The sequence below is a fragment of the Hylobates moloch genome, unplaced genomic scaffold (genome assembly GCF_009828535.3).
Source record: "Hylobates moloch isolate HMO894 unplaced genomic scaffold, HMol_V3 SCAFFOLD_2, whole genome shotgun sequence".
Lineage (NCBI taxonomy): Eukaryota > Metazoa > Chordata > Mammalia > Primates > Hylobatidae > Hylobates > Hylobates moloch.
Window position 1 is genome coordinate 86,765,524 of NW_026652277.1, and position 72,089 is coordinate 86,837,612.

The window sequence follows — 72,089 nt, forward strand, 5'->3', positions numbered from 1 at the left end:
TGTGTGTGTATGTGTGTCACAGTTTTACTCTGTCACCAAGGCTGGAGTGCAGTGGCACAATCTCAGCTCACTGCAATCTCCATCTCCCTGGTTCAAGTGATTCTTGTGCCTCAGCCTCCCCAGTAGATGTACTACAGGCATGCACCACCACACCTGGCTAACTGTATTATTAGTAGAGTTGGGGTTTCTCCATGTTGGTCTAGCTGGGCTCAAACTGTTGACCTCAAGTGATCCACCTGTCTTGCCTAGGTTTTCTACTTCTTAAATGAATTTTTCCTATCATTAAAACCCTTGTTATTTTTTGGTATGCTGTGTTTCCATTATCATTTGTTTCAAGAAAATTTTCAATTACATTCTTAATTTTTTCATTGGCCCACTGATCATTCAGAAGCATACTGTTTAATTTACATGTGTTTTTATTGCTTCCCAAATTCCTCCTGTTATTGATTTCTAGTTTTATTTTATCATAGTCAGAGAATATACTTGATATAATTTCAATTTTTTTGAATGTCTTAAGACTTGTTTTGTGACCTAACATATGGTCTATCCTTGAGAATGGCCCGTGTGCTGTGGAAAAGAATGTGTATTCTGCAGCCTTTGAATGGAATGTTCTGTAAATACCTATTAGGTCCATTTGGTCTATATTAAGATTAGGTCCAATGTTTCTTGGTTGATTATCCTATATATATAAGATTAAGTGCAATGTTTCTTTGTTGATTTTCTGTTTAGAAGATCCATCCAATGCTGCTTAAAGTGGGTGTTGAAGTCTGTAGCTATTATTGTACTGAAGTCTTATCTTTCGTTTTTTTTTTTTTTTTTTTTTGACAGAGTCTCACTTTGTCGCCCAGGCTGGAGTGCAGTGGTGTGACCTCAGCTCACTGTAAGCTCCGCTTCCCAGGTTCATGTCATACCTGGGAATGGTATGACATCTCCTGCCTCAGCCTCCTGAGTAGCTGGGACTACAGGCGCCTGCCACCATGCCCGGCTAATTTTTTTGTATTTTTAGTAGAGAAAGCGTTTCACTGTGTTAGCCAGGATGGTCTCAATCTCCTGACCTTGTGATCTGCCTGCCTCAGCCTCCCAAAGTGCTGGGATTACAGGTGTGAGCCACCACGCCCGGCCTATCTCTTTCTTTAGCTCTAATAATATTATCTTTATTATCTCCATGCTCCAGTGCTGGGCACATATATTTTTTAGATTGTTATATTCTATTGCTGAATTGACCCCTTTATCATTTATAATGACCTTTTATTGTCTCTTCTTAGAGTTTTTGTCTTGAAATCTATTTCATCCACCTTAAGTATAGCTACTCCTATTCGTTTTTGGTTTCTATTGACGTGAACTATCTTTTTCAATCCATTTATTTTCAGTCCATGTGTCTTTATAGGTGAAGTGTGTTTCTTGAAGGCAACATATCATTGGCTTTTCTGTTTATATCCATTCAGCCAGTCTGCGTCCTTGATTGGAGAGTTTAGTTCATCTACATTCAATGTTTTTGTTTTTTTTTTGAGACAGAGTCTTGCTCTGTCACCCAGGCTGGAGTGCAGTGGTGCGATCTTGGCTCACTGCAAGCTCTGCCTGCCGGGTTCACACCATTCTCCTGCCTCAGCCTCCCAAGTAGCTGGGACTACAGGCGCCTGCCACCATGCCCGGCTAATTTTTTTTTTTTTGTATTTTTAGTAGAGACGGGGTTTCACTGTGGTCTTGATCTCCTGACCTCGTGATCCACCTGCCTCGGCCTCCCAAAGTGCTGGGATTACAGGCATGAGTTACCGCTCCTGGCCTCAATGTTGTTAAGTAAGAACTTACTCCTGCCATTTTGTCATTTGTTTTCTGGTCTTCTCTTTCTTCTTTCCTATATCTTTTAGTGAAGGCAATTTTCCCTAGTATTTAATTTCTTACTTTTTTATTTTTTATATATTCATGGTATTTTTTTTATTTCAAGCTACCACGAGGCTTGCAAGTAGTATCTTACAACACATTATTTTAAGCTAATAACAACTTAATACTGTTTGCATAAATAAACCATTAGAAAACTAATTTAAAAACTCTGCACCTTATCTTTATCCCCCTACTTTTTAACTTTTTGTTGTTTCTATTTATATCTTATTGTACTGTCTATGTCTTGAAAAGTTGTAGTTATTATTCTTGATTGATTAATCTTTTAGTCTTTCTACTTGAGTAGTTTACACACGGGCCGGGCGCGGTGGCTCACGCTTGTAATCCCAGCACTTTGGGAGGCTGAGGCGGGCGGATCACGAGGACAGGAGATCGAGACCACGGTGAAACCCCGTCTCTACTAAAAAAAAAAATACAAAAAAAATTAGCCGGGCGTGGTGGCGGGCACCTGTAGTCTCAGCTACTCAGAGAGGCTGAGGCAGGAGAATGGCGTGAACCCGGGAGGCGGAGCTTGCAGTGAGCCGAGATTGCGCCACTGCACTCCAGCCTGGGCGACAGAGCGAGACTCCGTCTCCAAAAAAAAAAGAGTAGTTTACACACAACATTTACAGTGTTATAATATTCTTTGTTTTTCCATGCACTTCCTATCTGAATTCCTTCTCTGTTATCTTGAATTTCACTGAGTTTCCTCAAAACAGCTGTTTTTGAATTATCTGTCTGAAAGGTCAAATATCTCTCTCCCTCTCTGGGATTGGCCCCTGGTGCCTGATTGATGTAGTTCATTTCAAGAGGTCATGTTTTTCTAGACAGTCTTAATGCTTGTGAATGTTTGTTTGTCAGTTTCTGGACATTGAAGAGTTAGGTATTTATTGTGATTTTTGCAGTCTGAGCTTGTTTGTACCAATCCTTTTTGGGAAGACTTTCCAGATATTTGAAAGATCTTGAGTATTGTTAGCTAAGTCATATCTGCATTAAGGGGCAAGCCTACTAACATGTGGTTACCCAAGCCTACTAACACTGTGGCTCTTGCAGACTTGTAGAGGCACCACCTTGTTCTTGGATAATATCTGGAAGAATTCTCTGGATTACCAGGCAGAGACTTGTTTTCTTCCCTTACTTTCTCCCAAACTAATAGAATTTCTCTCTCTGTTATGAACTACCTAGAGCTGGGGGTGAAGTGACCCAAGCACCCCTGTGGCCACCACCACTGGGTCTGTGCTGGGTCAGACAGACCTGAAGCCAGGACTGCACCAGGCCTCACCCAAGGCCTGCTGTAACTACTACCTAGCTATTGCTTATGTCTCCTCAAGGCCCTGGGGCTTTACAATCAGCATATGGAGAAGCCAGCCGGGCTTTGTTCTTCCCTTCAGGTTGGCAAGTTCCCCCAGGCCCTGGGTGAGTCCAGAGGTGCTGTCTAGGAGCCAGGGATGCAGTCAAAACCTTAGAAGTCTACCCTGTGTTCTATTGTACTGTGGGTGTGCTGACACAAACCATGAGATGCAGTACTTTCATTTCCTTCTTACCCTCTCCCAGGTAGAACAGCCACACCCTATAGCTAACAAACACCATCACAGGCCCACAGGAAGTACTGTCAGGCTACTGCCAATGTTCTCTTAATTCACACAGGTATTGCTGGGTGTGTTTCACAGGTCTGTTGTTATTGTTAATGGGTTATTATTTCTTATTTCCCCAATGGTTATTGCTAGTATATATAATGATACTACTAATTTTTGTACACTGATATAATATATAGCACATTTGTTAAATCATTTTATTTATTGTAACAACATATAAACTAGTTTTAATGCATGTCCTAAGCATGTAATCATATTATCTACAAGGACTTACATTTTTAAAAAATGATTACACTATTTTGGTTTATTTCCAGACATATTTTATTGTTAAAAACTTTTAGGAATAATAATTATAAAAAACTAGAGTGAATACCGTGGTCCTTTTCTTAGGCACTTTATTATGAATATCTATAATAAATATTTTATCATTTTTTCTATGATTTTGCATGCTCGGTAGACATATTCATTTCTTATTCACAAATATTCACTTTTATTTTGAGCTTTTAAATGAAGAATTGAGTATTTTAGTTTTATAAATAGCTTTTGTTTTACATAATCTGTCATATTACCTAATAAATCCATTGATAGGAAACTGGGCAGTTTACCATAGGAATCTACATCATATGAAATTGCTTTGTCCTAATTTTTCTATCCTAAGCCAGTGTCATTGATTGTAAAATCCTGATCTCCAATCAGAGTACCTGAGGTATTATGATGAAATTCTGTGAAGAAATTTTAAAGTACTATTTTCCATTTTAAATCTCAGTTCAATATAATTAACATTTAGAAAATGTGGAACCAACTCCTAGAAAGAGTGCTTTTTATTGTATATAAATTATATCTCAAGAAAATTGATTTTTCTAAATACTGAACTCACATTTATTTAGTTTTTATATTAATCTATTAATAAATTTAACTCTAGGTACTATGCTAGAGCACTGGGGATACAAAAATGAGCAATGAAGAGTAACAGCAGAAAACATACATTTTCTCCTTATGGGAGGAAGTGGTAGCACATATCATTCAAATATTCACATTACGGAAAAGGAGTTTATAAATGCAATAAATAATCTAATAGAATAAAAATATTTAATGGAAGCATGCAGGAATAGGGAAACAGTTATGTTGATGAGGAAGTGGTGGTCTGGGAAGGCTTTCTAGCAATGGTAATTTTTGAGATGAGTTTGGAAGTATTTATTAGTGAGAATGACAGTTTGAAGGAGAGAGGTAGGAGTGTCCTAAAGAAAGGGAAATGCTTATGTAAAACCCTTGTGTCTTAAGCAGCTGAAATGCCTGAGAAACTGAAAGATTATTAAAGAAGCTGTAACTCTATAAAGTGAGCAGGAGAATATTAGATGCAATTGGTAGGGCCAGATGATGCCGTGTCTCTATGGATTATGCAAGGAATTTTTATTTTTATCCTAAGAACACTGGGCAGTTGCTGAGGAATTTAGCATAGTTGGGATGAGTTAAATTACCATGGATCATGGTGGAGGCAGGTGAAATGAAGAGGAGTGGATGATATGACATATATTTAGAAAATAAAAGTCTATAGCTAAATGAGAAATTAAATCTTCTTCAAACGTCCCTCCAAATTAGGAAAATGAAACTATGCAGGTCTCATGTCAGGTTGAGCAGCAACAGTGTCTGTTTCCTTCTGAAACTAGAAGATGTGCTTCAGAAAGTGAACAAGTGCTCTGGGAGATCGAGTGTATTGCTGAAAACTGGAGTTTTTCTATACCTTATGGACTCTTTTACATAATATTCTTACACCCCAATATTACAGCCTTGAACCAAAAAGCTTTTTCTTTAAAACTGTATAGATCACACCTTTAAATGAAGAATGAGTACTTTTCATTTTACATACATATATAATCCTTGGTCTTTGAGACCTCGCACTTCCTTTAATTTCAATGTATCCATTATCTCTATGCATTAGTTAAGACTATTTTGGTTATAATTCATATAAATTAACTGCGGTAGCATAAGCAAAAGCCACTGTGGAGGATGCATTAATTGTTGAGAAACCAGCTTGCATACTTTCTGTCTCCATCTCTCTTCTGCCTTCTCTATGTGTCATTTCTCTCAAAGGACTTAGTGAAATGTGACTGCCATTAAGTTTACATATTATAGATCCACTTACCAGCCCCCCTTTCTCTCTCCCTCTCTCTCTCTCTTTCTCTCTCTTTTTTCTCATTGACTAAATTCTAAATTCCAGTGGAAGGGACTCTGATTAAACCAGTTTGGATCAAGTTTCCAACCCTTGTGCAATTAGCCACAATCAGAATGATTGGTTTTAAATGAAGACGGCTTCTGTGGATGCCTCTTGATCTGGGAAAAGGAAGTGGCTGGGAGTAAAGGGGGTAAGTTGAGGTGGGAGAGCATTCTAAAACGTTTGCAATTTTGCAATAATTTTTCTCAAATATTCAATTAAAAAATGGCCGGGATAATACTGTATTTTAATACATCCTTCACAAAGTACAACTGTTAATATGCTGTCAAGACCCCTAGAACATACACTTGGAAATATTTTATAGTATTCTAACATAACTATTTTACGTAAAGATTTATAAATGTAATATATATTATGACCTGTTATTTTGAAGGCACAACACACGAGGATATCAACAGAAACTTTTTTTTTCTATTAAATTTGCTTAACAATTACTTTTTCCCCTGGAATGAAATTTTGTGTAAGTCCCATTGCTTTCCCAGTCCATCTAAATAATGAAAGTTGTCTGGTCACTTCAAAAATCTTAAAGAATACATTTTAGTGTGATAACTGAAATTTGTAACATCCAAATTAAATTTTTTCTCATCTCTGAGCTTGAGTTGAGTTTACCTCAGGTAAAAAAGTAGATGGGTAGTTCCCCATCCCTCAGTTGACCTCCTTCCAGATTCACCAGCCCTTGTTTCTGCCCTTGAAAAAGAAGATTTAGGTTAAAAGGCACAGATTCATGTCACTGATAGAGTTGTGCTGGGGCATTGGAATGCTTGAGAAGTGGCATATTTGAAAACTAATTTTTCTGTCATGAGAACATGATTGAGGAATCCTTCTGGTTGACTGCTTACGACTCATTGCTTAGCTCATCCAGGTGGCCCTCTTGGTGGAGGGTCTTTAAGATAACTGCAGGCCAGCTCTGATTGACAAGTATCACAGCTAGACACCAGAAAACAAACATTTTCCAAGTTAATGAAAGTGCCACTTGCTGTTCATGCAGCCGTGTCTTGGCAGCCTAAAGCAATATAGTCAGAGCCTCGCTCTTCAGACTTTTAAGATATAGGTCAGAGTCCTGTGCTTTCGTCCCTTAACTCTATGAGATCTATGTCATGCTGTTTTAGTGATCGTCTTGCAGCCTCTGTCCCTGGGCTTAATATAAAAAGGAAGCACTCCTCTTATTCTCCACAGAGCACACCAAAAATTATTCTTAAATTTCCCTTTCACTCTTGAAATATAGTCTGTGGAGCCGCGGTATGACCTAAGAAATTGTTGAAATTATACAATCTCAGGTCTCACCTCAGATCTAATGCATTTTAGCAAGATCTCCAAGTGATTTGTACACAAATTAAAGTTTAAGAGCATTGTTTGATTTCACCTCTACTATTTTATAACTTCAATATGGAAGATGGATTAATATTGGCTGAAATGGATTTTGTAATCTCAGCATATCCTGCATAAGTAGTGCAGCACTTGGAAAGGGATTTTGGTCTTTGAGACCTCAGCTAAGACAGAATAAGAGAACTGCTTCAATATATGCATTATTCTAATACTTATCATAAAAATTCAAAATTCAAGAAAATAGAAAGTTGTTATGATTATACTAGTCAAAGACAATTATTGTGAATGTTTGCACTTTTATGTCTATGCCAAATTACATATTTGATATTTCCTTTGAAATAACAATATAATCAGAATGTGCAATGTTAGTATATTCATAAAGGAGAAACAAAATATTTTATTTTTAATATACTTATTATTCATGAACACATGTGCTTATAAAATCATACTACCAAGGAATTTGGTTAAAAACCTATAATTCCCTTTCATTCCTCTACTCACCATCTCATAACTGATCCCCTCTTCTTAGCCAATTTTGCTTTATTATTTGGTAAATATTGTTCAAGACTTTTTTTCTACATATACACATACTGGAAAATGTTTAACACAAATTGGTCTGTAATAGAAATCTGTTTTGCAACATGATTTTTACAGCCTGGAATGCCACAGTGATCCTTGTGTGTTAATACATTTAGATCTAAATCATCTTTTTAATTACCAGTGTACTAATTATGAATATGCCAAACCTTAAGCCACTTCCCTACTGGTGTGTATTTAGATTGTCTTCAAGTTTTACTGTTCTAACATAGCTGCTCTGAACCAAGCATCAATTCTACTTCTGCATCACTTCTCATTTTATCAATGCACTGGAGTTCCTTTAAGTTTTCTATTCTTAGAAGGTATTTGGCCTACACCTCTATTTGAAGTACAAATTTCTCACTCATGCTCTACACTGTTGAAGATCCACGAGACTCACTGTGAGTCAACAATCTTTCTCAAAGCAATTTGGCAAGACTTTCCCACAAAGTCTCATTCTCTGGCTGCTCACTGTCCACGGCCTAATTCTTGGATATTTTTCTTTCCATTTTTAGATTATCATGTCTACTTTTGGTCTCCTGAGTTTAAACTGCCTTCTCTTTCTCTGTAGAAACAGATTCCAACTGAGTCCCTGGCACTACCCACCCACCCAGGTTCAGCACTCTCTCCAGCTTTGGGTGTGAAAATTCTCAAACCAGCTCCCAAAAGATTCACCCGGCATTAAGCATATGAATACAAATTAAAACCATGATGTGACAATTTTTTGTGACATAAAAAGAAAGAAAAAAATTACAAAACAGTGTTGATGAAGATGTGCGGAAGTCAGTACTCCTTTTCACTGCTTCTAGTAGAATTTATATCACAAGCTTTAAAATGGCACTTCCCTATTGATGCAACCATTAAACTTCAAGAAAAAGTGTTCTGAGAACACATTCATGATACTTGCAAATCTTTATCTTTAGTGATTTCAGATCCAGAATGGTTTATAATTGCAATACATTTGAAGCTACTGTTTGTCCTAAAAAGGACTAGTATTTTGTTTTGAAGGCGGGGGGTGATAAAATCATTAAAAATAATGATGTGAAAGATTAACTGATAACATAAAAAACTTTTCCTTATCTTGTTAAATGAGCCAAAGCAAGTTATAAGCCAGTTTATACAGACTACTCTTTAAGATACTGTAGACCAATACTTTCTCTGTCTAGTTTTCTAAATTTAACCTTACTACAGATAAAATAATTTCTCACAAGCAGACTGAATAGTCAGGATAGCACATGCTGGAAGCCTAATGACAATGCCCTTGATGTCAGTGAGTTTTAGTAGCCTGATAAAGTATATGACTTATAATGTGATTTGTTTTATATTTCAATTAAAATCATTGTTTACTAGTAACTTAGTTTGTAGACTAATTTATTTTGAGCATAAAACCTCTAGTCTTTTGCTAATTTGAATTGAAACCATTTTTATAAGAATTAGTGAGAAATGCTAATGTCAGTCTTTCTGCCATATTTGACACAGTAGAGTTATCTTCCTGTTTAAATATCTCTGTCTTGCCTTACAAAACATTTTACAGTCCAGCTTTCTCCCTCCCTGACAGTACTATTCTCTGGCTTCCTTTCTTCTTGTTTCTCCATTATTATAAATATTCCCCAAAATTCCACCTTTGAGCTTTGCCCTTATTTCTCATTTCTAATGGCAAAAGCAATTCATTCATTCACTCATTCATAAATATGTTTTTTCAACACATACTTATTACTTATGTTCCACACACTGGGATGGATGATGTCATACAATTTTGAGTAGGTCAGACTGACTGACTTAAATCACACAAGACATTTAAAGTTTAGTGATGTTAATGTATTAATAATAGTAGCCAACATTATTAAGTGTTTTTAATGAGTAAAGTACTCATATATTACGTTAAGTTCTCACAAAACCTAATGAAGTGGACATTAATTTCATCCAGAATTTAGAGAAGAGTCTTATCATCATAAGTATGTTTTCTATGTTGTATTTATATGAGCAGGTGAAGCTTTTATCAATAGGTCCATTCTCTTCATCTGCCTAGTAGGGGCGAACCAAGCAGTGGTTTAATGACAGTAGTTGCCTCCTGGAATCCCATTATAATCACCTGGAGGAGCTTTTGTAACCTTCAATTCCCAGGATACCTTTCAAACCAACTGAATCAGAAACTCCTGGGAAGGCAGGGTGGCATCAATGTTATTAAAACTCCCAAGATAATTTCAATATACTGAAGTTAAGAATCACAGCTTAAACTTTGTTTGCATATCAGAATAATCCAAGGGGCTTCAAAACCTGATGCTAGGCATTCCTAGCAATTTTGATGTAGTTGTCCTGAGATTGAGACCAGGCATTAATACTTTCGAAAATCCGTAGATAGATAATTAGATAGGATTAAGAATCTCTGTAATGGGACCCCCATTTACTTACTTATAATTATTAGATATGTTAAATTATCTTAAATGATTATTTAGCCCTACCTTAAACCTTTTTCACTCAAAGAAAATAGAATGTCTTTGAGAGTTTATTTAGTCTTTCTGCAAAGAAGTTGGTTCTGTAATCATAGTTGGCTTTATTCCATTTGCTAAAAACAATACCCTTAACAGGGAATTGCTCACTCATTCATTTGTTTTAGTTTTAAAATATTGTTTTTCCTTACCAAATTGTTTAATATTAAACCAAGACAAAATAATTTAATTAATTCAATAGGTATTTGTTTACTAATGATTAAGTGAAATGCCATACCATACCATTTTCTGCCAACTTAATGCAAAGAAACACATGAACATAAAATAATCGTTGACGTAGTCATTCTGAATATCACATAAAAGAAAGTTAATTCTAAAATGTGTAGTTTAACATCAACTCAGAATTGGTGAGAAAGCACACCAATATCACACTATTAAACTATGCAATAATTAATTGAATGTTTAAATTATTATATTTTAATATTTGTACTTGTCTAACCACATATTGTCCAATATATTAATAAAACATCTGTAATCCCTTCTTGTAGTTGTAATTAAAACAGAGCCTTGCTTTAACTGAAAAACGATTTTAACTAATAATGTTTATATTATAATGTCTATTTACACAAAACTTACCATATATAACGTAATACATATTATAATATAATACACATTGGGCAAGACAACTTTTGTGGCCACATATTTGCAGCATTCTTTAACAAGAATTGTTCGTGCTATTTGAAAACATACCCTGAATATAATTATTTATCATATTTCTACTGTCAAAACTCTAATCCAGTTCTCCATAGTCTTTCACCTGGACTAGTGTGATACCCTACTATCTAGTCTTCCTACTTAATTATTTTTCCCTATAATCCATCCACTCCACATTAACAAAAGTAATATTTTAGGAATACAAATCAGGTGATATACTTTTCTTGTTTACAACTCTCCAATGGTTTCTGTCAGAATTAGAGAGGCCAGGAATGATGGCTCACACCTGTAATCCCAGCACTTTGGGAGGCCGAGGCAGGCAGATCACCTGAGTTCAGGAGTTCCAGACCAGTCTGGCTAACATGACAAAACCCTATCTCTACTAAAAATACAAAATTAATCGGGCATGATGTTGCATGCCTGTAATCCAAGCTACTCTGGAGGCTGAGGTAGGAGAATCACCTGAACCTGGGAGGTGGAGGCTGCAGTGAGCCAAGATAGAGTCACTGCACTCCAGCCTGGGCAACAGAGTGAGACTCTGTCTAAAAAAAAAAAAAAAAAAGGATTTAGAATAAATTTTTATCACAATTAAAATAGAAGGTCCTACCTGTCTTTCATCTCCCCATGTCATTTACTCTGTCATTCACTAAGCTCTAGTGGCATTAATCTTTTTTGTTGTTATTGTTCCTCTAATATGCCAGAGCATTTGCAACAGCTCTAGCCTCTACTTGAAATGTTCTTCCTGTAGATCTTCGTGTGATCCCTTTAGTACCATGAAGAACTGAATGATCACAGCATCCTCTCACAAACCATAGCACTTACCAGTACAAGAGTGACAAATAATTAGTAAAGTATACAAGGAAAAAGCAAGCAAGCAAACCATATTTCAACATTGTTTCCAGGATAGCCAATTGGAATCATAGGCATGTGATTCATTTGTTACACAAGATAGACTAGAAAACCTGAATAGCTATATGACTGTTAGGGAAATTGAACTTGTAGTTGCAACCTTCTGAAAAATAAATTTCTAGGTTCAGATATATCCATTATAAATTCTACCAAACACTTAATGGAGAAATAATGCCAAATCTGCACAATCTGTGCCAAAAAATAGAAGAGAAGATATTACACATCCTAACTCATGTTATAAAGTCAGGATTAGCCTTACATCAAAATTATACAGATAATAAAAAAGAAAAGAAAACACAGACCTATTTCCATCATGAATATAGATGCAAAAATTCTCAAAAATATGTTAGCAAATAAGGCCCATGAATATATTAAAACATACTAAAACACCAATGTACCATGACCAAGTGGGATTTAGTCAAGGCATACAAGGATGGTTTAATATTAGAAAATCAATCAATCAAATGTGGTCACCCACCACATCAATGTTCTAAGGAAGAAAAGTCACATTGTCTTATCAATGGATGTAAAAATATTTGAACAAAAATTCAACACCTATTCAGATTAAAGGTTGAACTTATTTTTTTTCCCAAGATGGTGGATTAGAGGCTTTGTTAGTATGCCTCATCTACTTGTAAATAGCAAAATAGTGTGTGGAGATTCACAGGGATCTTTTATTCAAGAAGGAAAATGAGAATTCATTGGAAAAGTGAAGTACACTTCAGATTCCAGGAAAGAGAAGGTGAGCAAGCAGCCTTTATGATCACATTTGGCTCAGAACTGTGAGTGAAACCCCAATATGGGAGAAGGACAGAGAGTGTACCTCTGTGATCCACCTTTCAACTGGGGAACCATACAACCAGGCCATGGAAGAGCACCTTGTCCCTCCCAAGTGCTGGATCTAACTTGGGGAGAGGCTGAGTGACTGTGAAAAGGAAAGGCACTTGAAAAGGCTTCAGGTATTTTCCCAGGAGGATGCCATTCTCTATCCAGGCACATACCAAGCCAGGTAATGTTTGGCAATCTGGCTGCGGTGGCCACTGAGTACATTTAAGTCTTGGGCTGGAGATTGAAGCACTTGGTTTGGAGTATGGGAAGGACGCCCACCAGCAGAACTGAGAGGCAAGTGTTGAATGTACTCCAGCTGCAGGCACTGGAATTGGGCTCTCTCTCTCATGGGACTAGAGCAGGAGGAGATTTTGCAGGAGCCACAGTTTTGCCTGGGTGGCAAGATTGCAGACAGCAACAGCTTTGTACCTGGGGACCAGTCTGTGTGTGACATTGCAGGGTACCTCATCTTGCTCTCTTAGGAAAGAGACTGAACTCTGCTGATTCTGAGGAGTGGGAGGGAGGCTGATCCCAATCCTACTTGCCAGGATTGAAAACGTGGGCCACCCCTCCCTCCCTGTGCAGGGAACTTGGTGCATCAGTGGTTTCTTAACTCCTTGCCTGGGCGTATCTCTGGGCATTTGGTGGCTGCCCCTTGGACTCCCACTGAAGCTGGTGCTTGCACCAGCCATTGGGAGACTCACGTGTCATCTTGTCCAGTCCAGCTCTGCCCAGCTTCATTCCCCCACTCTGGAGCTAAGTATGGAGCCCCGGTGACGGTACATTCCATGGCCCTGCCCATTGCCTGAGACACTGGAGAACTGGTAAACAAAGATCAAGCAGAAGGCCTACTGTTAACTTCCACAGCTAGCTTTTGCCTGCTAGCGCCACCTACTGGCCTAGAAGTAGGCCTGAACAACCCAATACATAATCTGCTGATACAACTGTATGGCACTTGGGAAAAATATACAGTTCTTAAAAATCCTGCCACCTCAGCTTCACAGGAGGCTGTGAGACTACTCACATGCACAGTGCACCACTTCTACAACCAGCATTTGAGCCACCACCATAAGGCTATCTATAAACAAGGAATTCATACGGAGCTCCACCATTGAAAACATACAGAAGCAAAGCCAAATAATCCATGGAAACATACAGAAGCAAAGCCAAATAATCAACATACATTATAGTCACATCCTCAAGGAAAACAAAGTCCTGTCCCAATGAAAATAAACTCGGAGAGTGGACAGAAGAAAGACACAGAAGCTGGGATGAAGGGAGAGAAAGTTGGGAACCCTCATGGGCTATCATGCACCAGGATTCATTTTTAACCATAATAGCTCTGAGGCAATGGGTGAGTTGAACTTGGGCTCTAAAACCCCACCAGGAGGGGACTCCTCGACCACCACAGACACTTGAGATGACTGGGAGAGTTGCTTAAAGAAGTGGGGCGGGGGGGTGGCAGCAACCAGCTGACATGGAGCCCAGAGGGTTTGGTGCTGGAGCACCTGTAGTGGAGCATGGCCAGGGACAGCCATTCTTCTAGGCTCAACTTTCTCCCATAAGAGACTTTAGCCCCAGGAGGCACTGTTTGACGTGAACTTTGCAGGATGGTCTTTTTTTTTTTTTTTTTTTTTGAGGCAAAGTCTTGCTCTGTCGCCCAGGCTGGAGTGCAGTGGCCCAATCTCGGCTCACTGCAAGCTCCGCCTCCCGGGTTCACGCCATTTTCCTGCCTCAGCCTCTCCGAGTAGCTGGGACTACAGGCTCCCGCCACCACGCCCGGCTAATTTTTTGTATTTTTAGTAGAGATGGGGTTTCACCATGGTCTCGATCTCCTGACCTCGTGATCCACCCGCCTCGGCCTCCCAAAGTGCTGGGATTACAAGCGTGAGCCACCGCGCCCAGCCAGGATGGTCTTGCACATCAGACGGTGCTGGTCAGACCTGAGCACCCACTGGTCTTCTGGCCTCTCCCAGGGGCCCAGCCTGCCCACATCTGCTTACAGGGCAGTCTTGGGTGCCCCGGGGGCCCACACCATAGCTTCTGTGCCTGACCAGTAGAGAGCTCCAGTGAGGTGACCCCTATGGCCACACACTAGCCTCCATGCTCTCTTCCTATACTGCAGCATCCCCTGAGCCCGTGGCAATGGGACTGGTATATGTTTGCATAGGTGCGTTTTGCTTTACTTGCACCACTAGCAAATGAGAGCGCAGTCCATCCCCTCTCTCCCTGCTTGCCACTTTTGCAGAGCAAGCCTTGGTGAGCACAGAGCCAGCCAGCCCCATCCCCGCCAGTGCCCCAACCCTGCACTAACACTGTGCAAAGAACAGTCGATCCTCCCATACCCTGAACAATCATTCCTGCCTGTGAGGCTAGCCAAATCCAGTAGTGCATCAAAAAGTTTATCTACCACAGTCAAGTAGGCTTTATCCCTGGGATGCAAACTTGGTTCAACATACACAAATCATTAAATGTAATTCATCACATAAACAGGACCAAAGACAAAAACAACATGATTATCTCAGTAGATACAGAAAGGTCTTTCGACAAATGTCAACATCTCTTCATATTAAAAACCCTGAATAAACTTGGTATTGAAAGAACATACTTCAAAATAATAAGACCCATGTATGAAAAACACACAGCCAACATATTAAATGTGCAAAAGCTGGAAATATTTTCCTTGAAAACCAGTATAAGAGAAGTACGTCATCTCTCACCACTCCTATTTAACACAGTATTGGAAGATCTGGCCAGGACAATCAGGCAAGAGAAATAAACAAAGGTCATCCAAATACAAGAGGGAGTCAAACTATCCCTGGCTGCAGATGACATGATTCTATATCTAGAAAATCACATAGTCGCAGCCCAAAAGATTCTTAAGCTGATAAACAACTTCGGCAAAATCTGAGGATACTAAATAAATATGAATAAAATTGTTAGCATTCCTACAGTCAAGGTAAGAGCCAAATGAGGAACATACTCCCATTCACAATTGCCATGAAAATAATAAAATACCTAGGAATACCGCTGACTAGGGAGGTGAAAGAGCCCTACACGGAGAACTAAAAAACACTGCCAAAAGAAATCAGAGACGGCACAAAGAAATGTTAAAATATTTTATGTTTATGGGATAGGAAGAATCAATATCATTAAAATGTCATACTGCTTAAAATAGCTTACAGATTCAATGCTACTCCTATTAAGCCACCATGAGATTCTTCACAGAACTAGAAAAAAAAAACTATCTTAAAATTCATATGGAACCAAAAAACAGCCCGAATATCCAGAGAAATCCTAAGCAAAAAGAACATGGCTGGAGGCATTGTGCTACCTGACTTCAAACTACACTACAGGGCAAGAATAACTGAAACAGCACGGTACTGGTACAAAAACAGACACATAGACCAATGGAAAAGAATAGAGAACCCAGACATAAGACTGCATACCAACAAGTATCTGATCTTCATTGAATCTGACAAAAACAAGCAATGGGGAAAGGATTCCCTATTCGATAAATGGTGGTGAGATAACTGGCTAGCCACATGCAGAAGATTGAAACTGACTTGTTTTGTATACCATATACAAAATTAACTCAAGATAAATTAAAGACTTAAATGTAAAACCAACCCAAAACTTTAAAAAACCTGGAAGATAACTTAGGCAATAACGTTCTGGACATAGCAACAGACAAAAAATTTATGAAAAGACACCAAAAGCAATTACATAAAAAGCAAAGTTGACAAATGGGATCTAATTAAACTCAAGAGCTTCTGCCCAGCCAACTGTCAACAGAGCAAACAGACAATCTACAAAATGGGGAGAAAAATTTGCAAACTCTTCATCTGACAAAGATCTAACATCCAGCATCTATAAGGAACTTAAGGAAACTCATAAAATAATTAAAAATGGGCAAAGGACATCAACAGACACTTCCTAACATACATGTGACCAATAATCATATGAAAAAATAAAAACTCAACATCACTGATTATCAGAGAAATGCAAACAAAAACCACAATGAGATACCATCTCAAACCAACCTGAGTGGCTATTACTAAAAAGTCAAAAAATAACACATGCCAGTAAGGTTGTGGAGGAAAAGATATGCTTATACACTGTTGGTGGGAATGTCTATTAGTTCAACTACTGTGGAAGATAGTGTGGAAATTCCTCAAAGACCTACATACAGAAATACCATTTGACCCAGCAATCTCATTACTGTGTTTATACCCAAAGGAATATATATTTTTCTGTTATAAAGACACATGCTGGCCAGGCGAGGTGGCTCATGCCTATAATCCCAGCATTTTGGGAGGCTGAGGTGGGTGAATCACTTGAGATCAGGAGCTTGAGACCAGCCTGATCAACATGGCAAAACTCTGTCTGTACTAAAAATACAAAAAAAAAAAAAAAAAAGCTGGACATTGTGGCATACACCTGTAATCCCAGCTACTTGGGAGGCTGAGGGAGAATTGCTTGACCCTGGGAGGTGGAGGTTGCAGTGAGCTGAGATAGTGCCACTGCACTCCAGCCTGGGCAACAGAGCGAAACTCAATTTCCAAAAAAAAAAGACACATGCATATGTTCATTGCTGCACTACTCAGAATAGCAAAGACAGAATAGAGTTAACCTAAATGCCCATCAGTGACAGACTGGATGAAGAAAATGTGGTAAATATACATCATGGAATACTCTGCAGATATAAAAAAAGAATGAGATTAAGTTGTTTGCAGGACATGGATAAAGCTGGAGGCCGTTATCTTCTAACAAACTAATGCAGGAACAGAAAACCAACCACCACCTGCTCTCACTTATACATGGGAACTAAATGATGAGAACACAGGGACTTACAGAAGGAAACAACACACACTGGGGCTTATAAGAAGATAGAGACTGGGAGGAGGGAGATGATCAGAAAAAAATAAAATAATGGGTACTAGGCTTAATACCTGGTATTAAGATGAAATAATCTGTACAACAAACCTCCATGATACAAGTTTACCCGTGTAACAAACTAGCACGTATACCTCTGAACTTAAAAGTTAAAAATAATATTTTTAAAAGTACACTCAAAAATAAGAAGTAACAGTTCACTCCAGATGAAAAGAAACCAAAATAACAATTCTAGAATTATTTTTAAAAAGTTTTATGAAACTCCCAAAGGATCACACTAACTTTCCAGCAATGGGTCCTAAGCAAAATGAAGTTACTGAAATACCAGATACAGAATTCAAAATACTGAATTTTAAAGAAGCTCAATTAGGATAAAGAGCAATCTGGAAATAGATACAAATAAATAAGAAAATCAATCTAGAACATGAATGACAAATTTACCAGATAAACAGATTTTTAAGACATCAAAAAGAACTTCTAAAAATGAAAAATCTCTTGAAGAAATTACAAAAAATAGATAAAGTCTTCAGCAACAGACTAGATAAAGCAAAAGAAGATAAATCTCAGAACTTGAAGAAAAGTCTTTTGGATTAATCCAGTAAGACAAAAAACATTTTTTAAAAATGAATTAAAAATAATGAAAAAAGAGTACAAAATATGGCCAAACATATAAATCAAGCAAAAAGTTTGGAAAACTTACTTAGAAAAATAATTGAGTAAAAAATTCCCTAGTCTAGCAAAAGATTTAGGTATCCAGATACAAAAGTCTCAACAACACCCAGAAAAATACATTGCAGGAAAGGCCTCATCATGAAATAAGTCATCAGACTTTCTAAGGCCAATGTGAAGGAAAAAAATATTAAAATCAGGAGGAGAAAAGCATCTATCACCTATAAAGGTAACTCCATCAGACTGACAGCAAACTTCTCAGCAGAAGCATTAAAAGCCAGTAAAGATTAGGATTCTATATTCAAAGTGCCTAAAGAAAAAAAATGTGAATCCTGATTTTTGTGTCGAACTAGAATAAGTTTTATAAATGAGGAAATAGTCTTTCCGTGACAAGCAGATGCTGAGGGACTTTATCACCAGTAGACCAGACCTCCAAGCAATGTTCAGTGAAGTTGTAAACATGGAAACAACTGGGTATATACCCAAAGGACTATAAATCATGCTGCTATAAAGACACATGCACACGTATGTTTATTGCGGCACTATTCACAATAGCAAAGACTTGGAACTAACCCAAATGTCCAACAACGATAGACTGGATTAAGAAAATGTGGCACATATACACCATGGAATACTATGCAGCCATAAAAAATGATGAGTTCATGTCCTTTGTAAGGACATGGATGAAGCTGGAAAACATCATTCTAAGTAAACTATCGCCAGGACAAAAAACCAAACACTGCATGTTCTCACTCATAGGTGGGAATTGAACAATGAGAACACATGGACACAGGAAGGGGAACATCACACTGTTGTGGGGTGGGGGAAGGAGGGAGTGACTGTTGTGGGGTAGGGGGGAGGGACAGCATTAGGAGATATACCTAATGCTAAATGACGAGTTAATGGGTGCAGCACACCAACATGGCACATGGATACATATGTAACAAACCTGCACATTGTGCACATGTACCCTAAAACTTAAAGTATAATAATAATAATAATAAAAAGATAAGTGAAAAAAAAGATGGATACTCACCATCATAAAATAACACAAAACTATAAAACTCACAAGTATAAAAAACAATTTCACAAATGAAGAAGGGAAAGAAATCAAACACCAATATGACAGAATTCAAGCAAACTAAAAGACAAAAAGAGAAAAAAAAGGATGAATCTACACAGCAACTAGACAACAATTAACATCATGACAGGAACAAAAAACTCAGATTAACCTTGAACATAAATAAATTAAATGCTCCACTTAGAAATAGATTGGTGAAATGGATTAAAAATACAAACCAACTATATATTACTTATAAAAAACTTCAACTTACTGGTAAAGGCAGCTACAATCTGAAGGCAAATGGGTGGAAAAGGATATTTTATGCAAATGGAAAAAAAACAAGCAGGAGTAGCTACCATTATATCAAATAAAACATACTTTAAATCATCAACAGTTAAAACAAAAAGAAAAAGAAACTCATATCATGGTAAAGGGACCAATTCACAAGAAGATATGAAAATTCCAAATATGTATGCACTTAACACTGGAGCACGCAGATTCATGAAACAAATATTACCAGACCTAAAAGAGAGGCAGACAACAATACAATAATAGTGGAGGACTTCAACACCCCATTGACAACACTAGAAAGATAATTGAGACAGAAAATCAAGTAAGAAACAGTAGATTTAAATTGAACTTTAGACCAAATAAACCTGATTTATAGAACATTCTCCCCAAGAACTGCATAATACACATTCTTTTCATCAGCACATGACATATTCTCCAAGATAGACCATATGCTATGCTACAAAACAAGTCTCAATTAATGTAAAAATATAAATTATGCCAAGTATTCTGCCAGACCGCAGAGGAATAAAACTAAAAAATAAATTTAAAGACAAACACTTGAAATTATACAAATATAAAAAAATGAAACAACATACTCCTGAACAATATTTAGGTCAACAACAAAATTAAGACATATTTTGAAAATGTTATTGAAACAAAAAGGGAAACACAGCATACAAAAAAATCTGAGATAAAGCACAGCAGTGCAAGAGGGAAGTTTACAGTATTAAATGCCTAGATCAAAATATCACAAATTAGCAACCAAACATCGCATTTACCTCAATGAAGAAGTAAAACAAGAACAAACCAAACCCAAAGCTAACAAAAGAAAGGAAATAACAAAGATCAGAGAAGAACTAAATGAAATTGAGAATGAAAAAATCATACAAAGGATCAAAAAAACCAGAAAGTTTGTTCTTTTTGTTCTTTGAAAAGATGAAAAAATTTGATTGAACAATAGCTGTATTAACCAAGATAAGAAAGAAGATTCAAGCAGACATAATCAAAAATTTAAAAAGAAACATCGCAACTGATATGACAGAAATACAAAAAATTATCAGGCTACTATAGACAACTGTATGTCCACAAACAGGAGGAAGTGAATACATTCCTGGAAACCTCCCAAGATTGAACCAGCAAGATGTAGAAATCCTGAACATATCAATAACAAGTAGTGAGAATAAATCAATAATATCTCCCCAGTACCCCTAGAAAAAGCTGAAGACCAAATGAATTCACAGCCAAACTCTACCAAATGTACAAGGAAGAACTAGTATCAATCCTCCTGAAATGCTTTGAAAAAATCAAGGAAGAAGCTTTCTAACTCACTTTACAAAGCCAGTATTGCCCTGAAATCGAAGCCAGGCAAGAGCACAACAGAAAAGGAAAACTGAAGACTAATATTTCTAATAAACATAGATGAAAAATCCTTAACAAAATATGAGGAAACCGAATCCAAAAGCAAATCACAAAGATAATGCATTGTGATCAAGTGGGTTTTATTCTAGGGAAACAAGGATGGCTCAAATACACAAATCAATATATGTGATTTATCACATAAACAGAATTAAAAACGGAAACCATATTATCATCTCAATAGATAAAAAAAGCACCTAATAAAAGTTAGAATCCCTTCATGATGAAAACCTTCAACAAACTAAAACCTTCAACAAACTAAGCATCAAAGGCACATTCCTTAAAATAATAAGCCATTCATGGCCAGGTGTGATGGCTCACACCTGTAATCCCAGCACTTTGAGAGGCAGGAGGATCACTTGAGCCAAGGAGTTTTAGATTAGCCTGGGCAACACATTGAGGCCTCATCTCTAGAGAAAATACAAAAATTAACTGAGTGTGGTGGCACACACCTGTAGTCCCATCTACTCAGGAGGCTGAGGTAGGAGGATCACTTGAGCCTTGGAAGTCAAGGCTACAGTGAGCCATGATTGCACCACTGCACTCCAGCCTGGGCAACAAAGTGAGACCCCGTTTTAAAAAAAAACTTAAAAGCTATTTATAACAAATCCAGAGTAAATATACCAAACAAGAAAAAGCTGAAAGCACTTTTCCTAAGATCTTCAACAAGACAGGGATATCCACTTTCACTATTCCTTAATATAATACTGGAAGTCCTAGCCAGAGCAATCAAGAACGAGAAAGAAATAAAATGCATCTGAATTGGAATAAAAGGTAGTAAAATTATCTCTATTTGCTGATGATGTGATCTTACATCTAGAAAATCCTAAAGGTGCCTCCAAATGATTGCTAGATTTGATGAAGCAATTTAGTAAAGTTATAAGATACAAAATAAATATACAAAAAGTAGTCGCATTTCCAAACACCAATAATGATCAAGCTAAGAACCAAATCAAGTAGTGAATCCTATTTACAATCATTAAAACATTCCTAGAAATATATTTAACCAAAGGAGTAAAATATTTCTACAAGGAAAATAACAAAGCACTAATAAAAGAAATCATAGATGACAGAAACAAATGAAAAAACAATCCATGTTCATGGATTGAAAGAAGCAATGTCATTAAAATGACCAAACTGCCCAAAGCAATCTACAGATTCATTGAAATTCCTATGAAAATACCAAAGTCACTTTTCATAGAATTAGAAAAAAAATCTAAAATTCAAATTTAGATGAAACCAAGAAAACAGGCTGAATAGCCAGAGCAATTCTAAGCTGAAATAACAACAAGAAGCTGGAGGCGTTACAGTACCTGACTCCAAATTAGACTACAAGGCTATAGTAACCAAAACATCATGCTACTAGCACAAAAATAGATACATAGATCGATGGAACACAATAGAGAACCAATAGAGCCACATAATTATATCCAACAGATCTTTGACAAAGTTGACAGAAACATAACCCGGGGAAAGAACTCCCTATTCAATATATGGTGTTTGGAAAACTGGATTGCCATATATAAAGGAATAAAGTTGTAGCCCTCTCCCTCACCATATACAAAGACTTACATGGAAGACCAAAAACTATAAAAATCCTCGAAAATAAGCTAGGAAAAACTCTTTTGGATATTGGCTTGGGCATATAATTTATGACAAAGACCTCAAAGGCAAATGTAACAAAAATCACAATAGACAAATGGGACTTAATTCAACTAAAAAGCTTATTCACAGCAAAAGAAATAATCAATAGTGAAAAAAAAGAAGACCTACAGAAAAACAAAATACTTTCAAAGTATGCATCCAATGAGATAAATATCCAGAATCTACAAGGAATTCAAACAACTCAACAAGAAGAAAACAAACAACCCCATTAAAAGTAGGCAAAGGATGTGAACAGACATTTTGCAAAAGAAGACATAAAAATGGTCAAGAGCTTATGAAAAAATGCTCATCATCCCTAATCATTACAGAAATGCAAATTAACACCACGATGAGATGCCATCTTATACCAGTCAGAATGGGTGTTATTAAAAAGCCAAAAAACAACAAATGTTGGTGAGGACGCAGAGAAAAGGGAATGCTTATACAATTTTTGGTGATAATGTAAATTTCTACAACCTCTATGTGAAACATGAAGATTTCTCTAAGAACTAAAAATAGTACTACTATTTCATCCAGCAATCCCACAATTGGGTATCTACCTAAGGAAAAGAAATCATTATATTGAAAAGATACATGCACTCACATGTTTATCACAGCACTACTCACAATAGCAGAGATATGGTATCAAGTATATATCAATAGATGCTTGAATAAAGAAAATGCCCTATATATAAATAGAGCTTATCATGAATGGAGCTTGCAGAAATGGGAACTGCTCTGGGTGAGTCAGTGAGTGAGTAGCAAATGAATGTGAGGGCCTAGGAGTTTACTGTACACTATTATAGAATTTATAAACACTATAAACTTAGCCTACACTAAATTAAAAAATAAAATACCATCAATATTGAATTAATCTTAGCTTACTGTCAACTTTTTTACTTTATAAACTTAATTTTTTAATTTTTATTTATTTATTTTTAATTTTTTTGAGACGGAGTCTTGCTCTGTCGCCCAGGCTGGAGTGCAGTGGCGTGATCTCGGCTCACCGCAAGTTCTGCCTCCCGGGTTCACCCCATTCTCCTGCCTCAGCCTCCCGAGTAGCTGGGACTACAGGTGCCCGCCACCATGCCCGGCTAATTTTTTGTATTTTTAGTAGAGACGGGGTTTCACTGTGTTAGCCAGGATGGTCTCTATCTCCTGACCTCGTAATCCGCCCACCTTGGCCTCCCTATAAACTTAATTTTTTAACTTTTTGACTCTTTATAATTCAGTAATTCAGAAGTCTTTGTGGTAATACTTAAACATAAACATTATACAAAAATATTATCTTTCCTTATGTCCTTATTATTTAATCTTTTTTCTATTTTTACATTGTTTCTTTATTTTTCTTTCACTTTTTAAATGTCTTTGTTAAAAGCTAAGACACAAACCCAGTCATTAGCCTACACCTACACAGGTTAAGAATCATCAATATTACTGCCTTCCACCTCCACATCTTGTCTCACTGGAAGGTCTTCGATCTGCTTGGAGCAGTCATCTCCTATGATAACAATACCTTCTTTTGGGATACTTCCTGAAGGACCTGCATGAAGCTTTTATACAGTTTACCTTTTTTAACAAGTGGAGAGAGTAAACTCTAAAATGACAAAATGTGTAGTATAGTAAATACATAAACCAGTAACATGGTAATTTATTATCATTATCAAGTATTATGTATGTTACATAATTGTATTGCTATACTTTTATACAACTGATAGCTGAGAGGGTTTGTTTACATCGGAATCCCACAAACATGTGAGTAGTGCATTGTTATGATGTCAAGAAGGCTATGATGTAGATGAGTAATAGTAATGTTTTAGCTCTGTTATGTTACAACTTATAAAATGATTTTCAGAGCTGTGGCTCATTGTTGACCAAAAGATTAAGTGGCATATGACTTATCGGTGTTGAACATAAAAATTAAATCCAATACAATTTAAAATTACTCCAAAAAAATAGTTATATACTTTAAAAATGCCTGATACCCATAGACTGACAATTATAAAATACAGATGGAAAAATTAAAGTAGGCCTACATAATTAGAAAGGCATATATTTACGAATTAGAAGAGTCAACATAGTAAAGATATTAATTATCCCTGAATTAATCTATAATTTTAATGCATTGTTATCAAAATTTCAGTAGCTATGTTTTTCAGATATAGACAAGCTAATTCTAATATTTACATGAAAGATGAAGAAAGTAGACTAGCTAAATATAATATTGAAAAACCAGACTAAAGTATAAAGAATTATGTTTCCCAATTTTAAGACTACATAATCACAGTAACTAAGTCAGTGTGGTATTGGAGGAGGGACAGACATGTAAATCAATGGAGCAGAATAGAAAATGTAGAAATTGACCCACAAAAATATGGCAAAAGCAATTCAATGAAGAAAGAGTAGCCTTTTCAATACATTATTTGAAACTATATGAATTTAACCTGGACTTCACATCATACATACATTTACTTAAAATGGATAACAGATACAAATTTAAAACATTGAATCTTTTAGCAGAAAATCTTTGTAACAAAAGGCTAGTTTCAGTGTTCTTAAACATGACACCAAAAAGGTGATCCAGAAAAAAAAGGATAAATTGAAACTTCATCAAAATTAGCATTTTTTCTGTGAAACACCTTGTGAAGAGCATAAAAAGTTAAGCCACAGACTGGAAGATAACATTTACAAAGCATATAAGAAGTCAATCAAATCCCTTCTACAGTAAATAGAGAAGAGATGTTTCACCAAAAAGCATATGCAGATGTCAATTAAATATATAAAAAATGTTCACATCTTAAGCCATATTAGAGAACAAATTAGAGTCATAATGAGATACCTATACCACACACACCAATGAGAATGGCTAAAATAAAAAAAAAAAGAATACTGATAATATCAAGTACTAGCAATGATGCAGAGCTACTGGAACTCTCTGACTTTGCTGGTAGGAATATAAAATGGTATAGCCACCTTGAAGAGGTATTTGTCACCTCTTCGTCAGTTTCTTATGAAGTTAAACATTCACTTACTGTATGATCTAGTGATCACTTCTGTGTATATATTTATACTCAAGAAATAAAAAATTATGTCTATTCAAAAACCTACACATAACAGTTCAGAGCAGCTTTATTTGTAATAGATAAAAACTGAAAACAAGCAAAATGTTATTCAATAGGCAAATGTATGAACAAGCTGTGGTACATACATATACACTATGAAATATTACCTAGCTATATAAAGAAATAAACTATTTTTATACAGGCACCCACCAAGTAGGATGGATTGAAAGGGTATAATGCTGAATGAAAAAAAAAAAAAAGCCCATCTCAAAGGGTTACATGTGATATGATTTCATTTATACAACACTTCCAAAATGACAAAACTATATTGATGGAGGATAAGTATTTAGGGTTTAGGGATAGAGTAGAGTCTGACTATGGAGAGGAAGCAAGAAGGAGTTTCTTCCCGGCAATGTAGCATATTTGTGTAATGTTTGTAGTGGTGGTTAAACCAATCTATACATGTGATAAAATTTTGTCACACTATACCGTAAAAAGAAGAACACAAGTGTGTGTAAAATTTGGTAAAATCCGAAAAAAATATAGTTTAACTAATAATATTTATACCAATATCAATTTTCTAGTTTCAAAAATGTACTATGACTATATAATATGTTGTTATTGGGAAAAAGTTGAGTGAAGGTTACATGAAAACTACTATTTTTGCAACTTCTTGTGAGTTTTATCTCCAAATAAAAAGTTAAAAACAAAAATGGAGCACCCACTATGACCAAGACCAAGTCTCTTTTGCCAGAGATATAGGGGTATCTTTGCCCCCAAGTAGCTCACATTAAAGCAATACTGGGCCTTTAACTGAAATGGAAAACATAAGAGGCAAGCTAGAAAGTGAAATTTTGGCGATGTCTGTAGAAATCTAAGTGCCAAGTACAAGAGAGGGTTGTATATAATCACAATTCAGAAGAAAGGACAGCTATGTACGTTTGAGAGTCATCAACATAGGGTGAGATTATCAGCATAGAGTGGGGATATGTTAATAAAAGAGGACCTAGAAAAGCACTCTAATAATTGCTGGACATGTCCTCTCTGAGCTGCACAGCTACACTAGCTTGAGGTGGTGCCTTCTCTCACTCCATATACGTATTGGTACTTTGATGGAGGTCACAAACACAAATGCTAAAAAATAACATAAATACATAATTTGAGCCTGGTATAAACAAGACAGAAATTGAGAAGGGCCACTGGAAAATGGCAAGAAGCATTTAAACACTTGTTTAAAGTCATTAGAATTCAAGCATTGTGCAAACACTTTTTTGTTAGCCAAACAAAACAAGATTGCAGCCAGATTCTAAACCTGAGCAGCTGGTTTGCAACCTGTGTTTGAGTAAATGAATTGACTTGTTTTCTAATCTCTTATTAAACAATGGCACATTAATCGCTTAATATGTTACCTTTTTAGGGTATATACATTTTGGAAAAGAATTTTGTAAGATGCAGTATTTTTACCCCATGGAAATTTCACAGAAACACTGTAAGATATTATAGGAGATTTATTTAAGCAATGCCTTCTAAATTACACTACAAAAAACAAGTCATGTGAAAAACTGACCATTGTTTAAAAGGTATGTCCCACAAGAAAGAGAACACAAAAGAACCAGAAAACAAATTTAAAAAATGGCAGGATTAAACCCTTACTTACCAAAAATAGCATTGAATGTAAACAGACTACACTGTCCAATCAAAAGTATAGAGTGGCCGGATGAATAAAAGCAAGAACCATTGATCCATTGCCTGTAAGAAATGCACTTTACCTATAAAGAAACACATAGACTGAAAATAAAGGGATGGAAAAACACAGTTCATGCCAATGGAAACCAAAAAACAGCACGAGTTGCTATACTTAGACAAAACAGATTTCAAGACAAAAAAATTAGGAAGAGACAAAGAAGGTAACTATATAATGATAAGGAGGTTAATTCAGCAAGGGGACACAACAATTTTACACATATATGCACCAACACTGGAGCACCCAGATATATAAAGCAAATATTATTAGAGCTAATGGGAGAGATAAGCTCAAATAAAATAATAGATGGAGACTTCAGCATCCCACTTTCAGCACTGGACAGATCTTTCAGAAAGAAAATCAACAAAGAAACATCCAACTTAATCTGCACTACAGAACAAATGGAACTAATAGATATTTACAGAACATTTCATCAAAGACCTACAAAATACACATGCTTTTCCTCAGCACTTGGATTATTCTCAAAGATAGATCTTACATTAGGTCACAAAACAAGTCTGAAAGCATTAAAAAAAGCTGAAATAAAATCAAGCATCTTTTCTGACCACAACAAGATAAAATTAGAAATGAATGACAATATAAATTTGGAAACCTTAAATATATATGGAGATTAAACAACTTGCTGCTGAATGACCAGTGGCTCAATGAAGAAATTAAGAAGGAAATTGAAAATTTCTTGAAACAAATGATAATGGAAACACAACATACTAAAACCTATGGGATACAGGGAAAGCTGTACTAAGAGGAAATTTTATAGCTATTAAGTGCTTACATTAAAAAAGAAGGAAAACTTCAAATATATCACCTAGTAATGCATCTTAAGAAACTAGAAAAGGAAGAGCAAATCAAACCCCAAATTAGTAGAAGAAAAAAATATTACAGCAGAAATAAATAAAATTAAAATTAAAAAATACAAAAGATCAATAAAATAAAAAGCTGGTTTTATTAAAACATTTAACAAATTTGGCAAACCTTTAGCAAGACTGACTAAGAAAAAAATAAAGAGGACTGAAATAAATAAAATCAGAGATAAAAAAACACATTACAATTGATACTTCAGAAATTCAAAGGATCATTAGAGGCTATGATGAGCAACTATATGCCAGTAAATTGGAAAATCTAAAATAAATGGACAAATTCTTAGACAGTTACAACCTACCAAGATTGAACCATGATGAAATCCAAAACCTGAACAGACCAATAACAAGTAATGGGATGAAAGCCATAATAAAAAGTTTCCCAGTAAAGAAAAGCCCAGAACCCAATGTCTTTGTTGCTGAATTCTACCAAACATTTAAATAACTACAACCAATACTACTCGAACTATTATTAAAAGTTTAAGTGGCAGGAATACGTCCAAACTCGTTCTATGGGCCAGTATTACCCTAATACCAATACTGACAAAGACACATCAAAAAAAGAAAACTACTGGTAAATAACTCCGATGTGTATTGATGTAAAAATACTCAACACAATACTAGCAAATCAAATTCAACAATACATTAGAAAGATTATTCATCATGACTAAGTAGGATTTATCCCAGGGATGCAAGCATGGTTTAACATATGCAAATCAATGTGATACATCATATCAATAGAATGAAGGACAAAACCCATATGATCATTTCAACTGATGCCTATAAAGCATTTGATAAAGTTTAACATTCCTTCATGATACAAAAAGCCATATAAAAACTGGTTATAGAAGAATAACAACATAATAAAAGCCACATGACCAGTCCACACCTAATATCATACAGAATGGAGAAAAACTGAAAGCCTTTTCTCTAAGACCTGGAACGTGACGAGGATGCTCACTGTGACCACTGTTACTCAATGTAATCCTGGAAGTCCTAGCTGGAGCAATCAGACAAGAGAAAGAAATAAAGGCATTAAAATTGGAAAGGAAGAAATCAAATAATCCATGTTTGTAGATGATATGATCTTATATTCAGGAAAACCTAAAGATTCCACAAGAAAACCATTAGAAACTATTGCCATTTTTATGTGTGATCAACAAGTTCATTAAAATTGCCAGACACAAAATCAACATACACAATTCGGTAGCATTTCTATATGCCAACAGTGAACAATCTGAAAAAAAAGTCAACAAAGTAATCCCATTTACAACAGCCAAAAATAATTAAATACCTAGGAATTAACCAAATAAGTGTAAGATCTCTGTAGTGAAAATTATAAAACATTGATGAAAGAAGCTGAAGAAGACACCAAAAAGTGAAAAAAATATTTCATGTTTATGGATTGGAGAAAACATTATTTTAAATTGTTAATTTTACCATATGGATATGGTAAAATGTCCATACAACTCAAAGTAATCTACAGGTTCAATGCAATCTCTATGAAAATACTAATGACATTCCTTGCACAAATAGAGAAACAATCTTAAAATTAATAGGACACTACAAATGACCCAGAACAGCCAAAGCTATCCAAAAAAAAAAAAAAAAAAAAAAAAAACACTAAAGGAATCACAATGTCTGATTTCAAATTATTCTGCAGAGCTATAGTAACAAAACAGCATGGTACTGGCAAAAAAACAAAAAACAAAAAAAGCAAAAAACAATCAACCAACCAACCAACCAACCAAACAAAAAACCCCAGACATATAGACCAATGGAATAGAATAGAGAACTCAGAAACAAATCCACACACCTACAATGAACTCATTTTTGACGAAGTTACCAAGAGTATACATTGAGAAAAAGACAATCTCTTCAATAAATGGTGCTGAGAAAACTGAATATCTATATGCAAAAGAATGAAACTAGATTCCTATCTCTTGCCATACACAAAAATCAAAATGGATTAAAAACTTAAATCTAAGACCTCAAACTGTGAAATTACTACAAGAAAACACTGGGGAAAATCTCCAGGAAATTAGCCTGAGCAAAAAATTTCTTGAGGAATACCCCACAAGCGCAAGCAACCAAAGCAAAAATGCACAATTGGGATCACAGCAAGTTAAAAAGTTAACAGCTTATCTGTGCGCTTTGTTAGTTGTTTTGGATATAAAATCACTGGCTTATACATTTTTTTCTTGAATACATTAAACATTTTTCTCAATTTTCTTCTTTCTTAAAGTGTGGCTCTGGAAATTGTCATGGTAATTTAATATACTTTCCCATATAAGTCAAATGCTATATTTTCTAGGTGCACAGCAAATAAAACATGAAGAAAGTGAAGAAAAAACCCACAGAGTAGGAGAAAATACTTGCAAACTATCCATACATCTGACAAGAGATTAAAAATCAGAATATATAAGGGGCTCACACAATTCTATAGGAAAAAATCTAATAATCTGATTTGAAAATGGGCAAAAGATATGAATAGATATTTCTCAGAATAAGACATAAAAATGGCAAACAAGCATATGAAAAGATGCTCAACATCACTGTTCATCAGAGAACTACAAATCAAAACTGTAATGAGATATCATCTCACCTTAGTTAAAATGGCTTATATCCAAAAGACAGGCAATAACAAATGCTGGTGAGGATGTGGAGGAAAGGGAAGCCTTGTACAATGTTGGTGGGAAGGTAAATTAGTATAGTCACTATGAAAAACAGTTTGGAGGTTCTTGAAAAAAGTAAAATTAAAGTTACCACATGACCCAGCCATCCCACTGCTGGGTATATACTGAAAAGAAAGGAAATCAGTATATCAAAGAGATATCTGCACTCCTATGTTTGTTGTAGCATTGTTCAAAATGGCCAAGATTTGGAAGCAACTTAACTGTCCATTTATAGATGAGTGAATAAATAAACTGTAGTACATATTCACAATGGAGTACTATTCTGCCATAAAAAGGAATGAGTGCCTGTCATTTGTATCAAACTGAATGGAACTGGAGATCATTATGTTAAGTGAAATAAGCCAGACAAATAAAGACGAATATCACATGTTCTCTTATATGTGGGTTCTAAAATCATAACAATCGAACTTATGGACAAAGAGAGTAGCATGATGGTTACCAGAGACTTGGAAGGGTAGGGGGGATGGTGGGTGGAGGTGGGGATGGTTAATGGGTACAAAAAATTAAAAAGAATGAATAAGACCTACTATTTGATAGCACAAATGTGACCATAGTCAATATGTACACTTTGAAATAAACAGAATAATATAATTGAATTGTTCATAACACAAAGAATAAATGCTTGAAGGGATGAATATCCCATTGTCTATGATATGATTATTATGCATTGCATGTCTATATCAAAACATCTAATGTACCCCATAAATATATACAACTTCTATGTACCCACAAAAATAAAAATTAAACAGATATGTTACTCTAATACAAAGTGAAAGTGACCTTTGGAAATTCTCTGTTTATTCAATTAAAACAATTTATCCTGCCCTTGTTGATTGATTTATGAGAAATGCTATATAAATAAAAGCACATCTTCTTATTTGTACTTGTTAGTTTTTAATATAAAAAGTTTCACTCAGCAAATTAATCAACTAGCAAGTATTTTGAGATACATAACATGGATCAACCATTTCTATAATTATGATTGGAATCAGACACTTCACATCTTATGCTAATATAACAATTCAGGTGACTTAGTAATTTCAAATAAATTATTTATGCAAAGCGTCATCCCAACATTGATAACAAACAGAGGTTAGGAAGAAATTATTTAAGGATATCAGATTGCAGCAAATGTCTAAGGAGCACCACAATAATGTATACTATGTTAAGAAATTTGGAAGCTATGTGAGACTACAGAACGTGTTACTAATCGATAAATTCCTTACTCTGGTTTACAAGGTTCTATATGATTTGGTCCATGTCTACACTTCCAAGTGTATCTACTGTTTTCTAACGATATGGTTTTGTTTTTTCATTTATTTAATATGCCATACCTGTTGTAGCTTTTGTCTCTGCATTAACTTTCCCCTTTGCCTAGGAAGCTCTTCCTCAATGTATTTGAACTCCTAATTTTTTCTTGTCATTTGGATTATTGTTGAAATACCACTAATTCCTAGAGATCTTCCAGAAAAATTAATCTTAAAGAGTTACCTAATGACTTTCTATAACATAACTTTGATTATCTGTACGTACCAGTTACTGGCTGATTTTTGTTGTTGTTGTTCATTTGTAGTCTCTCTTGCATCTCCACCCATCTAAAAGCTTCATAAGAGCTGTCAAATAACACAGGCTTCCTGTAGTGGGCTGAATTTGGCTCTGAAAAAAAATATGCTCATATCCTAATATCAAGAAACTGTGAATATTACCTTATATAGCAAAGGATGTGATAAAGTAAAAGATCTTGAGAGAAGCAGCTTGTCCTAGACAATCTGTGTGAGAGAGGTAGAAGGAGTTTTGATACATACAATGAGGGATGCCAAGGCATACCAGCAGTCACCAGAATCTAGGGGAGGCAAGAAAGGATTCTCCCCAAAATCTACAGAGTGGCCATGGAACTGCTGAAGACTTTATTTCAGACTTATGACCATTAGTTATTATATTGGACAGTGAAAATATGAAATAATTTCATTATTATTGAAAGTTTTGTTAAAAATGGTGCACAGCCATAAGGACTCCCAGGTCATAGCACCTAGGTGGAATGTCTCCTTTTACCATAGCCTGGTCCCTTTTGAGGCCTTTCTTGCTTTAGGTATCACTGAAAGCTGACAGTCTTTCAAATCACTGAGGAAACGAATTGGGACCAAGTTTCCCAAGAATATGCTGCCTCCAGAAATCAGCATCTTATGAGGTCCTGTGTTTCTTACTTGTGGGAATATGCAAAATTTGATTATTCGTCCTATACATTAGATTGGGTGTACCAATATGACCTGGATTTCTGGAGCCACAAAACTTCACCTACCTGGCACATTCTTGAATCTTTATAGAATTTATCTCCCACCCTCTAAGGCCTGTGTATCTTTGCCCTCCTTGTGAGTTGCCACTTCCTGTTCATCCTCCTATCAACATGACATAAACACCAAAACAGACCAAAGTAATTATCTGGGGAATGTCCAGAGGGTGTTTACCTTCAGAAAATTAACAGCTTTGAGACAAAATCATAAGTGCATACTGTTGTTCATCTCATGTGAAGCTAACTATTTGTTATGCTCCTTTAAATATGATATGGAAAATAAGCCGTTAGCCAGGTCAATAGCTACATGTGCCAGAAGCTAAATTACTCTGCTCTAGCAAAGATAGCATATTTGGCATAATAGTTGTAATTAGAGCTACTACTAAGTAAAGTTTATATGAGGCCACTGTGATCCATATAATCTGTTTTTTTAGGGGCTAGAGCACTGAATTATATGGGAATCTGGTGGGGATAATCACACCTGTTGCTATGGATGGAATGTGTCCCACAACATCAGTGTGTTGGAAAGTTAATCCCCAATGCAACAGTGTTTAGAGGTGAGACCTTTAAAGAGGCGATTTATTGTCATGAGTGGATTAATACCATTATCACTGGAGTGGATTAGTTATCTCAGGTATGGGTTTGTTATCAAAATAATGCATTTGTTATAAAAACTAGTTAGGCCCTCTCTAGCTCTCGTTTGCTCTCTTGTCTTTCTGTCTTCTGCTAGGATGACCCAGCAAGAAGGCTCTCATCAGTGGCTGACCAGATGCCAGAAACATGCCATTGGAGTGCCCAGCTTTCAGAACAATGAGCCAAACCAATTTCTGTTCATTATAAATTACCCAGTCTCCGTTATGCAATTATAGCAGCACAAAGCAAGCTAAGACACAAGTTATCTTTTAATATTTTAAGGTGACACTAATCAATTTTTTCAAATATATAATATTGTTTCTTATTTTTTTTTTCTGGGGAAATGAATAGTTTAAGAAGTTTCCAACGGGCCTTCCCCACTATAATACCGCTTACTACACAAACTAACACATCAATGTTGGGATTCTGCCAACTACCAAGTCTCTTTATTCAGGTTATATTTAGAAATCAGGAACGTGCCCACTGGACAGTTTATAGATCCATTAGATCCACAGTGAACCAGACATGTTCCAGAACTTCATTAATGCCACTCTAGCAAGAGGAAAATGGTGGTGCTTTGGGTCCACAGATATCAATGCCAATTGAGATCCATATCCAATAATCCCCAAAAGGTGTGGCTACGTCCTTTCCTTCATATGTGCTTATTTACTACATAATTGTCAGTTATTTTCAGAAAGAATAGGAGGAATTACTTTTTAATATATCTGTGGTGTTGCCTGATCCTTTCTCACGCCATGGATTCTGAATCTGAGAACTGTACTCAGGTCTTAGGACTGGCAAAGAGAAAACAATATTTTATTAGTATAGTTGCATTCAGTCTCCTAATTATCCATTCTTTATTTATTTTAATTATGTAAATTAAGCAACATATTTGATGATTTTCTAACTTGTCTTTGAAAATATTGTGTTATAGTAATCATATGTATAATCATATCTCTAGTCATATATCATGCATATATATAATCATATATATATAACATCTCTGCAGTGCATGCCTCCTCTGCCTGCCACTTCAGCTTTGGTGCCCAGGGTGGTAAATGTGTCCTTCTTGCTTTGACAGTTAAGAGCCACTATCTGGCTTCTTTTTATTTCAGGATACTCTCATACATGTTTCTTTCAGGGAGGCCAGTCCTGTCACAGTATTCCCTGGCCTACAGAGGAGAACCATACTGAGTTCAGAAATGACAGTGCCTTTTTCACCAGTGTAATCCGTGTTGCTTTAATGAATTAGCTATCTTCTAACCTTTCTTGGAATATAGTTTACTGATGGGTTTTCTGATCTTACATAGTATGTCACTGTAGCATGCACATTTAATGCCTTCATCTTCTATCTTTCACACAATTCTGGCACTTCTGCTACATTTATATGGGCCATTACTTTTTCAAACTTTCCTAGTGCCATTCTGCTGATATATCACTGTTTCCTGGTGTCCTTGCCAGTGTGTTAAATTACATATCATGAGAGAGTGCTCCTATTGATAAAGTATCTCATATCCAACTCTAAGTTATATGCCCCTTTTTATGTCACCTTTAGGATCCAGTTTCATTCATGTTCTCCTGGCTCCCATGGTACCTATTAGACAGCTCCTACAATTCCTTTACATATAGTCTCTTTCTTCCCTTAACTAATTCAGCACTTGTCTCATTGAAATGTGCTGGTTTTTAACCCTTATTATTGGAATGTTTGCCTGGAAGGAAATAAGGATAGCTCCTTAGTGTGTGGGGGTGTTAGATGGAAGCATTGTCTTTTAAAGGACCTAAGTCATTTAAAATTTCTGTATGATCTCCAAGAAATGCTTTCTTTATCTTGTATCAAATGAATTAGAAGACACTTCCACCAAAAAAGAGCATTTGGGGGAAAATAGAACTTCAAGGTTTTCAGCTATGTCTAATCAATTATCTTCATTCCAAATCTAAGGGGAATATTTCTTTCTTGTTAGTATCTTGACATTGGCTTATGAAACCTGCTGAGGCTAAGAATCCAACTATCTTTGAAGCTCCACTAGTTGTATTATTAACTTTTGAATTTAGTCCTCTGGTGACTGCCCACCAGTGGCAGATGATTAGAGTCTCCTTAGATTCTGCCAAGAGTCCTTCTGGCTTTCACATTTTACCTTGGAATGATAACTAATTAATCTCCTGAACTCATCATTATCAACTCTTAAAATAAAATGATTCTCAGTAAAGTCTATTTACTTCGTAGTCCTTATACTTACCATTTTCTATATGACATTAAGTTCCAGAAGTACTTACATAGCCAGTGTGTCTTCTTCCACCAGTACTGCACCTGAGTTCTGAGTTCACTACTTGCAACAATTTTATCAACTGTGAAATGTGAAGTCTACTTATCCTCCATTTACCACCAGCAATGCAGCCCTCATTGCTAGATGGCCTGAACATTTTGATCCAGCTTTAGAATATTATTCTACAGTTTGTTTTCTAGGACCCTTTCTAGTAACAACAGAATCTTATGAAGTTCCCTAGACATAGTCTCTAAGATGGAGAGTTTTATTCAGAGAGGATTTATTGGGGAATGCGCTTGGTAGATGTATCTGTGATGAACCAAAAAAAGTAGGATTGAGCAGAAAGAGACGCCAACCCATAACACAGTTTCAATAAAGCTTTAGAACTGGAATGGCTCTTCAGTGTTTTTCTGACATGAAATACAGTGTCTAGGCCTTTATATCATTGCATGATCCAGTGATGGAGTATGGTGCCTCCCTAGTAGGAGAATACTTTTAGAATAGTTCTCTGTGGCCAAGGGCAATTTCAAGGGAGGAACTCACCTGTGAGCTATCAGTCTCAGACATCCTCAGTAGCTGGGGTATACAAGGTTTACCAGAGCATCAATTATCTATTATAGCATACACACGGAAAAAATTACAAGTGTACGTGTACACCTATATTTGATAAATTACTATATAGAAAGCATACACATATAGCCACTATACAGTTCAAGAAATGTAACACCTTTAAACTGCAGAAACCTTTACACGGTCTACATAGTTATTAACCCCATTTCCACAATAAAAATAAATTACCTAACTTTTAGCACCATAGCTTAGTTTAGCTTGTTTTCAAACTTTGCATAAATTTAATCAAAGCAGTGGGTTTTTTGTGTCTAACGTTCTTCTCTCAATATTATGATTTGAGAATTCACTGGAGTGATTATGTACATCAGTTGTTCATTAAATATACTTTTGTATGAATATATTACAATGTATTATTCTAAGTTTGATTGACATTTTAGTTGTTTCTAATTTTTTACTGTTATTAATAATGCAGCTAATAACATGTTTACATCTATATTTTGGTGAAAATAGATATGTAATTCTGTTGTAGTTATAAGAAAGAGTAAAACTTGTAACAGATTCAAAAGATACTGTCAAACCAGGTTTTTGCCAGAGGTTAGATCAATACATAGTCCCACTAGAAGAAAACTGGTGCTCCAGTTGACCTGTATCTTCCACACTTACACTTAAGAGTAGTCAGAGTTCTTTTTAACTTATCATTTGATATGGAATACTATCTCTTTGTAGTTTAATTCACCCAAGATACAACACCTGAAAAATGTATATTGATATTTTTATGTAAAATTGAAGACTACAGAACTTTGATGTTTTTGTTATCTCTTGATTTTAAAGAAGATGATAAAATTTGAAAATTCAATAATTTCTCATTTGTTGTATCAATTACTCTTAGAATAGCAGTACTAGTATTAGCACTTAAATGACTATTGATCACTTTACTTTTTATCTTTCTCCATTGTTTGCCACAATCCCTCTATAAACAAATGGTCAGAATGCATAGTCATTGCACACTGTCTTCGTCTTAGCTCTCATGTCATCTTAATTCTATGGACAACCATATGTTTAATGCTCACATCAGTCCTTATGTCTGGGTCTCTCTGGTCATTGTGGTTATCTATATGTTATTCTATAGTATATTTTGGAGGAAATGCTCATGGGAACACTATTTTTTGAGTTCTTTCATGTTGTTAACAGCTTATCTGTGCATTTTGTCAGTTGTTTTGGATATAAAATCATTGGCTTATACATTTTTTTCTTCAATACATTAAACATTTTTCTCAATTTTCTTCTTTCTTAAAGTGCGGCTCTGGAAATTGTCATGATAATTTAATATACTTTCCCATATAAGTCAAATGCTATATTTTCTAGGTGCACAAATAATTTTTCTTTTTCTAATAATTTTACTGGAATGTGTAATGGTATTGTTGACTCTGGGGCAACACTCTTAGATTTATGGTTTGCTATTTCAGTATGTATTTCAAGTTTTTTTATTATTATTTCAGGGAAGTTATTTTATTATCTTGCTTGGGCTTTCAGTTCTGTAACTTCTATTAAATACTTTAAACACTTTCTGCCTATCTTTGATATTTGACATTTTCTTTAATTATTTTCATCTCTTTCTTCTAATTTTTAATACTACTTTTAAAATGTACTCTTTTATACATTCTATTTCTCTTAAAAGATTATCTACATTTATTCATTATAATTTTCTTTTTACTTTAGTATTATTTTCTAAATAATTATTTTTATTTTTGTTTCCTGAAGACTGACATATTATTTCTGAATTTTTAAATATTTTTATTTATGTTATACTGTTCTTTTTTGTCTTATATTATTTTCTTAATGGCATTTAGCTTTTTTGTGGGTGTATCTTTATGATATGCTTTCATTATTGGGGTATTAGTCTTCTTATTCTTTTTCTTGTAATAATTTTATAGTGTACATTTTCATGTAAAATTAGGCTCCATACACTTTTAGGATGAAGGGACATTTCAAGAAAGCTTTGATAACTTCACATGGCTCCCCTCTGCTGTTCTCTGTAATGCTCAAATGCGTGGCAGATTACTTTCTGAGATATTCTGCATCTAGACTCCTCACCCACTTTGGTTTAGATCTTTTTTTATTTGTCTCTACTGCCCCTGTCCTCCTCAATTATGATTCTGCTCTCAGAAGTTTTTCTTTAATCTGAGGGCTTGTCCCCCAGTGGAGAGCTGGGGGGCCAGATTTTCAAGTTCATAGGAGCCAGACAGTTCCAGCAGTTAATTATCTTTTTTTGTAAAACTTCGACACATTTTGTTATTCTCTTCAGAGATATTGGGGAAGTGGGCTCCACATTAAATAGTAAGAATGTTAAAATTTTCAAATGTATTGATATATAATCCCAAACTTCTTTCACGACATTGCATGCCAATTTTATCCTTATCAGAATAGAATCACAAGCCCCATCTTATCATACACATCCAGGTCCTGAATATTGTTTTTTGTGCTTGACAATTTAATAGATAAAAGGTAGTTTATCATTGCTAATTTAATTTGCATCTCAGTTTACACAAACAAATATGCTTATATGCCTCAGTAATATGATATCCATGAGTTAAGTAGTGTGTTTGGTTTGCAAACTCTGAAGTAATTGTAGCAACTCTTGGACATTAGATGAGGCATCAAAATCCAGATTGACTGTGACTGGCTTTCTTTCATTATTCATGTCAGAATTAAAGAATTCTTCCAGACTCTTATGATGCTTCTCTCCCTGCTGCTCTGCCAGTCTCTTCTCTTCTGATGATGCTCCTTAATTCCTCAATAGTTTTAACACAGTTTCTCCTTTATACCACATATTTTTCACACTAATTGCTGTTGATCCACCACAGTGCTTAAACTCCAACACACAAGCACACACATATACACACACACAATCACAGATGCCTTATTTTCTCACAAAAATGATATTTTTCCTTCAAATCTGGACACTCTAAAATTCTAGTATAAAAGCTGAAGTTTCACAAGCACTCCTAGGTTGCTAAGGTCTCATTTTGCAGTCTAGAAAAGAGCTCACAGGCCTAAGAAGCTTTCATGTATTCATCATGAGACAATTCCCGAGTAGATCTAAACCCTTTCCTTTTAAAAAAAATGCATTAAAACATACAAGTACTTAGCGTCTATGGACTTTGAATATTATTAAAATTACCTATTACAGTGCATTTTAAGATATATATAGTAAAAATTAGAGTGATTCATAAGTATAATAATAACCTGATATTTCTAAAATCTGATTAGAATACATCATACCAGGCTTTTATTCAAATATCTTCTGTTCATAGGTCCATGAGTGTATTTTGTGAGGGGACAGAGGAGGGTCAATGAGTGGGTGTGTGTCAGGGTGGGCTGCCTGCCTCTTCTGCAAACTTTGGTTCTTTTCCAGAGATTTGGTTAACTTTTATGCCCTGTCTGCTTCTAACTAGGCCTAGACAGATTAACATGACATTTTGATGGGAAATTGCATAAGATTTGCTAATTTTGCCATTAAGAGATGATTTTCTCTTCTTAACCCACTCCTCCATTCTGCAACACAAAGACCTTACTTAATATGATAATTTAACTAATTTCAGTGTACAGTATTAAGAGAAAGGAGGAAGAAATTTTCATGAAAGATCTTCTTGGTTATCACCAAAATAAATACTTCTAGAAATGTTATTTTATAATTTTAAGCTTATTTTAAGTTTGCTTAAGCTTTATTGATTCCATTTCATAAAGAACAATTCCATAATAATGAAAGAAATTACCAATGTTGGTATACTGTTTTAAAATCATGACAATAAACAAATGCTATCTTGCATTTGATTTTTCTCAGGATTTTGATTATCTGAGTTAGATTACAGAATATCTCTACTTTGTAAAATGAATTTTTAAAGAAGTTAAAAACAGTCATTTTTCTGAATATATACTACCATTTGCTAATGAATTATCTCTTTTTCTCTAGCATTCTGATTAGTATGTCATAATTTTGTTCATTCAGCATTCTGATGAGAAAAGTACTAAAAAATACAAAACAAAATTAAAATTCACAATTAGATATATTACCATAACTTGGCTTTGCCCTTTCAAGTAATTTTATTGATTTTCCTAAATCTACATATGTATTATAGTAAAACCAAATTAACTAGAAATTATACTTCTTTCTAAAGCCAAAATGTCACCTGAAATTTGCCAAGCATTTTTGAATTCAGACCGAATGGATGTCCGTCCAGCTGTCTGTTCTCATGGTCCAATAACAAGATACAGGCAGACTGGGAAAGAAGGGAGTTTATTTCTGCAACTGGTTACAGAGAGAAGATCGGAGTAACTCGCCAGACCAACTCAAAGTTACAAGTGTCCTCTAGTGCTTGTATACATTTGATACACCTACAAACCGAAAACCAAAGTGTTTTACTCTATCTAATCTTTAATTAGGGTACTGGCTCTAGACAATTACTTCAGAGCCTTGGAAAAATTATCTATCTACGGCCGGGCGCGGTGGCTCACGCTTGTAATCTCAGCACTTTGGGAGGCCGAGGCAGGCGGATCACGAGGTCAGGAGATCGAGACCACGGTGAAACCCCGTCTCTACTAAAAACACAAAAAATTAGCCGGGCGTGGTGGCGGGCGCCTGTAGTCCCAGCTACTCGGAGAGGCTGAGGCAGGAGAATGGCGTGAACCCGGGAGGCGGAGCTTGCAGTGAGCAGAGATCGCGCCACTGCACTCCAGCCTGGGCGACAGAGCGAGACTCCGTCTCAAAAAAAAAAAAAAATTATCTATCTAAAGTGGGTTCTGGTACAAGGTGTGCAAGAACTTATCTGTTACTTTAATTAAACTCTAAGGTTCTGAGAAAGCATAGGTGTGGTCTTAATGGACTTGTTTTTACATTCTAGCCTTTGTACTAAGGTACCAGTTTCTTCTTTAAAGTTCAACTTACACATTCATCAGAGTTACATTAAGGTGTTGGTGAAGGCCGACTGCTCTGGTTGCTAATGGAAACCTGGCTTGCCACATTTTGCGAGTTTTAATACCCAGCCAACGTTACTTGTACTTGAAAATTTTGTTTTGATTTTCTCAAACTTGTCCCTTATATAACAACCCTTTGTTTTGCCCTTTGCATGACCTTCTTTCCAATGAAAATTTTAATTTCATATATATGTAAGAGAAGTCATTTAAATACCATTCTGTGCTTTTTAGTAGCTCTTATCTCAAACAAGAAAAATATAATGTATAAGTATTTAAATATATAATATATATTTATCATTATATATTATATATATTTATATTTATATATAATATATAAATATATTTTTTCAAAAAATATTTAAAATATTGTAAAATATGTTTACTTTAAAATAATTTAAATAAAATAATTATATAATGGTGAAGTGTTAAATATATAAATGTGTATTTATGTATTTATATATTCTTCAAATGAAAGGGAAAACAATATTTATTTTGTGTGCCCTTAGATCAAATATTTTAGATGCTGCTGGATTTCTGGTATATTCATTATTAGACATTAGAGCCTTTATTAGATATTATTAGATATTAGGGTCTTTAAAATATTTTAAATAAATTAAATATTAGGGCCTTTACAATATTTTAAATAAATAAGTGAATGAATGGAAAACTTCATGAGTAGCACATTTTATCATCTCTGAAAACACTGATGCTCAGAGAGATTGAATAATGTGCCCAGGATTACCTGGCTAGTTAGAATGAGCCAAACTTTTAGATATGTCAGTCTGCCTTACAAAAAACCTATGTTACATTTGTGTAACAATATGATAGGCTGGGGTACATGCATTTGGTAACTCAAGCACAAGGAAGGCATTTACAAAGGCAAAATAACTCAGGAAAATTTTGCCCTTATATAAAGCATAGCTAGCTCATTCTGCATTATAACTTTAAAATAATACCACCATTAATCCTATTTTCATCTAATTATAAAATCCTTTATGATCAGAAGATTTGGGGTATGACTTATACAGTATAACTAAAGAAAAGATAAATATGTTCGGATTTTTTACTTTTTGGAAATTTTTGATGTCTGCAAAAATGAATTATAAGGGTTATTTAGATTCACTATTGCTAATATACCATTCATGTGGGAGAAAGATAATACTGTGTGAGATAAGAGCTACTACAAAGAGAAGCATTAAATGGCCTTAAATGACTCTTTTATAATCTATGTAAGGAAAACATACTTTATTTACATATTCATATCCACATATATTTTAATTTTTAAGGAAAACATCACTCTGTGAGGAACACATGATAAAATAACTAAGGATCTATGACAGAAAACAAAATATGTAGTTGTTTTTAAATAAAATGAGGTTAACAGGCTTATCCCAGTTCCAGCTTTATTCTATGACAAGCTTTCTTGATTATCTTATCCATCCTGCCTGGACCTCGGAATGCTGACAACAATATTCGTAGGGTTCTGATTAGGTACCATTTCTTAAAGATATTTGAAGGAACTTTTACAATATGTGATATTAGACTATGTGAATTCTATTCACTTTATAAAATAAACAATATACAGTTTCCTAACATTTATTCATTAATTCAAAACATATTTCTTGAGTATCCGTTACAGGTCTGGTATTTTACTGGACTTCATAGATATTGAATGAGCCAAACCAGTCACATCTTCTGCATATAGAATAAATATATCTCAATCAAATTTTCTAATACAAAATTATTGCTAAATATATTTTTTAAATTCATGCTTGCTCTTTGCCAAGATTGAATTTACTAATAAATCTTACTGACTTTACCTCCAAAGTATATGCAGATCCTAAATACTTCTCATCATCTCCATTTCTATCTGATCCTAGCCCCCATCTCTGAGCTCCAGAATTGTTCTAATTATTCTATTGGTCTCCCTCTTTCTGTCCTTTGGCCTACCTTCTCTCGATGCCTATTCTCAACACAGTAGCTACAATGACACTTTCAAAATATGTTAGATCATGTCACTTCTTTGCTTAAAATCTTCCGGTGACATAATGTCTCACCCAGAATTCATATTCAAAGTCCTCACCGTGACCCTACATCTGAAATATGCTTTTCCTGTCACACTCTCTGATCTCTTCTACCAACCATCCCCCAACCTCTTTGAATTCCTTGCTTTTTCTCAAATACCAAACACATCCATGCCTCACCATCCCTGCCTTGCTCTTTTTACCATCTGCAGTGTTTGCCTCATGTATTCACTTGGCTCACTTTTCTCACTCCCTTCAGGTACCAACTCAAGTGAAACCTTAGTGAGGTCTCTTATTCCTTATATAGAAAATTTACACTAATCCCACCCCTTTATCCTTAACCTGTTTATTATTTTATTGTATTCTCTGTTGTTGGACACCATTTGCTACCTGGTAATTCTCATATGACTTAGTTTACTACCTGATACATTGCAAGTATTCATTAAATATTTGTTTTTGAATAAATATAGTTAAATTATATGTTGTCATTTATATGACTTAATTATAAATTGTCATTTATATGACTTAATTTACTACCTGATACATTGCAAGTATTCATTACATATTTGTTTTAGAATATAGTTAAATTATATGTTGTCATTTATATGTCATTTATATGTCATACAATATGTTGCTATATGTCATTCTATATAGAGGTGACTAATGATGTAGAAAATTTGTAAAACACATTAAGCTAAAAGATAGATAGACAGATAGATAGATAGATAGATAGATAGATAGATAGATAGATAGATAGTATCAAAATGTTATCTTGGTGTGGGCTTTGTTATGGGTGATGTTTTTATGTGTGACTTTTTATTTCTATTTTTATGATATGACACAAAATATCAGTAAAATGCAACAAAAAATTTTTAAATAAATGAAGAAAACAATTCAAAGAAGAGTGTTCAGATATATAACAATAAAATTAGGAATAATGTCCTGGGATAACTTTAGCAGTAGTATTTTACTACTGTTACTACTATTTTACTACTATTTACTACTGTTACTACTATTTTACTACTATTTATTACTAGTATTTTACTACTACTACCAATCATTCATTTCCTAGTATGGATTACTTTTATAGTTAGGAGAAAGTAGAATTGTGGTCCTGTTCACAAACTTGATAATCTTTTTTCATCATGTTTCTGTGGCTCTGATTTCCATTCTCCTTTTTCACCATCTCATTGCTCTGACATAATTATCAGAGATTTCACCATCTCATTGCTCTGACATAATATCAGAGATTTATGCTCATGAAAGAATTATTAGTTTCTTTACCTTAGAGACCATCTGTTCTGTTTCTAAAAGATTTCAACAACTCTATTTCTATTGTTCTTGCAAGTTCTGTTTTGGTTTCCAATTTTACTTACATGAAACCTTGCTACATCATGCATTCCAGGAAGGGAAATCTTCTTGTATAATTCCTTTGGAAGGTAGATGTACGCTGGCCTGAATTATTGCCTATGACTATATATAAAAAGTGCATTGTGAAATATTCTATTTTGTATATTGGATATTTCCCATAAAGTTCTTCTGTACTATTCTTTAAATGCTCGTCCTCAGCTGATGATAATTTTTTTCATCACAGATATATTCACCATATTCTATCCTGATACTGAATTTAATTGAGTCCCCTGGGGCTCTGCTCTTTTACTGATTGGTAGAAAATCATACCAGGTCTTGGGTTAACTTGACTTCAAATATCTACTAAAATCATAGGGATAAAAGAACCCTAAAATAATTTACTGGAAATCCTTAGTGGTTTTGAATATTAGCACTTGAAACTGAGTTGGGGTTGGCGTGGGAAGTGGTTTCCATGAAATTTGACAACATTCTATTGGTATAGCAACTTTGTTTCTTAGTTTCCAGAAACTTCAAATTATTTGGCCATCTTTTCAGTGCTGACCTAGTTTTATTTTAGAGCAATTAGATTGTGACCTAAAATATCCATTACTTTTTAAATATATTGACAAGTGTAAGACATATTTCCCAAGATATTCCGTATCATAAGGCTATATGAACACTTGGGCATGTGTGTGTATACTACATATTTGTATATGCTACATCTATATGTACAGCATAAGTATTATATATATGTGTAGTATATATGGCACACAAATATGTACATGCATATACATAAATATATTTATATATTAGATTTTATTAACTATTGAAAATCTTTAAAATCTATGATTATTCTTGTTTACTTGATCTGATAAATTCTTTATTTTTTTTTCTGAGATGGAGTCTCACTCTGTCACCCAGGCTGGATTGCAGTGGGGTAACATTAGCTCACTGCAACCTCCGCCTCCCAGGTTCAAGCGATTCTTGTGCCTCAGCCTCTCGAGTAGCTGGTATTACAGGCCCACGCCACCACGCCAAGCTAATTTTTGTATTTTTAGTAGAGATGGGGTTTCACTATGTTGGCCAGGCTGGTCTTGAACTCTTGACCTCAAGTGATCCACCCACCTCGGCCTCCCAAAGTGCTAGGATTACAGGCATGAGCCACGGCGCCCAGCCTGATAAATTCTTACAGATGAATATTTCGGTCACATGAATTTCTCATTACATTTACAGTAGTTCTTTCCATTATGTGCTTCTCTGCTATGTTATTTTATCTTCTTCAGTAGACAATCACTTTGTCAGTGGTTTTGTCCTTCAGGTCCACTTTACATGATACTACCCATTATATTTTATAATTTTTAAATTATGATCTTCATTTTGTTCTAATTTTATATTTTATAACTAAGATACTCATATATCTTTGAACATCCTTATTTTACACCTGCTGTATAAGTGCAGTTAGTAACCAAATACACACATGCCCAGGAGGAAAATAACAGATGCCAAAATTTTCCTCTGATTTTCTGTTGTTTTTCTGACTTGAACACTTTTGTTATTGCCTACTTTTTATGAAATAGGTCCATATAAATGCTTAATTTGTATCTCCATTTTGAATGTTATTTTCCTATTATTACCACACTAAAACCATGTTTTTATCATATATTAAAATATTTGATTTCCATTTTATTATAGTAATAAATAAAAATAAAACAGGTATTATTTTATTTTCCATTCAGTAGGGTCTTATTAGATATTTAAAATTCCCCTTCTCTCCCTTTCTCTTTCTCTCTCTCTGTGTGTATGTAAATATTATTTTCCCTTTCTCATTTTCTATAAAGATTTTTTCCTATATTCTGATTTCTAATTTTGTACTCAAGAGGTCTAACACTAGTATATTTTTTTCCTAATTGAAAAACTTATATTTCTGTATGGAAGCTGATAATTTTTTTTACTTTTAGGACATAGAATTGTTATCAGTATCTGTCTAGGTAAAATCTAAATGTGTGTCTTTTTATGTTTTAGTTATTAACCCAGAATAAAATTTTTAATTTATTTTCATTAGGAGACCCAGCTTTCCTATTAAGGTAAGATTCTTTTCATAATTTCATTAATTATTATATCTATCTTTTATTATTTTTCTTCCTGGAAAAACATTACTTGCATGTTAGTGCTTTTGAATCTGCCCTTGAAGGCATTAATTAGTATGTTTTCTTATTATTTATATTAATTTTTTTGTTAAACATTATGGGAATTTTTTTTAAGTTTGTGAAGCCTACTGCTTAGTTTTAGAACATGTGTATCAGATTTTTCTTCCAGTTTATCTATTGAATTATTACATTTAGAAATTATTATCTTATTTCTTTACATTGTTTTCTATCTTATGTTTTTCTCCTTGAGAGTCCTTAATATCACTACTAAATGTTTTCTACTGCTCCCACAGGAGCTAACAATTTTAACATTTAGCTTTTTTTGTCCTCCCTTACATCCACAAGTCCTTGTAAATAAGCATATTTACTTTTATCTTCATGGATATTATTTCCAAAGTAGGGAAATTGTTCACTGACAGGAAGTAATAAACCAGTTGCAGAACATGAACTTACCTTTGCAGTGGATCACTGGCTGACTGACATGGGGAGAGTGGATGGCTTCTCTGCTTCCAGGTTTCTTCATGTACAAGGGAGGATGGTGTGATCCTGCAAGACGTAATGAAGCAATTTAAGTTCCGTCGTCAACTCAAAATCCACTAGCAGAGTATGTATATAACAGACAGCTCTTAAAACTATCAAAGCAATGTTCTGACACATGCAACAGCTGAGTATTCCGTGGATATTTCCCCAGATGCTACTGTTAACTTAGAAGCCCTGGGCTCATCAGGCATCCCAGACAATTTTCTCTGGAAAGTTGCAAGGCCTGTAATGCACTAAGATTTCTCTCATGCATTCATCCATCGTATTTATTTTATTTTGTGAGTACTTTTTTGGCAGGTGTTAGAAGAGAGGGGAGTTTAAAATGTATGTTTCTAAAATATCTTCACCTTTTTCTGATATCCCACTTTATTTTACATATTATAAACCATTTAAAAGTCAGCATATGGGAATCTAAAAAGGAATGGGTTATTGTCTTTAAACAAGCAAAATGGAAATAATAATCATGATGATAATGATGATAAAGACACCTTATTGTCAAACGATACAAAAAAGGTATATACACAAAAGTGCTAGTAGAGAATAGACCCTGTAATCACATTTATTCATACATTCATTTACTAAGCCAACAGTTATTTATGCTAGGCACTCTGTTTTTTGCTGGGAATACAAAGATGAGTAAGAAACAATTTCTCATCTTGAGAGGCTCACAGTCTGAAAGTTTTCATAGCATTAGCTGCAGCAATAGCATAGCACTAATAATCAACATTTCTTTTATACCTAGAATATTCTATGTTCTCTACTAAGTGCTCTGCCTGTGTTTTCTCATTTACAAGCATTCAAAATGTTTCTATGAATAGGATATTGTTATTATCCTCATTTTGCAAGTTAGGAAACAAAGGCATTTGGAGACTAAGCAACTTGTCCGAGATCATGCAACTAGTATAGAATTCAAATGCAAGTAGTCCAACTCCAGGATCACCTTGTATGTTACAATGATGTCTTCTTGAGCCTATATAGTTTAGAAAGCCATTCATTAAATAGTGATAATACTAATAATAAAAGAAGAGAGATTTAACAATCATCTAAGCAACACCGAGTAAGCAGGGAAGAGCACTGCTATGGAAGAGCACTGCTATGGAAGAGCAATTAGAGAGTTTTTAGTAATCCATGCATTGATCAACATGATGTTAATTTTATTGGGCTAGCTGAAAGGTTTGTACTGGAAGGGAGCACCATGGGAAAAAATTTGGATTATAAAAATAATCTTGTTGAAGAAGAACATGATAAAACAGGGAAATGTAATGTAGAAAAGCTTGCAGTGTTAGGTAATTAAGTTCAACTCTTCAAATATATGAGCAATTAATTTTTTTAAACTCCTTCAGATCATGAGGATTAATATACCAATTCTTATGAAAAACATTTTGGAACTTGAAGAAAATACCAAGTCATTTCAGTAAAAAGCAGAAAAAAATTATCTGAATAATATGAATCATTGAGAATTCTTGACAAGGTGAACACACCTTATCTCCATTTTAGTCAGAAAGAAGAAAAGAAAGAAAATATTATTTTAGTTGAGTCATTTGAACATTTAAGCAAATACAAGTATGATGATTTAACAACTCTTAGGTGTGAGTAAGAGTTTAGTGTTCTATTATTACGAACAAGATAGACTTTTGTTAACTTTCTTCTAAGAACTGTTTCTTTTAACTTATTCAGCACATGTGGCAAAACAAAGTCGTCAAGCAAAATGGACCCTACAAACCATGGATAATATAAATTGTAGAAAATTCTAAGATGAATTTTTACACATTGCCTTTTCAATGAGGAAAACATTTATTGACAGAAGTTGTTGTAGGAAAATTGAGCTGCTTCTTTTGGGTGCTGAGGAAAGAGTACAAGAATCTCAGGCCTTATTATTTTAAAAATTTCATAGGTCTATTCTGAACTGTTTTAATATATCTTATTTTTGGATAGTGAAAACTAAATCATTTTAACTTCAGTACCCAGAGCTCCTCATTCCTGTTCACATCTATGCAGATACCTTAACAATTACTGTTTATATCCATAATATCCACAAATAAACAGCTTTAATTTTTTCTTTCTAATTTTTGTGACTTTTTCTTGCTTTAGAGCACAGACTGAGATTTCCAATATAATGTCAAATAGAAGTAGTAAGAGAAGACAAGCTTGTATTATTCCTCATCTTAATATTTCACCATTAAATATGATGAAAGTATTTTGTTAGTAAATGCCCTTTATTGGATGGAGGAAACCATCATTTATTGCAAATTTGCTGAGATAGTTTTTATTATGAATGATTGATGAAATCTAACAAATGTTTTCTCTATATCTACTGTAAACACACTCACACATTTTTATTATGCTTATGTGATGCATTATGTGAACTAGTTAATGATGAATCAACCATTATTGCATTTAAAATATATTTCTGGATTTACGTTGTTAATTTTTGACAAGGATTTTGCTTGTCTTGTCAAGAGTAGTATCGGTATGTAATTTCCTTTTGATATAATGTCCCTGGCCTCGTATAATAACTTGTTAAGTGTTTAATTCTTGTGTGCTTTCAAAATTAAAAATATGTAACATATGTATTATTTCTTCCTTCAGAATATGATAGAATTCATCAGAGAAGAGCTCCAGAGGCCTGGAGTTTTCTTCGTAAGAAGTTTTTGGTCTAATCAATTTTTAAAATTAGATACATTTCAATTAGTTTAATGATTACATAACTGTCTTATTAAATGCACTTAATAAAAATACTTAATGTGTAGTATTTTAATAACAATACTAAGTATATTTATATATTGATAATTACATTTAATAATTCTGTATCTCATGATTTTGATAAATTGTATTTTTAAGGAATTTGTGCGTTTTGTCCAAATTGCCGATTTTAGTGTCATAAAGTAATTCATATTTCCTCATTTTTTTCTTTATTGACAAATAATATTGTATTATTATCCTTTTTATGTTTATAGAATCTGTTATGATATGAAATTTTTTATTCCTCATATTAGTGAATAGTAATTTCTGACTCCTGTTTTCATAATTTTTAATAGCTATTTAGTGGTTCTAGTAATTATTACAAAAAAAGAACCCTTTGCATCTGTTTATTTTCTTTAATGAATGCATGTTTTAAATTACATTAGTTCTGTTCTTATTTTTATCATTTTATTTCTCCTATTTCCTTTAAAGTTATTTTCTTTGATTTTCATTATTTTCTCAATCCTAATGTCTTTCAGAACTATTTGAGTTCTATCTTTTAATCCAATCTAAAATCTTATTTTTACTCTGTCTACATTTAACCTATTACTGTTATTATTGCCTGTAAGTCTGTCATCCTGACATGTTTTTGTCTTTTTACTTGTTCCTTTATTTGTTCTTTATTTCTTTTGTATTATTCCAAAATATATATTTTTAAATTTTTCCATTATGTCTCCTGCTTGCTTTTAAATTTCATTTTTGTGATGCCTTTAGTATCATTAATTTATTGATTATTCTAGAAATTACAAAATGCAAGCTTAGCTTAAAACAATTTTCTTTATGTTAGTACTTTCACCATCTTCCACAATATAAAATCTTACTATAGTTTAACTACCGTTGTTTTATTTCTGCTTTTTGTGATACAAACTGCATACATGGGACATCTTTTAATATATCTATCTCTGTTACATCCTGTTTAGTTAAGTTGTTTTTCATTCTTTTTTGTCTTTCAATTTCCTTCTGGATAATTTTCTGCCCACTAATTTACTAAGCCTTTCTTTATTCCATATATTTATTTTTATAGCTCTAGAATGGTCATTGGATTATTTTTCTAGATTCTGTTTTCAATTGAAATACTCTATTGATTCATTCAATTTACCCACATTTAGTTCTGTTTCCTTTCACATGTTAGATGTAGTTAAGTTCTTGTTGCTGATCAGGATCACTATCATCTCTGGGGTTACTTCTATTGGCTGCCTTCACTCTTCATTACCAGTCAAATTCTTCTCAACGTATCTAGTAAATTTTGATTAATGAAACATATTGAAGACGACATAATATAGAAGCTCTAGACTATGTTATTTTCCCCCCAAAAGTAGTGGATTTAGTTCTGTCTTGTAGCCAAATTACCTGCTGATTTTACTAATCTTGCTGAGGCATGGTTTTAGGCTTGATTGGGATAGTTCTATTTTAATTTTTCTCTTTTTCCAAGGGTATAGTTCTTCTTCATAGGCTTTACAGATAGGATATGTATTTTTCTGGAATCTTCATTCAACAGCCAAGATATGTATTAAGGCTCCTCTACTCTGGCTGGGCTTGAATATCGAAGTCAACATTTCTCCAACACTCAGCAACTTTTGAAATATCTTTAGCTTCCTGTCAATTGCTTGTCCTTGTTCTCTCTCTCTCTCTCTCTCTCTCTCTCTCACTGCAGTAGTCACAGTCCTTGCCTTTACAGTTTAGAAAGTGGCCAAAGATCGGATGGAAATGTTTCACAGATATCTAGGGCTTCTATTCTGTAGATACCTTCTTTCCAGTAATCTGACTTTTCCTCCGTCTTTGCTGCCTTAGCAGTATTGAAGCCAATCTGTTTCTTCCCACTCTGTGGCTCTCCGTTTGCACTGTAGTTCAGAATGTGCCCTCAAGGAGTAAATACGGTGTAAATATGGGCTCACTTAGTGTGCCATCTGTCTCTTGAAAATCATAGCCCAGTATTAGTGGCTGTCTAGTGCCTACAGAAAGTTCTTTTTAACATTTTATATTTTTTTATTTTGATATATGTATGTTTTAGACGTGGAGGGTAAGTCATTCATGGCCAGAGCCTAAAGGCCCATTGTCATTTAATTACTCAAAATTATTTATCGCAAGACTGAGTTAGTTTCTGAGAATTCGATGTTGTGCAAAATAACAGGCTCTGCTTTCAACACCCATGTTTTGATGGAGAATGCACACAACTAGAGAGATATAGCATTTTGTGTCTGGCAAGGAATTTATAGTCTCATAAAGCATTCAAAAATTGATTTCTAAAATCTTTAAAACTCTTCATGTATCTTAGGTTTCTTTCCCCACAAGTCTTCACAGAATACCTTTGACAAGAAGATATAATTGAGACTTATGGCCCTAACTTACTGGCATAAATTATCAATCTTTGAAGATGGTCATTAAAATATTGATGAAAACTTTAAATATAGCATGCTCTCTTCTTTAAAAATATAATACATATATCAATGTGCATTATATCTTTAGTTATATATACATTTTGACATTTATGACCATAGAATGATGCAGTTCTTTTCAAACAGAAATGTAGAGTGAAGAATTTTGCCAAAGTATCTATCTCTGCATAAATATTTAATTTGAAACAAATATATTACACATTTACATGTAGATAAAATACTAAACAAAAATTAGTATATTAGTATTTTTCTATAAACAGCTAATGTTAGTATTTTTTTAACATATCAAGGAGTTTAGCAGATAATTTTCTAAAATCTTCCATTATCTGCGGACCCTTATTTAGTCAGTTGATGTAGGTTAAATTAGACTGTGTAGAATTTTTATTCTCATTACAAATAAGTATTTTTTAAATGCCCTTTCATAAAGTTGTATAGTATATCCCAAATGTCATAAGTAAAATAAGAACTTTTTCTTTATCTATACTTTCCAAAAGCAGGAGATTTCTTATTTAAAGTTTAAGTAAATTGCTCACAAATTAATAGAATTACAGTCATCCCTAGATTCTTCATAAGGTGGTTTTAATATCCTAAACTATTTGAAATGAATTGTATAATGCTTCTGATGTTTTTATGTGGAGAAAGTTTTAATCCAGATCAACAATTTCTGGTTCCAAAGAATATGAAAACTTAAAAAAATCCCTCCAATTAATTCAGCCTTAATATGATTTTACTGAAAATGTGTTGATTTTTGTTATTGCTTTTAAAGCTTTTACCACATATCTTAGAGCGTTTAGAAGGTCTTAGTTTTCACAATCTATAAAAAACATATGACCTGCTGTATAAGTCTCAGTCTATCCTGGAAGCATACAAATGAGAGTGTTTCATATTTCTTTGTTTACATTAAAGATAAGTCTGGGAAGCAAGATGCTACTCCGAGTTTCTCAACCTCACCACTATTGACATTTTGGGTGAGATAATTATTACCTGTTGTGATAGGCTATCCTTCACATCACTGGCCATTTAGCAGCATCCTCAGCTTCCAGCTACTTCATATTTTTCACCCTAGTGTGACAATCAAATACATTTCCGGACGTTGCCAAATGTTCCCTGGCATGGGGGAGGGTTTTGTGTGTGTGCTAGACGAAATGACCTAGCTCGCAATAGAGAAAATGTTGCTAGAGAAGATATGTCCACAGCAGCAGAATGGCAAAGCAGAAGGGCACAGAGTAGTAACAGGTACAATAGAACAAAACAATAACTAACACATGTAGTGCTTTTTAAGCTTCAGACATTGCTATAAAACTTTCTGTTTAAAGTTGTGTTATATTCTCAACAAGCTTATTAGTTAAGTATTATCATCTGCATTTTACAGACTAGGAAACTGATGTACACAAATTTAAAATTACTGCAACATACAACTAGTAAGTGGTTTTAATCTTGAGAAGCATATCTCTGAGTTTGCTTATCATTTTTGTTTGTTTGTTCATTTGTTTGTTTTGAGACGAAGTCTCCCTCTTGTCACCCAGGCTAGAGTGCAATGGAGCAATTTCGGCTCATTGCAACCTCTGCCTCCCAGGTTCAAGCGATTCTCCTGCCTCAGCCTCCCAAGTACCTGGAATTACAGGTGTCTGCCACCATGCCCAGCTAATTTTTGTATTTTTAGTAGAGATGGGGTTTTACCATGTTGGTCAGGCTGGTCTCAAACTCCTGACCTCAGGTAATCTGCCCACCTCATCCTCTGGAAGTGCTAGGATTACAGGCATGAGCCACTGCGCCTGGCCTATTTATCAGTTTTTAATATAATTTTTATTTATAATAGCTTTATTTTATTTACTTTTTTACATAATTTCAACTTTTGTTTAGGATTCAGGGGGTCCATGTGCACATCTACTACATGAGTATATTGTGTGATGCTTAGGTTTTGGGTATGATTGAACCCATCACCCAGGAAGTGAGCATAGTACCCAACAGTTAGTTTTTCAACACTTGCCCTCCCACCCCCACCTCCCTTTCCCCTCTGGTAATCTCCAGTATCTATTATTACCATCCTTAATTCTGTGAATACCCAATGTTAACTTCCATTTATAAGTGAGAATTTGTGGCATTTGGTTTTCTGTTCCTGTATTTATTCACTTAGACTAATGGCCTCCAGCTGTATTCATATTGCTGTAAGGGACATGATTTCATTCTTTTTATGGCTGCATAGTATTCCATGTTTTATACGTGACACATTTTCTTTATCCAATCCACCAGTGATGGACAGCTAGGTGGATTCCATGTCTTTGCTATTGTGAAAAGTGTTGTGGTAAACATAAAAGTGCATGGGCCTTTTTGGTAGAATGATTTTTTTCATATGTGTCTAGTAACAGGATTGCTGGGGAAAATTGTAATTCTGTTTTAAGTTTTTTGAGAAATCTTCAAACTGGTTTCCACAGTAGCTGAACTAATTCACGTTCTCACCAACAATGTATAAGCCTTCCTTTTTCTCTGCCAGCATCATTTGTTTTTTGACTTTTTAATAATGGTCATTTTGATTGGTATGAGATGGTATCTCGTGAATTTGATTTTCATTTCTCTGATGATTTGTGATGTTGAGAATTTTTTCATTTGTTTCTTGGTCACTTGTATGTCTCCTTTTGTTGGTTCATGTCCTTTGCCTATTTTTTCATGAGGTTCTTTTTTTCTTGTTGAATTGTTCAAGTTCCTTACAGATTCTGGACGTTAGAACTTTGTTGCATGCACAGTTTAGAAGTATTTTCTCCCCTTCTGTAGGTTGTCTGTTTACCAGGTTGATAGTTTCTTTTGATAAGCAAAATCTCTTTAGATTAATTAGGTTCCCCTTGTCAATTTTTGTTCTTATTGCAATTGCTTTGGAGGACTAGGTTATAAATTGTTTCCCAAAGCAGATGTCCATAATGATGTTACTTAGGCTTTCTTCCGGGATTCTTGTATTTTGATGTCTTACATTTAAATATTTTACTTTTATTTTTTATTTTTTTGAGACGGTGTTTCACTCTTGTTGCCCAGGCTGGAGTGCAATGGCACAATCTCGGCTGACCACAACCTCCGCTTCCTGGGTTCAAGCGATTCTCCTGCCTCAGCCTCCTGAGTAACTGAGATTACAGGCATGTGCCACCACGCCTGGCTAATTTTGTATTTTTAGTAGAGACAGGGTTTCTCCATGTTGGTCAGACTGGTCTTGAACTCCTAACCCCAGGTGATCCACCTGCCTCAGCCTCCCAAAGTGCTGGGATTACAGGTGTGAGCCACTGCACCCAGCCTACATTTAAATCTTTAATGCAACCTGAGTTAATGTTAATATATAGTGAAAAGTAGGGGCTCTGTTTCATTCCTCTGCATATGGCTGGACAGTCATGCCAGCACAATTTACTGAATAGGAAGTCCTTTCTCATTGCTTAGTTTTGTCAACTTTGTCAAAGATCAGAAGGCTGCAAGTGTGCAGCTTTATGTGTGAGTTCTCTATTCCGTTCTATTGGTCCATGTGTCTGCTTTTGTACCAGTACCATGCTGTTTTGGCTACTGTAGCCTTGTAGTATGGTTTAAAGTCAGGTAATGTGATGCCTGTGGCTTTTTTCCTTTTGCTTAGGATTACTTTGGCCTCTTTTTTGGTTACATATGAATTGTAGAAGAGACTTTTATAATTCTGTAAAAAATGACATTGATAGTTTGATAGGAATAACATTGAATCTATAGATTGCATTTGGCAGTTTGGCCATTTTAACAATATTGATTCTTTCAACCATGGCCATGGAATGTTTTCCCACTTATTTGTGCCATCTCTGATTCATTTCAGCAGTGCTTTGTAGTTCTCCTTTTACAGACCTTTCCTCTCCTTGGTTAGATGGATTCATAGGTATTTTATTTTTCCTGTGGCCATTGTCAGTGGGATTGAGTTCTTGATTTGGCTCTCAGCTTGAATATTATTAGTGTATACCAATGCTGATTCTTGTATATTGTCTTTGTATTTTGAAACTTCACTGAAACTACTTATCAGTTCCAGGAGACTTTGGGCAGAATCTTTATGGTATTTGATCTATAGAATCATATTTTCAGCAAAGATAGATAGTTTGACTTCATCTTTTCCTATTTGGATGCCCTTCATTACCCTCTCTTGCCTGATAACCTGGCTGGGACTTCCAGCACTATGTTGAATAAGAGTAGTGAGAGTAGGCATACTTGTCTTGTTCCAATTCTCAACAGAAATATTTCCAATTTTTTCCCATTCTGTGTGATGTTGGCTGTAGGTTTTTCAGAGATTGCTCTATTTTTCTGAGGTATGTTCCTTCAGTGACTAATTTGTTGACAGCTTTATCATAAAGGGATGTTGGATTTTATTGAAGGCTTTCTCTGCATCTGTTGAAATGATCATATGGTTTTTGTTTTGAATTCTGCTTATGTGGTGAATGTCATTCATTCATAAGCATATGCATATGTTGAACCAACCTTGCATCCCAGGGATCAAGCTTACTTGATCATGGTGAGTTAACTTTTTGATGTGCAGCTGAGTTTGGTTTGATGGCATTTTGTTGAGGATTTTTGAGTCTCTGGTCATCAGGGATATTGGCCTGTAGTTTTATTATTATTATTATTCATTTTGTGTTTGCCAGATTTTGGTACCAGGATAATGCTGGCTTCATAGAGTGAGTTATGGAGAGTCCTTCCTCTTCATTTTTTTGGAATAGTTTCAGTAGAAATGGCACCAGCTCATACTTGTACATCTCATAGAATTCTGCTATGAATCCATGTGGTCTAGGGTTTTTTTGGTTGCTGTTTTTTTTTTTTTTTAATTAATGATTCAATTAGGAGCTTGTTATTTGTCTGTTCAGGGTTTGAATTTCTTCCGATTCAATCTTGGGAGGTTGTGTGTTTCCAGGAATTTATGCAATTCCTCTAGATTTTCTGGTTTATATGCATAGAAGTGTTCATAATCATAATAGTGTCTGAGGGTCTTTTGTATTTCTGTGGGATCAGCTGTAATGCCTCCTTTGTCATTTCTGATTGTGCTTATTTGGATTTTTTTTCTTTATTAATCTAGCTAGTGGTCTATTAATCTTTTTAATCCTTTCAATAAACTAAGTTTGGTTTCATTGATTTTTAATGGATTTTTTGCATCTTAATTTGGTTCAGTTTTGCTCTGATTTTAGTTATTTCTTTTTGTGCTAGTTTTAAGGTTAGATTGTGCTTGATTTTCTAGTCCCTCTAGATTTGATGGTAGATTGTTAATCTGGGATGTCCAGGTAGGAATTTAGCACTATAAACTAACCTCTTATCACTGCTTTTGCTGCGTCCTAGAGATTTTGATATGTTGTGTCTCTGTTTCATTTATTTCAAAGAATTTTTGGATTTCTGCCTTAATTTTGTTGCCTATCCAAATGTCAATCAGGAAGAAGTTGTTTAATTTCCATGTAACTGTGCAGTTTAGGGAGATCTTCTTGGTATTGATTTCTATTTTTATTCCACTGTGATCCAAGAGTATGGTTTGTATGATTTTGGTGGTTTTTTTTTTTTAATTATTGAGATTTGATTTATGGTTGAGTGTGTGGTTAATCTTGGACTATGTTCCGAGTGCGGATAAGAAAAATGTGTATTCTGAGGTTGATGGGTGGAGTGTTCTGTAGATGTCTATTAGGTCCAATGATCAAGTGTCAAATTTAACTCCACAATTTATTTGTTAGTTTTCTGCCTCAATGATCTATCTAACACTGTCAGTAGGATATTGAAGTCCCCCAGTATTACTGTCTGGCTGTCTAAGTCTTTTCATATATCTGGAAGTAGTGGTTTTACAAATCTGGGTGCTCTAATGTGGAGTGTATATATATTAAGAATAGTTAAATCTCCCTGTTCAATTGAAAATTTTATCATTATGTAATGACTTCCTTGTCCTTTTTTGTTAGTGATCCTTTAAAGTCTATTTTATCTGATATAAGAGAAGCAATCTCTGCTCTTTTTTTTTTCCATTTGCATGATAGATCTTTCTCCAATTCATTATTTGAAACTATGAGTGTTGTTATGTGTGAGGTGAATTTTTTGAAAACAGCAGATGGATGGGTCTTGTTTATTTAACTGGCAACTCTGTGCCTTTCATATGGGGCATTTAAACTGTTTACATTCAAGGTTAATACTGACATGTATGGCTTTGATCCTATTGTGATGTTTTTAGCTGGTTGCTTTGTAGTTTCTATCATATGGTTGCTTTATAGGGTCTGTTGGCTATGTACTTAAGTGTGGTTTTATGGTAGCCAGTATCATTCTTTCATTCCCATGTTTAGAACCTTATATCTCTTGTAAGCCTGGTCTAGTGGTAACAAATTTTCTTTGTGCTTGTTTGCCTGGAAGATTTCATTTCTTTTTTCATGGATGAAACTTAGTTTGGTGGGATATAAAATTCTTGCTTGGATGTTCTGTTTAAAAATGCTGAAAATAGATCCATAGTATCTCCAGGCTTCTAAAGTTTCTGCTGAGAAGTCTTCTCTTAGCTTGGTGGGGTTTCCTTTGTATGTAATCTGACTTTTTCTCTATCTGCGTTAAGGATTTTTTCTTTAGTGTCAACCTTGGACAGTCTGATGACTATATGAGTTAATGATGTTCATTTCATATATTGTCTCTCAGATGTTTTCTGAATTTCCTGTATCTGGATGTCTATCTCTCTTGCAAGATTAGAGAGATTTTTACTAATTTCCTCAAATATGTTTTCCTATTTGTTTACCATTTTTCCCTTCCCAGGAATTTCAATAATTCATAGTCTTGGTTACTTTACAGAATTTCAAATTTCTCAAATATTATGTTTGTTTAAAATGTTTTTTATTTATTTTTGTCTGACTGTGAAAGATTGATCTTCAAGTTCTAAAATTTTTCTGCTTTGTTCAGACTAATGATAAATCTTTCAGCTGTATTTTGAAATTACTTAAGTTTTTTTTTTTTTCAATTCTAGAAGCTCTGCTTGACTCCTTTTTAGGATTTTTATCTCTTCCTTCATTTCCTGGATTGGGGTGGAGGTTTATTTGTGTTGATTTTCTACCTTGTTTTAGATCTCATTACGCTTCCTTGTAATCCATGCTTTGAATTCTTTATCTGTTATTTCTGAATTTCCATTTTGGTTAGGAATCATTACTGAAGAGATAGTGAGATCCTTTGGTGAATCCTACATTCAGATCTTTCATGGTGCCAGAATTCTTGTGCTTATTCCTTCTCATCTAAAGACACTGGCACATCTCATTTTTGTAATTATTTTCATGTAAGTAGGATTTTTTCTCTCCTTTCCCAATAATATTATTGTTTCCTTTTACTTTCCTTTTTTCTTTTTCCTTTTCCCAAGGTGGTGTGACTGTAGAGAATGCTGGGTAGGATATATTGGCTTTGCTTCTGTAACCCTATGCACTTCTTTTATTAGATTTTGTATTGGGCTGTGCAGTTTGACTTACAAGGCAGTAGAGGGTGCTTATGGGTAACAGCTATCTGCAGCCAACATAGCTGGGTGTATACTTGATCTTTGTTTACTGGGTCTCAGAAGCTCTCTGTTACCTCAGGCAATGGGCTGATTCATGGAGTGCACAGTGGTCTGAGCTCCCTGCTCTACCCTGGGAGGTTTGAAAAGCAAAATAAATGTGGTCAGATTAGGCAGGCCAACCTACAGGTCCTCCAATGGCAGGCACAATCACCAGTGCTGAGTGAGAATCCAGAGGACAGACACTAAGCAACCAGAGGCGAGTCTAGACATGGACCTAGGAAACTTCCTGGGCACCAAGTTCTCTTTACAGAAAGTGGGGCAACCTGAATTCTTAATCCAGGATAGTGAGTGCTCCACATATATGGATATCTGCCTGGGCATGAAGCAAAGATGACCCCTCTTCTCCAACACACACACACACACACACACACACACACACACACACACACACACACCACACACACACACACACACACACACACACACACACACACACACACACTCACCCCAGGATCTCAGCACAGGAAGAGTGGGGTGGGTCAGGCTGATGATTCAGACAAGCATGTGCTCTGAATGCCTGAAGATCTGCTTGGGGGTGGGGCAGAGAGGGTCCCACTGTACCACACTCTGTTTCCATGAAGGTTGGGGTAGCTTAAGCTGCTGGTTCAGCCAAGTGAGTGCTCCAAATGCCTGGAATTCTTCCCGGTCATAGAGCAGAGAGGGCTCCACTGCACCATGATCTCAGTGGAGTAGTCTGGGGTATCTAGCAATGACACACGCAGAGTGGTTCCAGGTCAAGTTGGCCTTGCCTTCAAGGCCACTTGTCACTCAGAAGAAACCACGGCAGTAGTAGCTTTCCTACCACCCCAGGTCTGTGAGAGGGAAGAATACAATCCCAGAGTTTACTACTCAGGTGCTTTTCAAAATTCTCGCTGTTAAGGCCCCTCACTCACTCCAGAACAAGTGCTCCAATCTCTTGCCCAAGACAGAAATGTCCATACAGCCACACTGTCGGGTTGCCAATGAACAGCTGACTTTGTATGAGCCCGGATGAAAAATGGCATCTTGCTCTCAGTCCCAGATCTGGAAAAATGCCTGCAGCTTCTGGTGTCATTCCCTTTCAGTGCCTCCAAGCCTCTCCCAAGTTAGCACCAGCACTTGGGAGAAAGTACTCTCCCTCAGCCTGGGTTGCTTGACTCTTCAGTGGAAAGGTGATTCACAGAGGGAGGCTCTCTGTCTCTTTCACATACTGGGGTTTCACTCACTTTTATCAGCTAGTTGCTGTCATGGGGGCTGTTTGGCTATGTTATCCTCCCTGCGATCTGGAGTGTCCATAATTTTAGTGTGTTCCCATTTTCCTTTTTGAATTAAAGCTCACAGAGTTGATGTTTATGCACTGTCTCGCTATTTCCAAGTAGCCGAGGCACACTAAAAACCTCTAATCCACCATCTTAGGAAAAAAAAAAGAAAAACACATACACACACACACACACACACACAAATAGTTTAAATTTACAGAAAAGTTGCAATTATAGTACAAAGATTTCCCATGTGGACCATACCTAGTTTTCCCTATAGTTTCCCCTACTTTTTATTACTATGGTATATTTTTCACAAATAATGAATAAATCATAATACATTAGGATTAACAAAAGTTTACACATTATTCAAATTTTTCAGTGTTACCTAATGTTCTCTTTTTCCTCTAGGATCTCATCCAGATAACACATTATATTTAGTGTCTTAGTTCCTCAGGCTCCTCTAGACTGTGAGTTTCACAGATCTTCCTTGTTTTTTTTTTTTATGACCTTGACAATTTTGAGGAGTACTGGTCAGGTATTTTATGGAAAGGTAATTGGCTGGAGTTTGTCTGATGTTTTTCTCAGTAGTAGATTGGGGTCATGGGTTTTAGAGAAGAACACAGAGGTAAACTGACATTCTCTTCTCCTTAATTTTAAGCTTCATTCAAGAGCACAACTGCCCCCACCCCAAGCAGATCTCCAGGCATTCAGGGCACATGCTTGCCTGAACCAGCAGCCTGACCCACCCCACTCTTCCTGTGCAGAGATCCTGGTGTGTGTGTGTGTGTGTGTGCGCGTGTGCGTGTGTGTGTGTGTGTGTCTGCATGTGGGGGGCCCTCTGTTCTATCACCAGGCAGATACTATCAACTTGAATTATCACGGATGATGCTAACCTCACATACCTGGCTGAGATATTGCTTGTCAGATTTCTGTAAAGTTACTCTTTTACTTAAGTTCCTCTTTTTTAACTGTAAAGTGTTTTTTTTTAAAATACTTCTTTTTCATACTGCACCTCTGGGAGAAGATCACTATGTGCAGCCTAAAATTAAGGAGTGGGGAGTTCTGTGGCACCATAAATGCATGTACATAAATTACTCTGGATTCTCCTGTATGTGATATTTGTTTAATCTGCCCATTTATTTATTTAATCATTTAGTTATATTAATATGAACTTATGACTATTTGTTTTGCACTTTGTGTTATAAACCAGTACTCCTTTACTTATTGCTAAATTATTTCCAGCTTTGGCCATTGAGAGCTTTTTCAGTTGGACTCCTGTGTCCCATTGACATACCCCCATTAATGTGTGTGACTCTGTGTGTGTGTGTGTGTGTGTGTGTGTGTGTGTGTGTTTGAAGCACTTTCTCTCTTTCTGGCACTATAAGATGTTCCACAGGCATCTTGCACATTCTCTGCCTTAGCCATAGAATCAATCGTATCTCCAAGAAGTCCTGGTTCATTTTATTGGAGAATGATGTTGGAAAGAAAGATCTGGGCACTTGGAGCATTTATTGTCACTGAGGAACCCTTGCTTCTAGGCCCTCTCAGCTAACAGAGGAAGGGAATATATGTGTATATAATAAGTTTTATTATATGTATATCTATAAATATTTACATATGTATTCCTCTGTATTTCTTCTGTGTTTGTATTATACTGATTACACTGATATCTCCAACTAATTCACTACTTCATGAATCATACAGGTTTTCTCCCCTTACTTATCTGAGCTTTTATAAAACTAATTATTAAAGTGTATAATCATATTATAGAACTGTTTTTTGTACTTCAATATAGGGTGATTGAAAGGGAAGTTTGTGAGCATTTATTTAAAAATCTATCATTTAACAAATATAAAAACTGAGGCATATAGTCTGCATTCAAAAGAAAATAGAGAATTTCATTTTACATCTTTAAAATGACCTATAAGTAGAGCTTTTCTAAGAATAAGTTGAATATATTCTGCTCTCACCTAGGATGATGCATCTTGTCATTGACTTCTCCCTATGTTAAGTAAAAATTTCCTATCCTCCACTCCTCTGGAGCCTCTGAAAAGTCTACATGTCCCAGCACCTTTACAATCAGGCAGGGAGTGACAGTGATACTTCTAGGCTGAGGGTGGTGAGTGAAATCCCAGGTGACCTTGCAACAATCTCTTACCCTAAGGGGAAGTAACAAGTATAAATTTTTTGTCTTGGTTTTGTTTATGTAATAAACAATAAATGGCAATTTATGTTAGCATTCAGCCACTTTGAAATGTTCTATTTCAATTTTAGCTTAAAAAATCACACATTATCCATAACCTTTTATTATTATTGCTATTAAATTAAATGGCATTTATAGTTGAGTGGTTGTAATTCTGGGTATATTGACTGGTTCTGGAAATAAATGACAAATTTTGTAATGACAATTAAATGGTATTGAAAGAGAAAATACCTGCTAGTAGAAATAAGGGATATTTTTGGGGGGATAATTTTTTGTTATTTTTAGCACATAGATTTAGCACTCTGAAAGGTAGAGCCTATTTGTCAATTTAGGAGAATTCCAGGGGAATAATTTAATTCTGGTGGAAGACTGTCAGATGCAGTTGAAAATGGAAATGGCTAAACTAGAGCTCATAAACTGGTGACAATAATTTTGAAGTGGATACTTTTAGGCAAAATAAAAAGAGATTTTACACACACACACAACCATCATTATGTACATAACTAGGACATTTTGTATTTAAATTACATGACAGAAATAGTTGCTCAGAAAAGTTCACCTATCAATACCCCTGGAGAATGTGTAATTGCTTGACATTATCTTAAACTGTATTTGATAACGCCTCAGTGGAAACTTGTATGTTTTGATCAAATAATATTTTGTATTAAATATAGATTCACATTTTCATTGTCATAAAAAGAGACTCTCACTCAAGTCACTATGAGGTTTGACATTGAAAAGACAAAATAATACATATATTGATTCCTACTAGACAGCTGGAATCTGAAAGCTCCTGAAGAATAAATAAAACAACAAAAACTGAGCCTGGAAAAAGTAATGGAATGGTATTTGTTCCAACACAATCCTTTCAGACTATATCAGAATTTCCCAAAACAAATAAATTATTCTCTGGAATGTTTCTGAAAATCAGAAGAAATTTCAGAATACTTTTAGTTTAAGTTTTATAGATACTAAAATTAAAAAATCAAATGAAATCAGTTCAAAAACAAACCTCTTTGAACATCGAGTACTCAGAGCTGGAAAATATCTGGGCATCATATTTGAGGAGCACACAGGCAGCCAAAGAACACAAACACCAAGCGTAATGAGCACTCTAATAGAGCCGGGTGTTCAGTACTAGGAATACAGAGATGTATTCCTACATCTCTGTTGATTACAAGGTCTGGTTACAAGGTGGCATGAGGGGAAGAAGATAGGAACAGATAAAACAGCAAGGTTTTATGCTCTCAGTTCATTGTCCAACAATTTAATACACAACTCTTAGACTCTCATTACACCAATCACTAAAATAATAAAGAATTGAGAACAATAAAGAACAAAAATGATTGTTGCCATAGTGCAGCCTTCCAGTGAGGACATGACCTTGTAGACACCTCACACTAAAATAGGATCTTAAAATTCAGGGCCTTCTAAAGACCCTACTTTTTGGAATAGAGTATTTCTTCTTGAGAAATTATTTCATGTTGTATATTTGACTGAAATAAGAAATGTAAATAAAAGATACAATAGAAAACTGGAGACTATTTAGAGAAAAAGGTTGGGCTTGAACTTCTTTTACTTAAGAAAACACAAAATGTCTCCATTACCCATTCAGATTGAAGACATAAGCTGTTCACCTATCACAATGATTTTATTTATGTACTTGAAATATTAATAGAAGGAATTAATAACATATAAGCAAAAGATGGCAGCAGCCTAAAAATTTGGCAATGAAGGAAATTATATTTTTCCTTAAAAGGTAAAATAAGCATGCAAGATGAGAAGAAATCATGAACATTACCAAAAGGGAAAATATGTTTTGATTCTTGAGGACAACTGAATGGATGAAAAGTATATGAACTCAGATGAGTGGAAGAGTCGAAGAGACAATGCTCAACAAGCATAGTCCAGGGAGCAACTAAAGAATTTTTAAGTGTGTTGCGTATGTCTGCCCCCATCACAGAAAGCAAGGCTGTAAGAGACTAATGACATTAAACATTTAAAATATGCAAGTGACCTTCTTTGTTCTTGTTCCGTGCTTATTAAGAATGCTTCTTTTAATTTGAATTCCCATGAGCTGCCTTTAAAAAAATATTCTCAGCCAAGTCACTGCGAGATAGTGATGTTTCTGGACAGTTATTTGTCTCATTGTAAAGTATTAATATAAGGAATCTTTTTTGGTTTTTGTTCTGTTCTCTGGGAATATTTCATATACGATGCAATGCTAACTTCAAGACAGTTACAGTTCAATGATAGACATATAGAAAGAATTATAATTTATGTTTCTTAAAAGAATAACTTTTTGAAGTATTTGAGCAAAAGGCCACAAAAATGGCAAGCTGAACACCACCTCAAAGAAACCACAACTCATTTTGGTACCACTTGTGTTAACTAGAGAGATGAGAAGAAAATGTTCTAGTAGTAAAGAGGCACTATACCTAGGAAGGAGTAACCATAGGACATAAAAGCTATGGATTCTTACTTTGATGTCTATTCCAGGAGATGTTTGGATAGCAAACGTATTAGAACACTAAAATTCCTCCCAGTATTCCCATTAGACCTGTATTCAAGGTTTATTTCAAGTTCAGATATACAAACAAAGCCTTGGGTTCTCTGTGATCACAGAGAGAGTAGGAGATGGGGGTTTTGGGGAAAGCTTCCTAGCAGCTGAGCATAGGCTGGGCCATTTCTTCATTCCCCCTGTATTTAGCTTGTCCTTAGTAGGCCAGTCTGCTGTGCACTGAGATACACTACATGGAGCTGTACTTCTGTGAGACTATTACCTTCTCCTAAACTAAGAGCTCTGCAAACAGTCTTCAACAGATAAACTGCTTTAGCTAGTGCTCTTAGAAAGATAGTAGGAAGTATAATGTGGAATGGAATGCTTAGAAGGGAAGTTTTACGGACTGCTGTTGCCATTCTCAGTGGAATTAGGCAGCACAGCAATGTCTGGAGGTCTAAGCATGGCCTGAAGTGGTAACCACTCTCTGAACTTGCCTTACCACTCCTCATTCTCTGGTCTGTGGTAATTTACAACTATGCTGAATTTCCTTTGTTTGATTAGATTGAAAAAAGAGAGGGACAATATACAATTTTTAACTGTAAAAATAATGATTTTAAATGATTTGAAAGAATTAAGTTCTAGATAATTGTAAAGCTCTTAGTAATAAACTGAAAATTACCCAGCACCTTATAGCTTCAGAGCTGGAAGGGCCTTTTGAGAGCTATTTAGTTCAAACATCTTATTTCACAGATGAGAAATTGGATCTCCAGTTGCTGAGGCTTGAAAGAGAAGATATGGGAAAAGAAAGCTCATTCATAATTGAACAAATGAAATTTGAGTTTCTAGTAAGATGTCTGGTGGGAAATATTAATTAGGCATTAGGAAATTTGATCACAGAACCAGGATTCTTCCTCTTTCTATACAGTATTTATTTTGGAACAATTTTTTTTCCAAAATTACTCCAAAATTTTCCACCAAGTCCTTTCTCTCTAAGATTACGTTTATGAATCTGCAGCAATTCTAGCTTTTCCTGGGCCTTCCTTTACTCTTTGAGAGTTACTCTCTAGAACTTCTGAACACAGTTCTTTTTGTAGTAGCCACATCCTCTGTCTAAGTGCCTGTAGTCTGTGAATGCAGAACATGCTGCTGTGGGCCTCCAACTTCAAAACACAAACCTGCACAGGAGTTTCAATATGCATCGCTGGGGTGAAAAAGTCAATTACAACATAGGAGGAAGGTTAAAACCACATATTTGTCCCTTTCTCCATTGTTCAATTAAGAAAAATGTATCCTAAAATGAAGCACACTTGAAGCATTCTTTTATGGAGATGTCCTGGCTTCGAGTCCTATTTTGTTGGGAAAGTGTCATTATTTTAAAACCTAGTGATTATCATTTCTGGTTTCCCATTAGAATCACTAAAGTTGTTTGTTTGATTGTTTGTTTTGTTAAATACAAATGCCTGACTTGTCATCGGACAAATGAAATTAATATCTTTGAGGAAGTAGAGCAAGTAATTGTAGTTTAAAAAAAAAAAAAACTTGTCAGGTGATTCTAAGTACAACCAGGTTGAGAAACATGGCCCTAATTGCTATGTAGTATTCTCCATTCACTTTTTCTGAAAACCCACTCCACTCACTGTGACTACTCCCAGTTTGGGCTCCAAATTCACAAGTGACAAAAAATTACTTGGGACTGAGACAGGGCTGGATGACAGGCCTAACAGTACAGTAAGTGGTAGTTACTTTTGGCAGTACAATTCCCGAGATCAGGGAGGGATTCTGATGCTCTAGGCGACACAGTACAGTTCATCTTATACATAAGATACCAAACAAAAACCTGAGCTTTTTCAACAAGCCATAGATACCAATCAGCAAGGATTACAAGCAAATTTTCATATTATTTAGGTCTTCCAATTGGTAAACACTAGAATGCTTTGAGAGCCAGGCATATAATAACGCACTTCAGAATTGAATCTGTGTAAAGCAGTAAGGAGTGGGGACACCCATAGTGACCAGAAAGAAAGTGTCATATTCACACAAAAAGCCCCCCAAAACAGTAGATTTTTTCTGCAGTTTGTCTAACATGTTATTAGCTAGAGAAGCATTCGTTTCTTTATTTTTTTAAATCCACATCTTCTTGTACTTATAAATTGTGCTCCCTTAGTTCTGTGGGAAATAATACACAGAACCACTGTGAAGCCAGATAGCTTTCATTGGCTGCTACCTAAAGACACACTGAAAATTTTCCATTGCCTTTCCCAAGGGTTCCATTAATTTTTGCCAGTGGGCTTTTTTTGTTGTTGTTGTTGAGACGAAGTCTCGCTCTGTTGCCAGGCTGGAGTGCAGTGGTGCAATCTCGGCTCACTGCAACCTCCTCTTCCCGGGTTCAGGTGATTCTCCTGCCTCAGCCTCCCAAGTAGCTGGGCCTACAGGCACACGCCACCATGGCTGGCTAATTTTTGTGTTTTTAGTACAGACAGGGTTTCACTATACTGGCCAGGATGGTCTCGATCTCTTGACCTTGTGATCCGCCTGCCTCAGCCTACCAAAGTGTTGGGGTTACAGGCTTGAGCCACCGTGACAGGCCCCAGTGGTCATTTTTATTTCCACTCTCTGTCTAATAGGGATCTGAAAAGGATAGGAAGGAAATTTTGTCTGTTTGTTTTGTGGTTCTTCTATGCCCACTGAAGGTAAATTGCTCGCAAATCCAGGCTCGATCAGCTACAGCAGAAGCTCACACAATCACCAAAGTATGGACACTAATTAAAATATTTTAAATTTTATATCTTTAAATATAGCATGAGGTAATGATAATTAGTTACATATTTATCAGGACATCTTTTAAAGGATTTGCTGTGTAGAATTTCAAAAGAAGACAAAGCAATTGCAGGAGAAAAATATTTGAACATACTTTTCTTATCTTCCCCAGTAGAATGCAGGGCCTGTGAAGACAGGAGGCATGCTTTACTCTATGTGTGTAATAGGTAGTGCTTATATAATGCTGAACACATTGCAGGCACCCAAGAAGCATTAGTTTGATCATATATAATTCTACATTGTGTATCATACAAAAAAAAAAAAAAACCTGTAAGGCATCATCTTTCACTGGGCTACAATAGATACTAGGCTGGTTTCCTCTGCATCTTGAGAAAGACTAGATATTCCTTTCAGTACTAATAAACACTACTATAAAAGTGCTGCATGGCTTGCTAGGAGGAACATAGCAACATAGGGACCCTGGAGAGGAAAGCTTGAGCTTTAGGTACACTAATATAAGAGGTTGCATTATCATGTTCATTTACTGTTTGTTGTTTGCTTGTTTTTTGTTTTTGCCGGAAATATTTTGAGACCTTTTTTTTAGGTGTTGCTCTGGAAATTGTTGGGCTCCAAGTACCCACTGTTAAGGTACCACTGCTTATGATTCCTCAAAAATCACTGTGTCTAAGCAGGGACACACGTCAACAAGAAAAGTTATTCCTACAAATTCATTTGTTCATTCAAAAATTTTATTGAGATTCTACTCTGTGCATGTGTTATTCAGGAAACTTGGGGCAGAATAAAGAACAGAGCAGACATAAATCTCTTCCCTCATTGTGTTTCAATTCTAGTGAATAGAATTCTTTTCAAGTATAGTTAAATATTCATGAATACTAACCAATTAGTGTAGTTGACAAACTATTGCAGATGTTTAGTGGAATATCCATTAACTTTTATGATTTTCCTTTAGCATTTTAAATCACATACATATATAAGTACATATATACATATACACATGCACATACACATACTATGTATATTTATATAAATATATTTTATACAAATAAAACGTGAGTATATATTTTTTTCCTATTTTTACCTTTCTTGAGCCCATGACAAGCTCAAGTTTCTAGGCCCTCTTTCTAGTTCATAAAAATGGTACAACTGTTCTGGCCTAAGTTCAATGTACTGAATTAGAGAAATGTTCATTGGCTCAGTGCTAAAAATAGTGCACAAAACACAATGAATAAAAAGTGCTAAATAAAACCTGTGATATGCAAACCTTCAGTACCAAAATGGTGCAGAATACATATCGATAATTCACATTAAGATTTCCATCAAAGACCAAAGCTTTTAAACTTTCAGGATATTTGAGGTCAATTAAGCTGTGATATCAGGATATTACTATATTTTTTAGGAAACCCTCACTATTTTATTCTTCACTTCTGATCTTTTTCAAGACCTACAAAAGACACATCAGTAACCTTTTGTCAAGGCATTGGTTTCCTGCAACCATTCTAGGAGTGGATCATGACAACCACAGCTTCATTTCTTGTTGCTTAAAGCAACAACAAACTCTATAGACATGTTCTAGGGCCAAAGCCTTCCACAGAATAAATGACAGTGTGCCTGTGATTTATTGACATTTTTTGTTTGTTCGTTTGTTTGAGATGGAGTCTTGCTCTGTTGCCAGGCTGGAGTGCAGTGGCACGATCTCGGCTCACTGCAACCTCCACCTTCCAGGTTCAAGCAATTCTTCTGCCTCAACCTCCCAAGTAGCTGGGACTATAGGCATGTGCCACCATGCCCAGCTACTTTTTTTGTATTTTTAGTAGAGACAGGGTCTCACCATGTTGGCCAGGATGATCTCGATCTCTTGACCTTGTGATCCACCCGCCTCAGCCACCCAAAGTGCTGGGATTACAGGCGTGAGCCACAGTGCCACATTTCAATTACCAGATGTAATCTTTTACTTCAGATAATTATTGTAGCATTCAAGGTGTTTTTGTACAAAACGTTGAAACTTTTCAAGAACTGAATCTCTCCTTAGATTTTCCTCTTTTATGATAAGAAGATATTTGGGGCAACTTTATTTTTTTCAAAATTCAACTCAGAGTTAACAATGGCCCTGAATTATGTGTTCTGTTTCTTTTTCCTGGAGGTTTAAAAGATCATATGCATCCTTACACTGTAAATGACCCTAGAATAATAGCCCCCATGAATATAGGCTTATTTTCAAACTCATATTCAACATAAAGGCATTAGAAATTCTAGTAATTTTTAGTCAATGTTCTGAATCATCACATCCAAAACAAGATGCTACCAGGAAAAAAATCTTGATTACATTTTATCTTATTTTCATCAGACTAATGGTAATAGCTGGTATATAATATGAAAAACTGTTTTTACTTTGAAATCAATTTCATCTTTTGTCATTTTAACAATTATACATTCATGTAATAGAAATTATGCAGAAATAGCAGCAACATCACTAAAATATCACCCATAGCCCCACAGTACAGGGATACCCAATATAAATACATTTATATTCTAATATTTTCATATAATAAATATTTGAGTTTTTAAAGAGCTATAAGCACACTATAGCTAAGATTTTATAGTCTGCATTTAGTAAATTATTGTTTTATCTTTAAAATTTTCTGCAGGACTGACTTGTAAGTATGTCTTTTAGATTTTGTCTTCTACCTGAGGAAGAGAGTGAGACAGAGTAACATATACATAGAACAACAAGGATGGTCGTGTGAAAGAAAAATCAAAGGAAAGACAGTCAAGCTGGCACTCCAATTGCTGGAGCTGCTCCTGTCTATCCTGTCAGTACCCAGCTGTGTTATTCCTTCTCACTCCATCAAAACATAAAATAAATAAAAGAAAAACTTATGTGCTTGTAATGAACAGACTCTAAAAGGACCTTCAATTATACTCACCTTTTTGTATTCATATTCTTGTGTATTCCCCTTCCTTTGAGCATGAGTGGGACCTGTAACTTGCTTCTAACCAGTGGGACATGGCAAAAGTAATGAAATGTCACTTATACAATT

General features: G+C 35.1%; 1 long non-coding RNA gene across 1 annotated transcript; it reads right to left on the reverse strand.

The window, feature by feature from the left end:
• Positions 1-6,358: 6,358 nt before the first annotated feature.
• Positions 6,359-32,640, reverse strand: LOC131382640 (uncharacterized). The gene is made up of 3 exons (XR_009212206.1): positions 32,575-32,640; positions 32,402-32,481; positions 6,359-6,393 (listed from the first exon to the last, which is right to left on the reverse strand). It is a non-coding gene; the product is annotated as an uncharacterized LOC131382640 (long non-coding RNA).
• Positions 32,641-72,089: the final 39,449 nt, after the last annotated feature.